The 72,089-nt window shown below is 44.5% G+C and overlaps 1 long non-coding RNA gene across 1 annotated transcript; it reads right to left on the bottom strand.

Moving 5' to 3' along the window:
* Positions 1-5,377: 5,377 nt before the first annotated feature.
* On the bottom strand, positions 5,378-49,229 carry LOC110744024. The gene is made up of 3 exons (XR_002524052.2): positions 43,162-49,229; positions 21,555-21,658; positions 5,378-8,399 (listed from the first exon to the last, which is right to left on the bottom strand). It is a non-coding gene; the product is annotated as an uncharacterized LOC110744024 (long non-coding RNA).
* Positions 49,230-72,089: the final 22,860 nt, after the last annotated feature.

Raw genomic sequence — 72,089 nt, forward strand, 5'->3', positions numbered from 1 at the left:
GGAAACTGCATTTGTGGCTCTCTGGTTACCTGAAGCTGTGTGCTTCTTAAGAAAGCCAGGGCAGAGAGCTACAGAAATGAACAATAACAGTCTCATAAAGCTGCAGATCACTTGGGCCACAGTCTGTCCCCAGGAAATGGGCTGGAAGTGCAGAGATGGGTGCACCAGTGCATCTCATGGGAACTTGGCCTGGTAAAGGAGCCCCAGCGAAATGGGACAAGACCCTGGCTCCAAGCCTGTTGGTGCCATCTCGGTCCTGGAGAGTGGGCACCGCACAGAAGATACCACACTCAAAGCCGCCTCCTAAGCCTAGTGGCCAACCCCTGTGCCAAGAAACGACTCCTGTTCTAGGTGCTAGGACTGGAGCTCCAGGAAGCCTGAGGAGCTAGAACCTTCCACAGGCTTGTCTCTGGGGAGCCAGGAGCCAGGGACTCCTGATAACACTGGGAGTATGTGTCTCTGCCTACCTCCCCAAGCTGGTTCTGGTGTGGTTTGTGGATCTCGGCTCAATGCTCCTATAGTCACACTGGGATGGGTTACTTCCTAGATGTGATGCTGTACCACAGAAACATGCTGCTCAGTAAATGAGCAAATTAAAGCTACCAGTGTCTCCCTTTGACCTACTTTTTTCTTTATCTGGACAGTAAGTTATTCACTGAACTGAATTCTATGTGTAATAGAATTCTGCTGAACATATAACTGAATGAGGTGATGTTGACCTACAGCATATGGATGCTAGTCTAAATATTGAAATATCTGCAGCTGTAGTGTGGCTAGCAGAACAAGCATGACCCTGCCAGCCAGCAGGTTATATCCTAGAGAACAGAGATAAGACTGCATAGATACCAAAGTAGGTGTCGTGTTGAGGCCAAAGAATGGGGGGATGGCAAGGCCTCATAAACCTTCGTAAGAACTTTGTCTTCTACTTTGAATGAAATGGAAATGTATTGGTGAACTTTGAATGGTAGACCTTATTTTAAGGATCTCATTGGCTCTGCATGGAAAACGGCTTGCAGGGGAAGAGAAACCACTTGGGAGCATCATGCACAAAGTCAAGGTATAAAGTGACAGCTTAGTTCAGGTGTGTGTGGATGTGGAGGTGACAACTGGTCAGATCTGAGCCCATGTCGAAGGGTGGAAACTTCTGTATACTTGAAGAAGGAAGCTTGTATGGGAGAAGTTTTGGGAGAAAGTTATAGGTATAAGTTTGACATGCATAAAAGGAAATAGTCAAACTGTTGTTTTGCTGGCTCTTAAAATTCTATTTCAAACTGTATACAAATTCCACTCCAGACAGCAGTAAAGAATGAATTTCTTATGCCAACTAAAAGTAATGGAGAGAAGGAAATGGTTGAATCTTCAAGCAAATAGCAATAGTTAGGGCCATCCTTCCTGAGTTGAGGAGGGAGAGGTGGGTTGGGGAGTGGTAATTGGCTATAATAGTGAAAATCAGCCTTCACCCCTAATGAGGGTCCTCACTGTGACCCAAGGGTTAAGTGTGGTGTGGAACGACACTCACTGGCTGAGTGAAGTCAAAACTTGAAGGGTAGTTCATCTAAAAGGTCAAGATGGGGACCTACCGGTAACTATGGGAATTGACTTGGGCTCTTGTGTGGAATGGAAGGAAAGGTTTTGGGAGTAAAGTCGGGATAATGAGGCCGACTCCTCTGGCCACATCAACATATGTGTTGACCTAATTGTGACAGTACTGAGAGGGAGGAGAGGTGCAAACGGGGAGTCCAGGAATGAGGGATGGATGACCCAGCAGTTGGAGCATACATGCAAAAGTGGTTAAGAAGATGGAGAAAGTTCTCTCATTCCTGTGACATTGGGAACGTGGGAAGAAATACTATAGAAAAGGCTGGCCATGAGCAGATGCCATGCCCTTGAGGAGCAGCCAAGTTTCTTTTCCTGAATCCTGGGAGCTTCCAGGAGTTTGGGACTCTGGGCTTCCTTTTGGCAGAGTTGTCAAATTCTCAAAACCAGATGTGTGTCCTAGGTGATAAGGGTCCAGGCGTCTTAACGGTTGTCTGATTCCTACTCTTGGGTACGACACTTCATAGAATTGTTTTCCACCTTTCTTGTCTGACTTCTGTGGTTAGAGTAGACCTTGGAGCTCTAGACCCATTTTATTCACACATTTGTTCTTAGTCATCATAAAAATGTGACTTTTCTGCTTACCTGACCGTTTTTAAAGCCAGCTGACTTGAACTCTGATTTGCCCTGTTTAAAGTACAATAGGTGCTGAAGATAAGAATCTAGAAATGGGCAACTTATCTAGAAAGGATGGTTCTTAAGCCAGAATTCCTCATTTGAGCTGGTCCACAACATGCATTTAGGGTTTCTCCTTTCCTCACTTCTAACAGGGCTTAGGTATTCAAGTCCTGTTAAATACCAACACTGTCCTCCCTAACTCCAAATGAAGGAAAACAATACTGGAGACAAAGTTGCTATGAGGCTAACTTTCAGTTGAGCAGAATGCTGAACCCAAAAGATAACCAGAGTGTTTTTATGCTAGAATCAATCATAGGACTCAAATCGGGATCCTGAGCTTAGAACCCCTCCCAGTCATGGGTCTAATCTGGGAAAGCCTCCTGTGAGCCTTATTGTGTCATACTTGGCCTTTGACCCCACCCTGTGTGTTTGCTCTGAGAGGGTTATGGTATTACTGTGTCTTCTACATTCTAGCATCTTACTTGGGAAGGTCCTATTTGAAAGAACCATTGGTATCTTTGGCAAGCTCTCGGGGATTGTGCCTCTTAGCTCCTTAATGACAATTCAGAGCTAACAGCATGGTGAAGGCCTTAGAATTTCCGAGATGGTTAGATCTTGAGTTTCAGAAACAAGACTTGGTGCATACAGACCCAGAAATTGACACGGTTCTCCAGAGACTACAGAAATGTACTTATGGAGTGTGGCTTCATGGTGACAGGTGGCACTGGCAAGAAGGACTCCAGGAAGGCTGAGCTGAGAGAACTAGAGGGACTCTGAAGGTCTGTGTCCTGGGGGAGATTGTATATCCTTGGGAGGGGAGGTAGCAGACTGCCTGGGAGGTGGGGTTGTAGAACTTGCCATATTCTCTGATCCCAAAGAAAACTCGGGAAAAATTGAAGGGGAAACTCGGTGTTAGTAACCACACTTAGTGAAAAATGTCCTTGACCATAGGACAAAGGCCCATCCACTCTGGTGTTGCAGCTGGGCTAGTCTCTGTTCCTGGGGCTTCAGAGCAGCAACATCGGGCAGTCAACATCAAACTAAATGGCATGTGGCCTTTCAGTTCACCTCAAGATCCAACTCCTGTTTAGGGTGAAGCTGGGCTCTGGGTGTGCCCTGGGGTGGGAGTCTAAAGCTGCCTATGTTCCAAGTTGACATGAGAGGATCAAATTCGTCTTTCAATCGAATGATAATCTGAACCTAAGTCAAAGGCTGAAATCTAAAGAGAAGCCCCCTACCAGCCCCCACCTCACCTGAGGGACATCGAGGGGGCCTCCTCGGATGATGTATCCCCACACAGCATGCACACAAGTCCGGCAGGAAGCTCCTTGAACTCCTTTCAGGTTCAAGCTGGTTGATTGAGTCCTATTGCCTGTGCACAGATTCAACAGATCTGTCGCCCACATGGTTAGGATTCAAATCTAGCCAGACACTGTTGAACAGGCAGAAGTCTGAAATCATGAAATGGGACTTAGGTCCGCAGCAGCAGGATTCTTCTCTAGAGTCTCAGGACCAGCCCCTCCTGCGTCTCGTGCTGCCTCTGCTCCTACAGCAGCTGGCCACTGACCACTGACCTGGGGGCCCTCATCCTGGAGCTGCTCCCACACCTTCTCTAGCCCCCCACCCTGCTGGTGATGGTGCTGCTGTTGTCTCTCAGGAAAAGTGCTCTGTGCTGCAGCACAGAGCAATCTGGACACGTCTTCCAGAGTCTGGTGTGCAAGCCCATGGGTTTAGTCCAGTCTTTACCAGCTTTCGTAGATCTCAGTTCAAATCAGACCAGAGATTGTTGAACATGCAAAAGTTTGAAACCACAGAACTGGATTTAAATCCACAGCCACAAGAAAATAAAAGCCACATACGTTACCATGCTGCTGCTTATAGCTCATATGGTGAATCTACTTTTTTAAAAGCCTGTGTGAGTGAACTTGGGACACTAAGGGAAGCTCCAGAGGCCTTAAGACAGGAATAAACTAGTAATATATCGTGGCCCACCTTTTGAGGACACAGAAAGGAATTGGGGTGGTCAGATTCAAAAGATGAGGTTCTTGAACTTCAGCCTGGGCAAGTCCATAGACCCTTCCGGGAAGCAAACAGTATTTCTTACCCTCTGGATTGTCACCAGGGTGTAGGTATGGGTTCAAGCACAGCCTTTGTGACGACACAGTAACCCTGCCTTAGCAGCCTGACAAACGTCAACATACATCATGTGAGTGAAGGCCTTCAAGTTCAAGAGCCCTTGACAAGGGGTAGCAGGTGGGGTTTGTCTTATGGTCAGCACCAGCTGAAGTCCAGTCCAGCAGACTAGACTCTGGGGACTATAGTAGCTACAAGGCCTAAGCTGTGTGAGAGCCCCTAAAGTGAGCCAGGGGAAAATGCCCTAGAACCACTCGCTCCTACTTCCTGAAGCTACCGTGAGGGATGGAGACCTCCCTTGGGGACCAACCCTCCTGGTACAGAGATCTTGCACCAGGAATATGAGGCTTTCTATGAGATGGAGAACAAGTGTGGGAACTTGAACACAGAGGGCAGCAGCTCATCTAAAACTGGTAGCTGGAAACCACCCCTGAGATCAATCTCCTCAGGCAGGTAGCTTTCCTTTGCCTCCTGTCTCCATGCCCCCCACCACAGACACTTGCAGTCCCGAAAGACTGACTTCCTCACTCTTCCATGTTCTTTGACCTCTCTATTAGGGTTCTGTAGAGGGACAGGATTAATAGGATAAATGTGTATATATAATGGGAAGTTGATTAGAACTGACTCCTATGATCACAAGGTAAAGTCCCACGATAGGCCATCTGCTGCAAGCTGAGGAGCAAGGATGTCAGTCTGAGTCCCAAAACCTCAAAACCTCAAAACTGGGGAAGCTAACAACGCAGCCTTCAGTCTGTAGCCCAAGGCTTCAGAGCCCCTGGCAAGCCACCGGTGTATATAATCCAAGAGTCCAAAACTGAAGAACTTGGAGTCAGATGTTCGAGGGCAGGAAGCATCCAGCACAGGAGAAGGCTTGGAGGACTCAGCCTGTCTAGTCCTTCCACGTTCCTCTGCCTGCTTTCATCCTAGCCATGCTGGTAGCTGATTAGATGGTGCCCACCCAGGTTGAGGGTGGGTCTGCCTCTCCCAGCCTACTGACTGAAATGTTTAATCTCCTTTGGCAACACCCTCAGACACACCCAGAAACAATACTTTGCATCCTTCAATCAAGTTGACAGTATTAACCATCACAGCCTCTCATTGTTTGGACAATGAGAAGCTCCACATGAGACAGAGGAACAAAGAGCAGAGTGTGCATGACTCTGCCACCATCAAAGGTCATCTTGAGCTGCCTGTGTTCAACTGAAGGTGGCTGCAGTGCCAAGGTGGTTGTCTGTGTCCCAGAATCCATCTCCAAGCATCTGTAACACCCCAAGTCTGGGAAAAGCTCCTGTTCTTTGGGATTGCTAACCTGTATGCCAGCGGTCCTCAGTGTGTTTCCTGGACCATCAATTACCTGGAAACTCACTGGAAATATGAGTTGTTTCTCCTACCCACCCCCAACTATGAAAGCAGAAATTCCTGGGGGTAACCTAGCAACCAGTGCCTTAACAAGCTCCTCCAGAAGATTCTGATTCCCACTAAAGTCTGAGCTCTCCTGCTCAGGATCAAAGTCCCCTGGGCCGCATTTTCTTGTGGGCCTGACAGGCTCACATCCTGTCAACTTGGATTGAAGGATGCAAAGTATTGTTTCTGGGTGTATCTTCGAGGGTGTTGCCAAAGGAGGTTCCCATTCTGCAATGGTCCCTCCTTGAATCACTGAGTTCAAGGGGCCACGTGTTTCCTGTCAGATCTCCTCTGATGCCTCAATGCTGTGGAGCTACACCTATATTGTGGCTATTGATCACTGCAGCGATGTGGCTGCAATGAAGGACAGATGCCTTAAGTTTCTGGATAATACTTAAGGTAGTGTTTCCAGGATGAGTGTCTTCTTTTCCTCCCATACTAAAGAGCCTTAGGTAGCTCGGCCCAAGTTACTATATAGGGGAGATGATGGCATCAAACAGCCTCATTGTCATGGAGGCCCTGTTGGGAATAATGAAGGCAGACTCTGATGTCTCAAACTGTAGCTTCTCACTGATGCCTACAAAGTCGCCATCCCCTAATACAAAACTATAGATAGGGAAGCCATGGCTGACTGCCAATTCTGTCACTGCAGAGGTTGTGACATCCCAACTGGGAATTCCCCGTAGGATCCCAGTCTGGATACTTGGGCTCAAGACCTGATATTTGGTTGGGAACAAGACCCAGGTGCCTGTGCCATTGGGCAACATCCTGTTGGTAGGATATCACTGAGGATACAAAATTACCTTTCCTGGCCTCTTGTTTTGATGCTATAAACCTATCATCTTGGGCCTTAAGTAGTGGTTCACAAGCAAACCAGGGTACATGGAAGGAAAGATGCCTAACAGTGACTCATCTTTAGAAAACGGATGATGCTCTGTCATTCCCCCAAACAGATCAGAGTTATAGCTACCCCTAGGCACAAACAGTGTGTGCATATGAAATGAATAAACCTAAAGCAATATTGTCTTGCAGGATATATACCCCCTTTCACATCAGAGCTGTGTGTGGCATGAGTTGAGGGTGGGGGTGAAGCTCAGTGTTGGGAGCAGGCACCGTGGATGCCTGAACTTCCTGCTGAAGTCTCCTGGAGCCTTCCAGACCTGAGCCGGCTCTGTACTGTATTGGCATTTTACTGTGCAATACACTGCTTTTTGGCCTGCCTGGTATATCGGGTGGCATCCAGCTCATTGGTCAAAGTTCAGCCACTGGGACTCTTCAGCATCTGATAGTCTTTTTAGGTGTTTATTGCTACCAAGACCCTGAAAGAAACCAGGAGTTACTTTTTAAATGTAGAGCACTTACTGGCAGAAATAAGCACAGCTCAGCCATCTCCTGGAACCCATGTTGTCATTCAATCTGGGCTTTCCAGTAACTGCACGTAGCCTCTGCCACAGGCTCCCACTAGCATACCTGCTGAGACACAGGACTTGAGGCATGGCAGCTCCACATCTCTCAGTCTGGACATAGCAAAACTTTTCTCTTGCTGTGTCAAACCCACAATGGCAGTTATAAGAATAACCTGGTTAGTGGATCTGAGTGGACTCCCCAAGTGTTAGATGCCCTCCAATTCTCAGAGCCTACCAAGAAATGTCTCAACATCTAGTGCAAAAGCAGCAGCTCACCCCTCATTCTTAATAGGCTGTCCTGACAAGGTCCAGATGTCTGAAGCACATGCCTGATACCAAAGGCAGGATGCTTTGTCTGTGTTAAGAAGCCAGCAGGACAGAGCTCTGGCCAGAAAGAATGACATGTCCCCAGCAATGGTGTGTTCTGGCCTGGGGTAATAAAACTGTTCTCATTACCCAGGGGAATTGACTGCATGAGCAAGAGCTGCTTGGAACAAGCAGCCTGGAGATGTTAGTGATCCGGTCGACCTCTGGAGGTCTCCCCTGACTCCCTCAGCTTCCAAGGAGGTGGCTATTCTGCCTGGCACTTCTCCAATCTCCCTCAGAGTAGAGGCAGGACCATGGCTAGGAGGTCCATTTGGGTCCATCTACTTCAAAGCTTTGGCATTACAAAGCTTCTATAGGATGCCAGAGCTCCTTGCAGACATTGTATCCCCTGAGATTTTTCTCCCTGACCTTGACCAGTCTCATGGAGTGTCCTGAAGGAAGTCTTCCAGGTGGCCTGCTCCCCCAAATATCTCTGGGAGGCCTGAATTTATTGTGGAAATAATACTGACAACAACCTAGAATCCCTAAGGCTGGCCCAATTTCCTGTTTCTGGAGTTGGGAGCACACCGATCATTCGGGAATGGGTCCTGGTCCCATGGTTCTGCTAGTCTGTTTTCTCTCTAGATCTTGTCACTTTCAGTAACATACCTTCAAATTCCTTGATTTTTCTCCTATCATCCCCTTCCTGCTACCTTGCGCGTCCAGGGAGTTTTAAACCTTACATGTATAACTCAATCCTGAAATTTCCATTTTGTTTATTTTTTTAATAATCCACTTGTTTGAAGTGTTCACAATTGCTTGTTGGATTATTTTCTAAATCCTTTAATCCTGATATTAGTGTCTCCTCAGTGCTCACATCTGGTTGCCTCTTATTTAAATTGAAACGTTTTCTGGATCTTGGTACCGTGGGTAAACCTAGGATGAATATTATAAAACTGAGTTTTACTAATAGCTTCTGTCTTTGCATGCAGTCCACCTGTTAACCTAATTGACCCTTGACCAGTGGCCTGTGAAAGTGCTGTGCATCTGAACATAAACTCCCATGGTACAGCTGACCAATCTCCCTCCTCACCCAGATAGAAACGCCACCCAGGGTCTGCTCAGCACCAGAGTGTATGGGGGCTGCTGGGTGCCTCGTTAGCACAGGAGGGAAGTGTGGAAATCGGCGCCCTTCTCGCAGGCTTGAGCGAGAAGTGGGCAGCCCCTCATTACTGCAGGGGGTGAGAGAGAAGGTTCTTCCTGGGAGCTCTGCTGCATCGTGCCACTCTCAATTCATGCCTGCTTGCTTTGGTAACAGCACAGATGCTAATCTTTTTGCGGCTCGTTGCTGGCTTTCAGGGGTCTTTTTGATAGAGACAGGGGATTGATAATGTGAAATTATGGACAACACAAGCCAAAAGAGGTGTATATAGATACTCAAATCTTAAAGCCTTGTGGCAGTGAAAGGGGGACACAAGGTCACCAATGTCCCTGTGACAATACCCTGGGATTCGGGTCTTCCAAAGAGGGCTGACCCCCCATCTCCACACAGATGGAATGCCTTTTTGCCCTGGAGGACTCTGTCCTGATCTGAAGTGGTCAGAAACACCAGGAGAATGAAGAAATGAGTCTCCCACCAGTGACCTCTATGTAGCTGAGGGTTTGGGGTAAAACTGGTAGAACAAGGTGGTTGCCTTGTACTCATGCCTCAAGTCATAGGTTCCCTTTCCTTTACACAAAAGGTGACCATTTCTGTCTGCACGGGCTCTCATGATCCTCTCTGACAACACTCAAGTGAGTCCTGCTACTACATACAGTCACAGGATCCTCCAGGCTTTGAAGTCACGAGGCTGTGGGGCTCTGTGACTTCCAGAGGGGCCGAGGTTTCTTCCGCTCCCCAATTTCCAGCCCCTGATGAGCTGAGAAAGTCACATGCAGCCTGAGATCCCAGGGGGCCCACACAGGTCTCCACTCAATACCAGGCTTTTCTGCCTCCCTCCTTCCTGGTACTGGCTTGGATTCTCCACCCTCAGCCTGGCCTCTGTATTCCTTTCAGATTTACATCCTCCTTGCATATGTGGGATTTCTGCCTATCAGATCATGATATGCCTGGAGATGTTGTAGCTGGGCCCTGAAGGGCTGGCTGTCTGGGTTGGATGAACACGTAGACCCCAGAATACTTGGGACCTCCAGGAATCCTGCCAGGCCACACCATCTCTATTCTTGCCAGCATCTGTTGCACTTCCCTCATGTCCGTCAAGGGTGGATTCTCTGTGGTAGAAAGCATGTTAGGGTCCACACTGCTCCCTGGGGTGATCTCTGCCCTGGAGAAGATCATCTATCTGTTCTGCAGGATCCCCTGCTACCTTCGTGGAAATATATCTTACCTCCTAACAGGCCCTGATCTTCTCCCAAAACCAGTGTCTCAATCCAGATTGCTATTCTCTTGCTAGTAGTTGACATGGTTTGTTCATTAGACACTGATGTATGGGACTAAACTCATGTAGTCTGAATCCCCCCTGAACAAGTGGATTCCAGTCTCCTAGACATGCTGTGAGGATGGGGTCTGAGGGGGAGGGGTTTGGCATGAATATTGTCTGGTCTGGTAGTTCACACACATGCTTAGCTTAATTTTATATCATTTGCCAGCTATTTCTTGGCTTGTCCTCATTGTCCCAGCTTGGGTTGTTGGTGGCGGCACCTCTACCCCTATGACTTCACTGGTCCCCTCTCTACATCTGCACCTATAGTACAGCTCTAAGCTCCATCCGACATCCTCCAACACCTACCCATCCCTATTCAAGGATCTCACAGGGTCCACAAAAACGGTTGGTTCTGGCTGAACTCAACTTCCCTATGTCAGCAGGATCACAGCCATTGTTAGAAGGCAGGAAGAAGTCAGGCCATGCATAGCATTTTCTGTTCTTACAGCACTTAATAGGGCTTTGAGAATCTGAAGACGAGACAAATTCTCTTCCTGAGCTACAGCTTGGAGGGACATCTGATGAAACTGAACCACACACTGAAAACATCTGTTTGAGACCTAATTGGATCCATAGAGCCCGGGGTCTCATTTGTTTCTGCCTCTGGTTAGTCAGGGTGCCCAAAGAGAACTGAGCCCAAGCAACACTGTCAATCAGAGGTGACTGGCTGGCTATGTGGGGGATGACGCAAGAGATGTTTACTCTTGCCTTTCAATGGGCAAATGGCTTCTTGAGATGGTGAAACTGCCAAAGATCCGCACTCAGTTTCTGGCAAAAATAACCGGTGGACAAGTCTCTAGTTTCCAGTAGACTGAGATGCTGGAGTTACTTTAAGCCAACAAACAAAAATGTGGTGCTAAGTCTGCTTGGAAACACTTGGGCAGATCTGGGAGTCTTAGGAATTCTACCTCACTTCCTAAAAATCAGGTGCACTTATGTCAAGTTCATTGTGACAGTCCTTGCGGGAGATCCAGGTCTGCAGTCTTCTCCAGAGCCCAGGCTGCAGGACCCCAGGTGCTGGGCATGGGGAGGCAGACCTGATGATTTGGACTATTTTGAAAGTTGAGCAACCTGTGAACTTGGTCGTTCTGGATATTTCACTAACTGAATGCCGTAAGATGGAATGTTAAAGTGAACACTCACAAACCCAGAAAGATGGAATTTTACTAGCAAACTAGACACCTTTCCATGCCTTTGCCAGTCACTAGTGCTAAAGGTAAAACAAATCAACAGTGACAGGTGTAACAAACATGGCCATATTTTTTACTGATTCCATTTAGATATTTGTATCTTCTGAGACTGTATACAGCTGCCTGCTTGTTTCTGTTGCTGTCTAATCTATGAATATACACCGAGCTACTCTGCTCTGAGAACACATGTGGTATCAGACTGTCATGGTTAACGCTCACATAATACTGGATGTGGAAACTGGTAATTACACCTTTCCTCTTCTGTTGTGTGTACACCTTGCTGTGAAAGCCCTGAGTTACAGGCTTCATATGATTGGCTTCAGGACCACTTCAAACATCCTTTCAAAAGAACATGTGGCCGGGTATGGTGGCTCACATCTGTAATCCCAGCACTTTGGGAGGCTGAGGTGGATGGATCACCTGAGGTTGGGAGTTTGAGACCAGCCTGGCCAACATGGTGAAACTGTCTCTACTAAAAATACAAAAATTAGCCAGGCATGGTGGTGCACCTCTGTAATCCCAGCTACTAAGGAGGCTGAGGCAGGAGAATCACTTGAACCCAGGAGGTGGAGGTGGCAGTGAGCCAAGATCACACCACTCCAGTGTGGGTGACAGCAAGACTGTCTCAAATGCTGCTTTCTTTGCTCAGTGTATGAGTCATTGGTCTGCCTACCTGCCAGCACTTGGGAATGTCAGTCTTTAAATTCAGCCCTGCTGATGGCTTGGTAGCAGAATCTTGAAGTGGTAGTTTGAATTCCTGAAGTTTTATTTCTTCAGTTATACCTGCTGTCTGATTATAAAACATGAGGTGTTCTTGTCAACATGATACCTGTCATAATGACCAGACTTCTTACATATTTGCTGGGATAGCACAAGGAGTGGTCATGGCACTGATCTGGGTATTTCTATGGGGGGGATGGGGTGAGTGGGGATAGGGGTGGGGGATGCTATGCCATCTAAACATCTGAAACTTCTTCTGCAACTTCATTCTATAACCTGGAATCCAGTGACTAAACAGGTCCCAATTACAAAGTTCTGGCTGCAAGATAAAACCACCTTTTTCCTCAGCCTTCCTGGGGACCTCAGTCCTATAACTGTAGATTTAGATCAGAAAGTGTTTTCCACTTACTTGGATCTAGAGCTGACTTCTGTCCTCACCCCAGAAATCATTGATTTATCAGGTCACTGAGTTCCTCTCCCTTTCCAGCCTCTGCCTGGGTTCGCGTACTTGGTGTGGCTTTGGGCAGCTTGAGGCTGACCACATACCTATGGTGAAGGCTTCCTGCATCTGGTCTTCAAACACTGGAGCTTTCAGCCAATGAAGCTTCCCTCCTAAGTGGGCTCTGACTTAGGAATTTTCCTTGCATTCAAAACATAAGAAAATGCCCGTTCCACATCATAAGGTGGCAATTTTGGGGGGCATCAGCAGTTTTGAGTCCTCCCCATCTCCCCTACACGGCCACTGCCAGTCTTAGCTGTGTTCTGTTTCCTGAGTAACTGTGCTGCTGAGGGGGGTGGTAGCACCCTAACCTGAGAACTGACCCTGAGGAAGGCAGATGCTAGTCACCTGGTCTATTCTCACTACTTTCTAAATGAAATTCAAGGATTTGTTTTGAACTTGGTGCCTGAGGAATCTTCTACCTTACCTATCAATATATTTCCTAGTAGAGCACAAGATAGTTTAAGACATCCTGAAGTGTGAATGAAAGACAAATTGTCAAAATGAAGGTAAAACATGATCTTTGCAATCAAGTTTCTGGAAAACGATCACAGGTATGGCTTGGGGTTTGTGAAGACCAACTTGCCTTTTACTGAGGTGCAATCAACTATCATTCCATAAAGTTCTTTACTAAGGGAGGGCATTGTCCAATCGTCTAACATGGCTATGACAGGAAGTCTCTTTAAATGTGGGCTCCCGTATAGTACAATGAGCACAAGACTGTCCATGGAAATCCAAAACTCAAGGTTAAGACCTTGGCCACCATGAATAGGTCATGAGCATGTGGAGACCATGTGGCCATGACACTAAGGATCCTCAATCTTGGGGGATGAAGCAGCCAGTCCTCAAAAGTAGAAGTAGGCGTAGGATAAAGTCATGACAGTAGAGAATAAGGCAAGGCTTTGCAAACCTTTGTAAGGACTTCTTGGCTTTTGCTGAAGTCCTTGGCTTTGACTGAAATAGGAGTGGATTGGTGAACTTTGAATGGTAGGCCTTATATTTTAAGAATCTCACTGGCTCTGTGTGGAAAACAGGTTGTAGGGAAGAGAGACCCATTAGAAGCACTATGTAGAAGTCCAGGTGTGGGCCGGGTGCGGTGGCTCACGCCTGTAATCCCAGCACTTTAGGAGGCCGAGGCAGGTGGATCACCTGAGGGTCAGGAATTCGAGATTAGCCTGACCAACATGGTGAAACCCCTTCTCTACTAAAAAAAATAAATAAATAAAAATAAAAATAACTTTAAAATTACAAAAAATTAGCCGGGTGTAGTGGCGGGTGCCTGTAATCTCAGCCACTTGGGAGGCTGAGGCAGGAGAATGGCCTGAATCTGGAAGGTGGAGGTTGTAGTGAGCCAAGATTATGCCATTGTACTCCAGCCTAGGTGACAGAATGAGGCTATTTTCTGTTTTCAAAGAAACAGTCCAGGTGTGCATGGGCATGGAGGTGAGAACTGGTCAGATACGAGCCTGTGTGTCAGGAAAAACCGACAACTTCTGGATACTTGAGGTGGGAATACTATATGGAAAACTCCGAGAAAGTCCGCAAGTTCAGCATAAGTTTGATAGGCATAAAAACTGCTAATTTCTTTCAAACTTGCTTTACTTCTTAAATCTTATTAATTGGCAAACAACTGCATATCCAAGGGATGCATAGCCATCTTTTGATACATAATTATAATGATCATATTAGGGTAATTAGCATAGCCATCTCAAACGCTTCTTCTGTGTTGGGATTATTCAATAGCCTCCTAGCTATTCGAAACCAGATAGCTAACGATAGTCATCCTACAGTGCTCTATAGAGCATGAGAACCTCATTCCTATCTAGCTGTAATTCTGTATCCTTTAACAAGTCTCTCCCTGCCCCGCCCCCGCTACCCTTTCCAGCCTCTAGCATTGTCCTACTTTTTTCTCAGATCAACTTTTTTAGCTTTCACATACAAGTGAGAACATGCGGTGTTAACTTTGTTCCCGACTTATTTCACATAATGTCCTCCAGTTCCATGTTGCTGTGAATGACAGGATTTCATTCTTATGGCTGAAGAGCAATATATGCCACACTTGACCCATTTATCTGTTGGACACTTAGATTGATTCCATATCTTGGCTATTGTGAATAGTTCTGCAATGAACATGGGGGTGCAGATGTTTCTTTAATATGTTAACTTCCTTTCCTTGGGATAAGTTTCTGGTAGCAGGATTGCTGGATCACATGGTAGTTCTACTTGCAGTTTTTGGAAGGGACCTCCATACCGTTCCCCAGTGTCTGTGCTAGTTTATATTCCCATCAACAGTATATAAGTCCTTTTTTCTGCAACCTTGCCAGTGCTTATTTTTTGTCTTTTGATAATAGCCATCCTCACTGAGGTGAGATGATACCTCATTGTAGCTTTGATTCGCATTTCCTAATGAATAGTAACGTTAAATATTTTTTCATACTTGACCATTTGTGTCTTCCTTTTAAGAAATGTCCACTCAGATCATTTGGCCTTTTTAAAAACTGGATTTTTCTCTTGCTATTTGAGTTCCTTGTATATTCTGGATATAGATCCCCTAACAGACAAGTAATTTGCAGATATTTCTCCCATTCTGTAAGCTGTCTCTTCAGTGTTTCCTATGCTGTGTGCCAGAAGCTTTAGTTTGGTATAATCCCTTTTATTTTTCCTTTTGCTTCCTGTGCTCTTTGAGGTCTAACTCATAACCTTTTCCCAGACTCATAGTCCTGAAGTGTTTCCCCTATGTCTTCTAGTAGTTCTGTTTTGGATCTATCATTTAGATCTCTGATTCATTTTTCGATTTAGGTCTCTGATTCACTTTTTGAGTTAATCTTTATATAGGGTGAGAGAAAGGGGTTGGTGTCTAGTTCTATTCTTCACATTCGGATATCTAGTTCTCCCAGCACCATTTATTGAAGAGACTAGACTTTCCCCAATGAGTGTTCTTGGCACCTTTGTCAAAAGTGACTTGGCTATAGACGTGAATTTGTTTTATTGGTCTACATATGTGGCTTTTATGCTATTACCATGCTATTCTGGCCACTACAGCTTTGTAGTACATCTTGATGTCTAGTACTATACCTTCAATGTTCCTTTTGCTCAGAATTGTTCTGGCTCTCTGGGGTCTTTGGTTCCATTAAAAACTTCAGGAAATTTGTTTTCTATTGTGAAGAATGCCATTAGTACTTTGATAGGGATTGCATTGACTCTCTAGATTGCTTTGGGTAGTAAGGACACTGTAGATCTCACAATCTAAGTGTGGGATGCCTTTCCATCTGTACTCTATTTTCTCAGTTTGTAGTTTTCCTTGTTAGAGGTTTTATACCTTCTTGCTGAAATTTATTTCTAGGTATTTTTTGGTAGCTTCTTGAGATTCTTTCTCTTTTGGCTAGTTCATTGTTCATATGTAGAAATGCTACTGACTTTTGTATGCTTTGTATATTGTAACTTAATCTGTTTATCAGTGAAGAGTTTTTTGGTAGCATCTTTAGGTTTTTCTATATAAGACACCACCTGCAAATGCTGACAATTTGACTTCCTCCTTTTCAAGTTGGATGCCCTGTATTTTTTTTTTTTTTTTTTTTTTTGCATAATTGCTCTGGCTAGGACTCCCAGTACTCTGTTGAATAAGAATGACAATAGGCATTCTTAAAGAAAAAGCTTAGTAGAAAAGCTTAGCTTTTGCCCATTCAGTAGGATGTTAACTATAGGGTTATCACATGTGCAACAGGCTTTCCTACTGCCCAGGTAGAGCCAATTTAATAAGACAGGGGAATTGCAGTGGGGTTTTACACACACAGTCAGGTAAAGGAGACTAGAATTTTATTGTCACTCTAATCAGCCTCCCCAAGAATTGAGGCTAGAATTTTTCAGATAGTTTGGGGAATAGGGGCAGCTAAGCAATGGATGCTGCTGATTGATTGGGAGTGCAATCATAGGGGTGTGGGAAATGGTCCTTGTGTGTGCCGAGTTGCTTCTGGGTGGAACCATACTTTGTCAGAAATGTAAAGGGAACCCTCTTGGCCAATCTTAGCTTCTTTAGTAGTGATATTATGTGCAGGAGTAACTGGAAGTTGCAAATCTTGTGACCTCTAGAATAATGGCTGATAATTGTCTATACTTTAGCAGAATTTAGGCTCCTCTTATCCTTCTAAACTGGTGGGGTCTCACTAGCTTTACAAAGGTGGCTGAGTTTGGGGAAGGTCTATTTTCATTTAGACTGTAAACTAAATATCTTCCAAAGTGAGCTTGGCCAAGGCCCAGGAATGAGTTAAGAGCAGCTGTGGAGGGTAAAGACAAGATAGCAGTTGGTTAGATCAGATCCTTCATTTTCATAACTTTCTCACTGTTATATTGAAACTGCCTTTGCAAAAACATTGCCCTTATTGAAGTGTACTTTTTTCTATACCTAATTTCTTAAGTGTTTTATGAAGGGGCACTGAATTTTTATCAAGCTTTTTCTGCATCTATTCAGATCATGGTTTTCTTTTTCTGTTGATCATGTTTGATTTGTGTATGCTGAACAAACTTTGCATCCCTGGGATAAATCCCACTTGATCATGGTGTATTCTTTTTGATATGTTTCAGATTTGGTTTGATACTTTGAGGTGTCTTGTGTCTATATTGATTATAGATATTAGGTTGAGGTTCTTTTTCTCATGTCTTTGTCTGATTTTTGGTGTCGGGGTTATGCTGGCCTTCTAGAATGAGTTGGGAAGAATTCTGATTTAATTTTTTTTGGAATAGTTTGAGGCACTCTAGTGCTAGCTAATATTCTTTAAATGTTCAATACAATTCAGCAGTAAAGGCTTCCAGTCCTGGACCCTTCATTGTTGAAGACTTTATTGGTGATTAAAACTTGTTACTTGTTCAGATTTTCTTTCTAGTCTGTTTAATTTTGGTAAGTTGTACATGTCTAGGAATCCACTTCCTTTACACTTTTGAATTTATTGGGACATAGTTCATAGTCTCTAATGATCATTTGTATGTCTAATATCTGTTGACAGCTCCCTCTTTGATCTTATTCATTTGGGTCTTAATCTAGCTAATGGTTTGTCAACTTTTAACTCTCCTCAAAAATTTTTTGGTTTCATCTTTAGTCTCAATTTCATTTATTTCTGCTCTGATCTACTTTCCTTCTAATTTTTGGTGGGTGGGTTCTTGCTCCTGTAAGTTCCTAGAGGTACATCAGTAAGTTAATTATTTGAAGTCTTTTTGACTGTAGGCATCTATTGCTATAAACTTGCCTCTCAATACTGCTTTGGCTGTGACACATGTTGGTATGTTGGGTTTCTATTTTCACTAGTTCCAAGGAATTTAACTTTTTAATTCTTGCCTTCACCCATGGGTCAGTCAGGAGCATGTTATCTAACTTCAATGTATCTGTATAGTTTCAAATGTTCTTGTTATGGCCTCAATGGAATAAAACTAAACATCAATAAAATATTCTTTTTAAAAAAATCACGATTTGAGTCCCAATATGTCACTCCTGGGGGATGTTTTATATGCTGATAAATATACCCTGCAGCTGTTGAGTAAAATGTTCTGTAAATGTCTGTTAGGTCCATTTGGTCTGTGGTACAGTTATTTTCCTGCCTAGATGTGCCCAATGCTGAGTAGGGGTGCTGAAGTCTGCAACTATTATTGGGGTCTAGCACTCCTTTCACATCTAATATTAGTTTTATATATCTGGATGCTCCTGTGGAGGTGCATATGGATTTACAATTGTTATATTGATGAATTGATGTTTATTATATAATCTTGTCTCTTTACAGCTTTTAAAGTGTTTAGTTTGACAAGTATAGTTACTATTGTCTACCTTTTTGGTTTCCATTTGCATGAGATCTTCTCACTTTCAGTCTTCGTGGGCCTTTTCTGATAAGGTGAGTTTCGCTTAGGCAGCATATAATTGGGTCTTTAATAGACTGGCTGAATGGATGTTTTAAATGGAGAATTTGTTTATATTCAAAACTATTATTGATGGATAAGGACTTATGCCATAATGTTTCCTGGTAGTTTTATGTATCCTTCTTAATTTGTTTTTGTGGTTAAATGGCTTTCTATAGTAATAAGGCTTGACTCCTTTCTCTTTGTGTTTTGGCTCTACCAGTGAGTTATAGTTTCACATATTTTCATGATGGTTATTACTGTATTTTCACTTCTAGATACTCTCATGCATTTTTTATGTAAGGCTACTCTAGTGGTAATGAATTCCCTTACTCTGCCTCTCAGTGAAATATTTCTCCATTTCTGAACAGCATTTCTGGGTATAATCTTGGTTGACAGTTTTATTCTTTCCACACTTTCAACATATTCCTTTTTTTTTTCCCCTGACCTGGAAAGCTTCTGCTGAAAAATCTGCTTGTAGCCTAATAGGGATTCCATTAAATGTGACTTGATGCTTTTCTCTTGCTGCTTCTAGAATTCTTTCACTTTTGACAACTTAAATCTAACTCAGACCTATTTAGTTTGAATAACTTGGAATTCCTTGAGCTTCCTCAGACATTGGCACATTCAGTTGGTAAGAGAACATTGGGGTTACAAAAGCTACCTTTACTGGCCCCTTATTTCAGAATTCAAACCCATCTTAGGGCATAACTGGTTTTCAAACCAAGTACATGAAAAGGGAGAATATTTAACAGTGAAATCTCATTAGAAAATGGAAAGAGATTAGATTTGATCATTCCACAGAATTGTGGGGTCATAGAGCTACCCCAGAGTTCATGAGTTTGAAATAAGCAAGATAAAAACTTAGGGGAAAGCCATCTGTCAGGATACCACCCCCCATCATGAAGCCATGGGTATGAGTTGAGGGCAATGAAACACAGCGCTGTGAGCAAGTACCATGAATGCCTGGACTTCCTACTGTTGACGTTTCCTTCAGCCTTCTAGATCCACATTTTAAATATTTCCACATTGTATTGGCATTCTGCTGTGCAAGTACAACTTTATCATCCAGTATATCAGATGACACCCAGTTTGTGGGTCAAAGTTCAGCCACTAGAAATGTTCAGGCCTTTGGTGTAACGTGTCTTTAGGAATGTATTGCTACCAGGACCCAGGAATGGGCCAGGAGTTGGTTTTCAAATGCGGAGTACTTGCTGGTAGAAATAGGCACAGCTCTTCTCTTCCTGAATGTTTTAAATCATCCAATTGGGCTCTCTAGGGGCTCCATGTAGTAATCCTCTCTGCCATAGGCACTTCCACTATTCAGAGACAAAGACCATGTGGCATGGCAGCTTATCGTAGTCTGGACATGAAACAAAACCTTCTTTCTCTGCAACTAATTCAGTAATTGCAACTATAAGAATGATCTGTTTAGTGGATCTGAGAGGTATCCTAAATGTTATAATCCCTCCTATTCTTGAGAGGCCTACCAAGCAGCAGTGTCTTGATGTTAGCAGAAATGTAGCAACTTGCCCCTCATCTTTACAAGAGCATCCTGTCAAGTTCCAGATTGCAGTATGCAGCAGTGACTCTGGGGCTCACCTCGTCCTAGAGAATATTCATCACTGTGTTTGATGCATAGCCACTTTCGCTTTTTGACCCCTAGAAGTGGGGTACATTGTCCATATTGAGAAGCCAGAACAGACTCTGACCAGGAAAGACAACCTGTTCCCCAAATGGGGTGTTCTGGCCTGCTCAGCCATGGTCTTACCTGAGACCAGAGTTGTTCTCAGTACCTGGAAGCAGCAGCTCCACAAGCAGGAGCTGCATTAGAAAAAGCATCTGCCTTAGAGATGTTAGTGATAGACTTTAGTTTTGCTTTTTTAGGGGTAAAGGGAATTAATGTTAATGTCAAATGTTAGACAACCTAAAGAAGCCATGGGCAATGCTGTATCTATTAGTCACATGACAGCTTTAAAATTCTATAGCTGTGTATGAAGGGGAAGGAGGTCTCAAATATCCCTGTCCTAACCATGTGGTTTTGTCTTTCCCAAGGAGCATGGGCCCTTATATACACGTTGAATGTATCTCTTTTCTCTCTTGAAATGGAGGGCTTTTTATATCTTGACTTAAAATAATCAAGACCAGGAATATAATATAATCTGCCTATAGTGGGGGTTTGGGTAAAACTGGCAGAACAGGACTGTCACCTTGTTCTCAAGGCTCTAGTCCTAGATTCCATTTCCCTTACCCAAAAGGGAACCCACCCTTCATGGGCTTTACCATCCTCTCCAGAGATGAAACTTGGATGAGTCTCTGCTAAATGCAATGAGGATTCCAAGACCCTGAGGTTGCTAGGCACTGTGGTCCTGGATGGCTCTCAAAGGAGCCATGGTTTCTCCCCTTCTCCTACTCCCCAACACTCGGAGATGAGGAAGAAAGGAATAGTGTAGCCTCAAGTCCCAGGGACCCACTTAAGTCTTCATTCTATTCCAGGATTTTCTGCCTCTTTCTAGTATTTGCCTGGATTCTCCTTCATCAGTCTAGGGAGATGCTGGCTTCAGTGGGCCTTTTATGCTTTGCAACCTCCTTGTGTGCATGGAACTTCTGGTCTTTTTGGGGTCATGGGGTGCTTGAAAATCTTCCCATAGTGGGACCCTTAAGGGTGCTCTCTAGGTTGGATGAACATATAACCCGCTGGCTCCGTACCTAGGAGTTCCAGGAATCCTACCAGGCCACACCATCTCTATTTTTGCCAGCCTCTGTTCTGGTATGTCTCTCAATGGTTCATTCTCTATTTTAGAAGTCAGTTTTGAGGTCCACATCACTCACTTGGGGTGTTTTCTGCCCTAGATAAATATCCTATATGTTCTACAGGATCCTCTGCCTTTTGTCTTGGGAATATTTTACCTCCTAACAGGTCCTGATCTTTCAAGACTGGGGTCTCAACCTCAATTGTTGCCCTAATAGTAGGGGTGACATGTCTTGTACGGAGAATTGCACCAGACATATGGGGCTAAACTCATGTAGTCAGTCTGCATGTCCTCCTGAATAAGTGAATCTCAAATCTCTCCCCCCAGCCCAGCCATGTGAATTTGGTCTGAGAAGATTTAACTCAATGCTGATTGGTCCAATGGTCCACACATGTCTGGTAACTTATCTCCTTTGTGAGATGTTCTTTGGTTGGACCTCATTATCCCAGCTGGGGCTATGTTTTGGTGGTACTTGTTCCATGGGGTTTCACCCAATATGTGTTCAGGTTCCCCTCTTGCCATCTATACTTATGGAGCTCTTAACTTCAACATCCTCCACTACCTACCTGTCCCCATTGGAGTCACTTGTAGGTTCTTCAAAGGCAGGTGGTTCTAAGTGGAGTTCATCAACTCGACTGCACCAGCTGCATCTCTGCAATTCCCCATCTCACTGCCATTTGTAAATACAGAATATTTTTTCTTAGTTTCCAATTATTCCATTGACTTGTGGTGGTCTCAGGAACTTAAGCAGATATTCAAGGCAGATAGGAAGCGGGGATGATTAGGGAGAGATGGTGATCCCTTCAAGGTAGGTTTTAATCTGGCTAATGCTGCCACTGCCATGGGTCCCTCTTAGGTGCAGCGGCTGTTCCTGCATGGCATTAGATATTTTATATGGTTGGCAGGGGCTGGGTCTGCATGGTCTGGGAGCGAGGGCAGCTACAGCAGGCTCACCACAAAAGGAAAAGCAGGGAGGTGACCCTGAAGGGTATTTAAGCCATGCAGGATCACAGCAGCTGCTAGGAGACAGGAAATAAAGTCAGGCTATGCAGCACTAATTGGACTCCAAGAATTTGAAGGTAGGACAACTTAGCTCTTCCTGAGCTACAGCTTGCAAGCATGCCTAATAACACCAAACCATATGCTGAGTATCTCCTCAAGGGCTGATCAGACCCACGGATCCCAGGTCTTCATTTGTTCCCACTCCTGTGTATAGTTCGGATGCCCAAGGCAGATTGAGCCCAAGAGAACGCACTGTTCTATTGACTAGAGGTGACTGGCTATGTGGGTGGTCATATAAGAAGTGTCTGCTTATTTCAACAGGCAACATGAGCTCACAAAAGGTCCAAAAACCTGCATTAGGTTTGGAGGAAAAATAGCCAGTGGACAAGACTAGTTCCCAGAAGACTGAGATCCTAGAGTTACTTTAAGCCACCAAACAAAACAAACAAAAAAAAACCCCTGAGTGTTAGTCTGGGAAACACTTAGTCTAATCTGGAAGACTTAGGAAGTCTATCTCACTTTCTCCAGGTCAGGCAAGCCCAGGTCATGTCCTCAGTGACCAAGAAATTCCTTGGGGCAATCTGGGTTCCAGCCGTGCTCTACGGGACCCAGCCTGAAAGATCTTGGTTTACTGGAGATGAGGCAGACTTGCCAACTTTGGACTGCTTGAGAGCTGAACAGCCTATGAACCTGTCTCTCCTTGCTGTGTATTTCACTAGGAGTGAAGTTAGACTGGGGGAAATATTAATGTGAACACACACAAACTACATTCCAAGAAGGTATGGAAACTTCCCACCAACTAGATGCCTTTTCCTCACTTCTGCTAGTCATTATCACTGAAGATGATAAACTAGTCCACGGTGATAGACATGGCAAAACAGTTGCATTTTGAGCTGTACCTGATTCCATTTCTCTATGACCTCTGAAATTTACATTGCATACAGATGTTTTCTCGCTTCTGTTGATGTCTAGTATTTGAGTGTACTACAGCTCATCCATCCTACCATCCCAGTGGTGGCTTGGGAAGTATCGCACCTAGCATTTTCACAAGTTTGGATGTGAAAACCCTAAGTATGTGTATGCCTTTTGGTGGTGTACCCTGTTTGAAATCTGTGGGTTCTAGGCTTCATATGGTTGACTGAGGACACCCCAGTCTTCCAAATCTGATGTGCCTTTTAACATTGTCTGTGTGAGTTGCAGTTGCTGTACATACTTGCCAGTGCCAGGGATGTTTAATTTCAGCACTTCTGGTGGCTGCATCTTATGGTAGCTTTTGAATTCTTAATCTTATCCAGATGTAATTACATCTCCTATTGGTATGAGGTATTCTTGTCAACACAATACACATGTTGACTTCACGATCAGATTCATGTGTTGCTACTTTGTTTGCCAGAATAGACCGAAGAGTGGTCACTGTAATAACAATTTATATATGTCTATCAGGGAGAGGGTGAGTGGGAAGTGGTGGCACATCAGATCATCTGAAACCTGTTCTGTAACTTTATTCTAGAACGTGGATGGGTAAACAGGTCCTGAGTATTTCATAGTCTTCCTACAAGATGAAAGGAGAACCTTTATCACCAACTCAAAGAATTCTACGGTCTTGCTCCTCCCCTTTCTGTGGGCCACAGTCCTATAAACACAAGTTTGGGTCAAAAAGTATTTTCCACTCAGATATAGAACTCTTCTGCCTGTCCCAGGAAGTCATTACTGGTTGTCTGGTCATTGAGTGCCTCTCCTCTCCAGCCTCTGTCTGGTTTCAGGTGCTTAGTGTGGTCTTGATGGCCTTGAGCAGCCTGAGGTTGGCCCCATACCTGGGGTGAAGGGCTTCTCCATCTGGAGAATTCAGTCACCTGGGCTTCCTAAGGTGGGCTCCAAGTTATTTTTAAATGATAGAAGGAAAATTCCTAAGAGAATCCTAGTTCCATGTCATAAGGCGATGCTTGCAGAGCATCAGCAGGAATCGTGTGGGTCCTACCGATCTCCTTGACAGGGCCACTGCTGGTCCTGGATATGTCCCCTGTTTCCAGCATCACTGCTGCTGGTGGGGGGCCGGGGGGGGGGAGGGCTGGCAGGGCATGGTGGTCCCCCTGCATGGACCTGACTGAGAAAGGAGGCAGTGCTGATCTAGCTAATCAGCTGGCTACTCTTTTTCTGACTTTTTTTCTTAAAAGATTTACTCTGAACTTGGTGCCTGGTGAACCTGCTACCTTACCTATCAATACCTTGCCTAAAACTAAAATGTGAAATAGAATTGGTAGCACATTCCATAGTATTTGTCTCCTTTGGCTTTTTCTTGGAAATTCTCCACTAAGATGCTGGAGTCTAGTCACTCTGCCTTGCAAGAAACAACTCAAGCCCAGAAGTGAGAGAGGAGAGATCGCTTGGCTTGCTGCCTGCTTTCTATTTTGAGTTAGGAGTTAGAAACTAACAGGTCACTTGAAAAAACTCCTTTGAGGTTAGAGGAAGAGCCTGAATCCTCTAGGGTCTCATTCTGTATGAAGCCGAAAAGTGATCTGTTCAGTCCTTGACCCCGTGAAGTTGGGAAGAACTTCTGGTATATCAGTCCTTTGCTTACATGTCGGTTTCTATTCTCAAACTCAGGTGACAAACCAAGGGCCATAGACTTCCATGAGCTAGTTGTGAATCCTTGGGGCATCTTGACATTTGACTAAATCAGCCATAGCAGACAAACTAGTGGGGACAGGGGAGCTTCTGTCCCTTGCAAGATACAAAAACTGATACATAAGCTATGTAACTGAAGTTGGTGAGGTGAACACTTTTATGGAAACTTCACACTAAGAAATGGCAGGGAAAGGGGCATCCCAGGATGCTTAGAGATGAAACCAGCCTTCCTTCCCAGCCCAGTGTGTCTTCAAGTCCTCTAAGGACAGGATGAATGTTTGAGGAATCGTTGAGGGGGTTGGCAGTCATTCACTACAGTGACAGGGTTGGAACAATACTTGTGCTACATAGAACAAGACCAGGGCAAGTTCTTTTCGCCTTGGTGGGACAGGTACAATGTGTTGAGACTGAAAAGCTCACTGGTGACGGTCCTAATAGACAGTGGAGAACATGGTTGCAGTGTGACCCTCTTCCTGTTCAAAAAACTCCAGCTTATCTTCCCTGTCTCCTGAGCAGGACTCTGCTACCTTCATGTACCACATTAGCGAGGAAAATGCAGCATTGACTCTCTGGGTATATTTGGAGCTGCATAAAGTTTCAGAGAACTTCTGCAGTGCTCTGCCTTAGCTAATTTCCGCCTCCTAGAGCTGATGGCAACTTGGGTAGCAGTAGATGTCCCTGGGAAATGGGCTGGAAGTGCCAGAGATAGGTACAACCAACACATCCCCCAGCAGCTCAACCTGGTGAAGAAGGCAGGAAAAAACTCTGGCTCCAAGCCCATCAGCACCCACCCAAGCCTTGGATAGTGGGTAACTCACAGAAGCTACCACACACTGGAAGACTTTCTAAGCTGGGCAGCCAGCCCCTGAGCCAAGTAATAACTCCTATTCTTGGTGACAGCACTGGAACTCTATGAATCCTGACAAGGAGGTTGAATCTTCCCCAGGCTTGTCACTGGGTAGCAAGGCCTTGGGCTCCTGATACCAATAGGAGTGTATGGCTCCGCTTGCCCACACAAAGCCAGTTTCTCAACCAGCTTGCTGTCCCCGTAGTCACACTGGGGTGGGTTACTCTCCAGATCTGATGTCAAGCTATGAAAGCATGCTGTCCAGTAAACTAGCAAGTGAAAGCCGCCAGTGTCTTCAATGTGCCAACTTTCCTCCTTGTATTTTCCCCTCATCCCAACAGAGGTTATTCATAGAAATTAACTCAATACATTTTACACTACATATCTCTAAGTGACAATGTGACCTATAGCAAATGGATACTAAAATATTGAATACCTACAACATGTAGCACTGCTAAGGAATAAGCGTGCCCCTGCCAGTTGGCAAGTTATACCCTAGTGACTAGGACAGAACACGTCTACAGTTACGAATTGCTTAACGATGGGGAGACTCTGAGAAATGTTAGGTGATTTTGTCACCGTATGAACATCATAGTGTACTTAGACCTAGATGGTATAACCCACTGTACACCTAGGCTATATGGAATAGCCTATTGTCCTGACTACTGTGGTATAAGCAGTCCATGGTTGACTGAAATGTTATCATGGTATATGACCATGTCCATATGTATATAGCCTAAGAGATGTAAAGCAAGACCTTGTAGGCCTTTATAAAGGGTTTGCCTTTTGCTTTGGGTGAAATGGGAATGGGTTCATGAGTTTTGAATGCCCAGCCTTATGTTTTAAGGACCTCGTTGGCTCTACAGACCATAGGTTGTAGGGGAAAAGGAGACTAGTTAGAAGCATGTAGAAGTCCAGATGTACCAGGGCAGCTTAGTCTAGGTGCATGGGTGTGGAGGCATGAATCGGTCAGATATGAACCCATGCAGGAAGAATTGACAACTTCTGGATACTTGAGGTAAGAAGGCTGCATGGAGAAAGTTTTGCAGGGAAGGCAAAACTTGGAGTGTAAGTTTTATATACATAAAAGCAAACCACCACTAATTTTTTTTGTCATTTCAAACTCTGTCCATAGTCTATCCTGACAGCAGCAAGAAATGGATGTTTTCATGTCAGTTAAACTAAGGTAGAGAGGGAGAAAAGGATGAGTCTGCAATGAAATGGTTATGGGGATGGATCATCAATGCTAAACTGGGAAGGGAGGGAAGCCAGTTGAGTGATTACTAACTGGAAAAAAAGGATCCGGCCGGGCGCGGTGGCTCAAGCCTGTAATCCCAGCACTTTGGGAGGCCGAGGCGGGTGGATCACGAGGTCAGGAGATCGAGACCATCCTGGCTAACATGGTGAAACCCCGTCTCTACTGAAAATACAAAAAACTAGCCGGGCGTGGTGGCGGGCGCCTGTAGTCCCAGCTACTCGGAGGCTGAGGCGGGAGAATGGCGTGAACCCGGGAGGTGGAGCTTGCAGTGAGCCGAGATCGCGCCACTGCACTCCAGCCTGGGCGACAGAGCGAGACTCCGTCTCAAAAAAAAAAAAAAAAAAAAAAAAAAAAACCATAGCTGAATCGGCCTCCACTACAACAGTCCTCATAAGGGCAAAAGAATAAGTGCTATAGAATGACAAAATTCTCAGAGTAGGATGACTCACAACATGAAAGAGTTCCTCTAAAGATCAAGATGGCATCTACAAGTAACCACAGGAATCGACTTTCTTGATGGAGAAAGTCTGTGGAAGTGAGGTCAGAACGAGGTTCACTCATTGGTTCCTTCAGCATGCATGAAGATGACATGAGGCCTGACAGGTGGTGATGCTGAGTAGGGAGAGCAAGGTGCTAACACAGCCAAGGGATGAGAGGGAGCCGCCAGGTGGACAGGACATGCTTATAACAAGTTGGTAAAGAGAGAACTCCACTGCTTGAAGTTGGAAAGTGCTATGGAGTTGGAGTGAGGAATGTTCTGTAGAAGTTAGGAAGACATTCTCCTGCTCTACTCCCTGTAATGTTGGAGACATGGGAATAAGTTGTTTTCTGTAACCCTCATGAGCAGATGCAGCGCCCTCAAGGAGCAGCCGAATTACTATTTCACCACACCAATAAGGAGCCGCCAAAAGTTTGGGACTCTGGTCTTTGGCAGAGTTGCCAATATCCTCAAAGAATTCAGTGAAATGTTCCAAAACATCTCAAAAGCATGTCTTACTATGGAATGACAGTTCAGATAATAAGTAATCACGATCTGACATCTTAGCCTTTTCCCTTTTGATTCTCTATTTTCTTGACCACATTTGAAAAGTTTTCTGATGTTCACAGCTTGCTGCCTCATGGCCTTCTGACTCTGCTTACCTGATGCTTTAATTATCTTGACTTGAATATTTTGATCTCCCAACTTATGGGTGCATAGTAGCCACTGGGAATGTGAATCTAGGAATCTGTATCTCCTCCCAGAAAAGATGACTTTTGCACCAGAACCCCTAACCTGAATTGATGCCATGAAGACAGGGTTTCTCCTTTCTTTCCTTTTTATTCTTAGGGTTTAAGTATCAACACTTTAGTCCAAAAAGCAGAGAAATTTATATTCATGATAGCCTCATATTGATCTAATTTCCAGTTGGGAACAAAATGTGGACCCAAATGTTGATCTGGTTTTCATGCCAGAATCAAGTATAACAAGACTCGGGGAAACACAGGGAGCTGAGCTTAGGGCTATCCCTGTTCAAAAGTCTGATCAGGAAAATCCCCCTCTGGGCCTATGATGTCTACCTGGCCCTTGTGCCACCCTCTCTGCCAATGCCAAGGGGACTCTTCTATGAACTTTGTCCACTCGATTCTAGCTTCCTACTTGGGAAGGTTCTATCTTCCTGTAGAAAGCCCTGGTATCCTTGGCACAAGGACAAAGGGATTGTGCCTCTAAGCTTGTCTTTAAGGGGCTAACAGCATGACAAAGGCCTTGGAGCTTCTTAGATGGTTTAATCTGAGTTTTGGAAGTAAGGGAACTCTGAATAAGTATAGCATAACAACAATCACTGATGTGTTCTTCAGGGAACTAAGGGAAAGTGATGCAGGAACTGGGGTTTCCTGGTGAGAGGTGGTGTTGGGAAGGAGTCGGAGGCTGAGCTGGTGAGGTTAATAACAGTGGCCCTGCTGTCTCACTATCAGACTGCTCCTGTACCCCTGGCCAGGAGGGAAGAGAAGTGAAGCAGGCTGCCTGGGAGACAAGTGGGATTTGCCATATCAGAGAAACCTAGAAATATGGAGGCAGAAAAGCTCAGGGCCAGAAGTAAGTTGAGTTTGAAGAGTGGAGTGGAGTGCCCTTTAACCAAGGACAGATCACACCCTCCAGGGTTATGGCCAGGCTGACCTCAGAACAGGGGCCTAGAGCACCAACACTGGGCAGTCTGACCTCAAACCGGAGAACACTTAGCATTTCAGGTGAATTTTTAAAACATCCTGGTTTAGAGTGAAGCAGGACTCCAGCTGTGCCCTGAGATGGATTCTAAAGCTACCTATACTCAAACCATCACAAGGACAAATGTATGTCTGATTTACAGGAAAGCATCTTTGCTTGAGAAAACCCCTCACTTCAGGTTGGGAGACAGCGGTGAAGCCTCTCTAGCCAGCTTTTCCCCAGCGCAATATGCTCAAAGAACTACAAGCCTAGCAGTAACTCGTTTCTTTCCTGCCAGGTTCTTGCTGGCTTAGTCCTGATGCCTGTGCACAGATACACCAGAGATTTTGTTACCCATGATGAGGGTTCAAATCAGACTAGATTGTTGAATAGGCAGGGAGAAGTTCAAAACCAGGAAACTGAATTCAGATCCTCAGACTCAAGAAAATAGCATAACTAGAGGCAGTTTACAGGGGTTACCTTGCAGTTTTTTGTAGCTTAATACTATACTATCAATCTACTTGAGATCTGAAACTACTTGGATGAACCTGAGCAAATATTCCAAAGGTCTCAAGTGTTAGGAAGTTAATGTGGTCATATATCGAGGCTCACTTGGAGATATACTGAGTTTTGTGGGGGCTAGGGTGTCGGATCAAAGGTTGGTATATCTTGAACTTCAGTTTAGCAATTAACAGACACTCCTAGGAGTAAGAGATGCCTCTTCTTGCCCCCTGTCAATTGTTACCTGAGCCAGGTACCAGGTCTAAGCAAAGCCTTCACAGCTCTGCAGTAACCCAGCCTTAACAGCCTGACATAAGCCAGGTACTCATAATGTGAGCAGAAGGTGGAGCTGGGCTCTTAGGCCTCCTAGATGAGGAGTAGGGCCTGTCTGGCCAACATGACTTCCTAAGACCTGCTTGGGGGATGGGTGGGAGACTCCTGTCTTGCTATCAAATGTGAGAGTGTAAAGTACACAGCATGGCCTTAAGGACTTCCAAGGTTCCACCATAAAATTGTCCATGGTGGAGCTGATGGTGGAGTATTCCGAGTTTCCACAGCAGTGCCCATGCTTCTGGTGGCTAAGCAATGGAGCCAGGTTTCTGGGAGTGCAGACATTTCAGCAGTGGTTCCATACCACAGAGGCATCCCTGTTCTACATAAGAGCAGACTGGGCTGTAGGCCCTATAGTAGCTGGAGGGTCTCAGCTTGCTAGAAGCCCTAAAGTAAGTAGGGGAGAAACACTAGAGTCACTCAGGCCTGCCATGGGATACATCAGGTATGAGGACTCTCCTACTTAATCCTCCCTTTTAAGAAGGGCACCCATTGGATGAGACCTTGTCGATGAGTACCCAAAGCCCAGACACAGCTCTAGCTCTATTTCCTGAGCCACGTCTACGACTAAGAGCCACACAGACCAATGGGGAAGGAGGAAGGGGAGGGACTTAGGTTTCAACCCTGTCTATCTTGCTCAAACTGACTTCACCTGGTGTCTCCAGGTTTGTGCCACTTCAGTAGCTTAAATGACAGGAAACCAGAGATGCTCAACTCTTGTCAGGCTTTCTAGATTGAGAACCGTGATATCTTTATCTGATAGTTTATTATCTACTCCTATGAGAGCTCAATTGTGAAGATGCAAGACTATTAAAATAAATATGGCCACTTCTAATGTATTAGAAAGCAGCATGAACTCTTTCCTAAACATTCTTGGGTTGATGGAGCTGTTTTGAAACTGCAAATTTTTCACCAACTAAAGAGCAATAAGACTTAAAAAACTGGCAGCTGGAAAGTCCTGCTAAGACCAATCTCCTTGGGGGCAGATATCTTCCTTCTGTCTCCTGGATCTCTCCATCATACTTCCATACAGATATCTGTAGTTCCTGGAGCCTGACCTCAAAACCTTCCCATAGTCTCTGGCCTCTTGGGTTTTCCCAATGAGAAGTTCCACATGAGACAGACAAGGAAGGACAGAGACATCAGTAGTGAGTTTGCCCCATCCCTCAAAGGTCATCTTGAGTGGCCTGTGTCCCTTGACTGAAGATGGCTGCTATGCCTAGGTGGTTGTGTTACTTTGTCCTCTAATGCTCCAGTTTCAATAACAGCTCATGTTCCTTAATTCTCTGGCCCAATACTTATTTGTTCTCAAGCAATTCCTAGATAATAACTAATCTGGGAACTTACTAGAAATGTGAATTTTCACCTATGGAGCCCAACCTACCAGAGCAGAAGCCCCAAGGGTGGATCCAGCAATCAGTGTCTTAGCAAGTGCTGTAGGAGGTCCCCATGCCATTAAAGTGTAGATCACTCCTGCTCTGGGTGACAAAGCCCCAAGGCCTCCATTCCCTTGTTTCAATATTCTTCCTTCACTCTACATATTCCCTCAAATCATTGAGTTCAGGGTGCCATCAGTTTCCTGTCTGATCCCCTCTGCCTCAGGAATGCCATGAAGCTTTAGTTATATTGAGTTCTATTGTGGCTATTGATCATTTTTTTTCATGCTGTGGGTGGCAGGGAAGGACAAACACTTTAAGCTTTGGAGATAATTTTTGAAGGTAGTATTTCCAGAAGGGGGTGGTATCTTATTCCTGCATGCCCCACAAAGCAGTTTAGGCAGTTTAGCCCAAGTTACAGTATTAGGAGGTAATTGGGGTCAGAAGACGGGCCTCACTGATAAGAAAGCCCTAGTCAGAATTACGGAATTGGGATCTTCTGTTGTCTTTAGGGGCTGGGTAGCTTCATACTGTAAAGTTGCCATCCCCAAATTCCAAACTATGATCTAGAGAGGAAAGCCATATCTGACTTCCAGCTCTATTACTTTGAGATCACTTAGAATGAAGGAGCCTATGAGATCCCAACTTTGGAATTCCCAGTAAAATTTCAATCGGGATACTTAAGCCCAAGTCTCACTGCATATAAATACTTGAGAGCCTGTAACATTTCACACCTTCTATTGGTACATTATTGCAGTTACAAAAGTTACCTTTGGCCTCAAGGTTGAAGCTGTAAACCCACCCATCTTGGTTACCTTGGCCTCAACTTGGTGAGAAGGGAAAAACACTAAAAGTGACTTTGCGTCAGAAAATGCAAGAAGTTTGGCTTGGTCATTCCCTAAACGTGTGGTGTCAGAGTTACTGGTTTTCTAGAATTTTTTTTAAGCTAAACTTAAAACTTAAAACTCCTTCAGGCTACACCTCCCACCATAGAGCCATGAGTTGAGGCGGATAAGCTCAGTGTTGGAAGCAGGCACCATGGACATATAAACTTCCTGCTAGTGTAAGTCTCCTTGAGCCTTCCAGATCTGAGCCAGCAGTTTTATAAATATTTCTACATTGTACTGGCATTCTGTGCAGTACAACTTTGATCCAGTACATTGCACCCAGCTCATGGTACAAAGTTCAGCCACTGGAAATTTTCAGGTGTCCAGGACCCAGGAACAAGCTGGAGTTGGTTTTCAAACGTGGAATAATTGCTAGCAGAAGTAGGCATAGCTCTTTTCCTAGAATCTGACATTCCGTTTGGGCTTTCCAGTGGTGTCAGGTAGCAACTCTGCCATAGGAACTCATATCTATTGAGACAAAGGCCATAGGGCATGGCAGCTTGTTTTAGTCTGGACATGAAGCAATGCCTTCTCTTGCTGTAACCAACTCGACAGCAGCCTTAAGAATGACCTGGTTGGTGCATCTCAGCACCAGCCCCAAATGTGCTACAGGCCCTCCAAGTTTCAAGAAGGGCCTATCAAGCATTGTCTCTAAAGTTAGTTACTGCAGATGAAGCAACTTGTACCTCTTTTGAGGGCTATCCTGATGAGTCCCAAGTTACTATAGCAGTGACTCAGGGACATGTGTCTCCCTGGAAAATCATTGCATGTGTTTGAAACATTGCCAGCTTCTTGGGCTTTCTGACCCGTAGAATCAGGATGTTTCCCTGGCTTCTCAACATGGACAAAGAGAGCTCTGACCAAAGAAGGGAACCCGTGCCCAGCACAATAGTGTTTTTCTAGCCTGCTCAGCTGTGGGTTGACAGAGCTGTTCTCACTACCCAGGGAAATCGGTCCCATGAGCAGGAGCCACTTGGAACAAGTGTATGCCTGGAGATGTGTGATCAGGTTGCCTTATGGCCACCTCAGAGCACCTGAGGAGGTGGCTGTTATTTCTGGCGCTGCTCCATGGTCCCCTGAGAGTAGAGGGACAATTGGGTCCTACTTAGGGCTTTGGTCAAAACTGACATGGGATGCCAGAGCTCTGTGCAGATGTTATACCCAATAAGATCTTTCTCCCTGATCCTGACCAGACTTTACTTGAGATGGTCTCAGTGTACTGAAGGAAGTTCTCTAGCTTACCTGCTTCATAAATATTTTAGAAGACCTGAGTTTGTTAATAAGACCAGAATCTAGACATTCGAGGCTGACCCAACCTCCGACCTCTTAGTGAAGTAGCACATTGATCATTTCAAGGTGGGCTTTGGTTCCACAGACCCACTTAATTGTTTAAACTCCCTCTCTGTTCAGGCTTTATCATTTCTATTGCCCCATCTTCAAGTTCGTGACACTTGTTACTGGATGGACTCGGTAGCAGAATAAAAGTGAGTTTTTACCTTTGTTTTATGTTTCAGTTCTAAAACTTTCACTTATTTTCTCTGAGACTTTCTATTTCACTTGTTTCAGGAGTGAACTGCTCATTGGAGTCTCTTTAAACGTTTTTCTAATTCTGATTTTTTAGTGTTCATATCTGATTGTCTCTTGTCTGTTTTGGCTTAAAATAACACATTTATCTCACTTTCCGTGGGCCAGGATTTTGTCTCTTATTCAAGCTGAAATGTTTCTGGCTCTTGGTAATGACATGGAAAAGTTCAGACAGGGTGATCCCAAACCTATATTTAGGGGAGCCAATTGCTGAGGACAAAACTAGTCTTTAGGAAGACCTCTAGAACCTTAGGTTATTAGTCACTAATTCACTCCTCAGACTTGTATTGGCACTTAAAGCACATGAGAATGTGGGTATTATCCAAGATGAGAAGGCCACATGGAATTACACAGGAGCGGGATGGGTTTTGTTTTCTTTGGAGCAGCAGTAAGTTACAAAGGTTTGTAAAACTCTATAATCTCACTAACATTCCAGCTAAATAAAGTGGCTAGTGGCTAAGCCCACTTATAGAAGACTTAAATAACTTATAGCCAACAAAATCAGTTTTTATCTGAGAATAAGAACAACCCTAGTAAGGTGATAAAACTAGGAATGTCCCTCCACTCCTGCTAGAGGATTAAGCTAAGGGTAATGTCCAAAGTAACATGAAGCACCTAGGCCTATATTTCTCCCATCCCGAGTGCCATGCTCCCAGCCAACAAGGTGTCCACATTTTAGTCTCTTTGAATATCATGTCCACCTGTACAGGTTCTGGCACATGGGGTCTTATTGAAGTGCCATTAGGAGCCATGGCTTGAGGTGCATGACTAGCTCTGCCAGGTCTATTGGCCTCGCGGAGATGTTCTGGTCCCTGAAAGTTTTGACCTTGTTTGTAGTTCATGACTGTAACAAAACTCGCAGGTTACATGCTCAGGTGCAGCTCCCTATTCTCTTCATAACAGTTGACTGTCCTAAGGATGTATGCTGCCTCTACCGTAACCTGGAGAGCTAGATGAAAGGACTTTTTTTGGTGAAAAAGCAAAAGTCTCGATGAGCTACCTGGATATCCATTAACAAGCTTTTCTTTTAAATCGTTACTTTGGAAATTCTCTACTAAGAATTGTAAATTACTCACATGTAGGCTTGTTGATGGTATAGAAGGTTCTTCCTAACCCTGCTGCCTAGTTCTTTATACATAGAGCCCCCTACATTGCCATAACTAACATGAGGGGATTGTCTAGGGCAAGGCAAAAACTATCAAGGCTTGAAAAAATCAAAAGGCTTTTAAATGAAATTATGTGCTAAATTGCAGTAGTGCTTATTAGTAACTAGCAAGAATATGAAACTTACAATCTATACAATCTGCATTTTCTGCAAGGAAAATATGGGCTTTAACAAAGAAATACATTGAGTTTTGAGAAGTTTGGTTCTTAAAAGCAGTTCTTTGTTGCCCATAATAGTAGGAATATGGAGGCATTAAATAACCTATTCTTCTTTCCTTCTCCCTGTTATGCAAGTTTTTTAAAATACTAGAACCAGGAGAAAAAATGTCTAGAGATACAAGAAGGTATACATGGAGGCCATTGCAAGAGGCTGAGAGTTAAATTTAAGAATTTAACCAAGAAGAGAGCCTTTTCTTGAACTCTTGTCTCCTTTTCCCAATGTTTCCCAAGTGTTTCTCCCATTGAGATGGTGAAACTTCCAGATATCAGTATCCACTGGTACATCCATTGCCTGCCCAGTGCAACAACTGCCATAAGACTCATTAACTGTAATTCTTGCCTTATGCCAGCCACATGCCTTGGACACATGACAAATGTCTAAACAGGTTTGGCTAAATAAGGTGCTGATCACCTTAGTGGAAAAAGGGACCTTTTCTAATCAATGACTCACAGTGGCCATGTATCTGAGATCAGTGTGTTTCAGGATGATTCCAATCATAGCTCAATAGTACCACTGAGGCTGGGAAAAGGAAATTTGGTATTTGGAAGCTCAATTCCCTCAACAATGAGGTTCCATTTGCATCAACTGGGGTGAAGCTAGCATAGAATACATTGTGGAATCTGGTCGTATCCTCGGTGCCCTCGAGAAGGCCGAGGCACCATTGAACAATGAGCAGAATGGATCATCCTTACCCCCTCTTCTAACAACCCCTATGTTGGTCACAGCTGATTCTCTCCTCTATCTGCTTAGGAGTCTCAGCCAATATCATCTTTGGTATAATGAAGGAACTGGTGACCACACAGTTCACATCAAGAAGGTACTAAACAAGGGGTAAAGGCATCTGCCTAGTATCTTGGTATATTGAAAAAGGGCTGTCCTCGCTGGAGTGAAAAGAATAGATGGGTGTTTTGTTTTGTTTTCTGAAAACATATATGTCCTGTTCAAAGTTTGCAAATTGTCAATCCAAGTGATAAGTTTATTTCCATGTAAGTAGCTTAGCCAGTCTTTAATCTTGAGAGTCTGGTCAACTCTTTTGGGTTCTAAAAATTTTGAGGTAGACACTGAGAATTGCATCCTATGCTGTGCTGAGCAATAGATGTAGGTACCCTACCAAGACCCCCATCCTGCCACCTTCATCTCGGTGCACACCTTTTTTTTTTTTTTTTTTTTTTTTTGGGGGACTCTCCTGCCTCTGTCACCCGAGTAGCTGGGAGTGCAGGCGCTCGCCACCTCGCCCGGCTAGTTTTTTGTACTTTTTAGTAGAGACGGGGTTTCACCGGGTGCACACCTTTTGAATTGGCTTATACAGACCTATGACCTGAGAAACAGCAGGAAGTGTATATCCTGGGGTGTCTATCTTCCTTTCCTCAATGCAGAGGTTATAAACTCGAATGCCTCTGAAGCCAGGCATGGGGTTTAGATCGGGGCAAAGCACCTGGGCAGCCTGTGGTGAACTGAGCAGGTCAGGACCTAGTGAAAAAAATTACTTCTCAGTTCAGTTACTTTTGCTGTATGTGAATTCAGGCCCAGTGTTGTATCATTCCCTTAAAAATCTGGATTTCTATATGAAATGTCTAGGTTTATAAACCCACAAAGCAAAAGCTGTAGAAAGCTTTTTATACAAAGTGAATATATTATATAACTAACATGAAGTTCTACAACATGTAAAGCTAATCTACAGTAGGGAACAGGGTAGGAAGGTGCGAAGTCCAAACTAGTGGTTCCCTTTGAGATGAAAAGGTGGGGGGTGATTAGAAAAGGTCTTCAGGGAAGCTTCTGGAATAGAGGTAATCTTGTGGTGGGGATTTGGGTTACTGGTATATGCATTTACCAAAACCCGTTGAATGGCACACTGCAGATCTGTGCACTTCATGTGACTTCTTAAAAGTAACAAATATTGAACTTGAGCTTAAATATTGAATAACAAGTATTTAGGGGCAAGAGCTGATGCCAATAACTCATTTAGAAATTTATCAAATAAAATTTTTGGATATGTACACAGCAAAGCAAATGTTTAAAATATGTAAACTGTGGCAATTAAATGGTAGATGACTATAAAGTTATTTCAGCTTTTCTATGATTTCCCTTTAATGTTAAAGGAGGAAACAAATAGCAACCAAAGAAAGTGCTTGGAAGTCAAAGCCTAATAGCTTATCACTGTAGCATTTATTCACTTGTAGAGAAAAGCATGATGCAAGGAATTTCTTAGTTCCTCTCTTCGAACTTGATTGTATCAATCCATAAATCACTACTGCACTGCTGAAATAAGGAGTTGCAGTTTGTGTAGAGATAGATTATAATCAATCATCATACACATTATAGGTAACAGTAAAACGAAAATAGAAGCCAGTTAATTAGTAAGTACTCTACAAAACATTGTCTTTTAATTCTCACAACAGACCTCCTAGGTGGCTACTCTCAAACTCCACTTTACTCATGTGGAAACTTAAGCTTAAGTAATTTAAGTCTTAAGTAAATCAAGAAACATGAATCAAGCTAAAAATCAGTCTGTAGGATTCATTTACTGGGGAAGTCTGGAGCCAGGTGTAATCTTGCCTTGGTATGAGATTAAGTTTATCAAGTGACTTTTTTGTTCAGAAAACTCTTTGTAACTTATCACAATATTCTGTAAACTCAGTTTCAAACTATTGTGGTGGGCTATCATAAAATAGAAGTGTTAATCTATAGGTACCTTTATAGCTGGAATATGGGAAATTCCTGTAGCTTTACATTAATGTAACATCACTTTTCTGTAAATTTAGCAAATATAACCATGCTAACTTGTAGTGATAGGAAAACCTTGGCACAAAGCAAATAGAGCTGCATACATTCCTGTGGAAATCAGTACATACCATCACAAACGAAATTCTAAGTTGCCAAGAAAGCGGAGCAGCACAGTGACCTGGAGGTGGAAGCCAGGGGCCAGCAGGTGTGGCCGGGACTACACCAAGCCAGGGCAGTGGGACCAGACCCAGGCCAGGGGCTCGGCTTCCCTGAGGGCCTCTCTCTGCTGCTGTGGCTGCTATCAGACACTTCTACCCAAGCTTCTAGATCTTAACAGGGCCTCTGCCTGTGGGCTTTTCCCCTCTACCCTTCTTGATAGTGTTAGAAACTAGTCCACCTGCAAAAGTGAGTTGTGTGAGAGGGGCAGTTGAACCTCTGGGGACCTGCTGGTTTTTACATGAAATGTCTAGATTTATAAACCCACAAAGCAAAAGTTGTAGAAAGAAGCTTTTTATACAAAGTGAATTTATTATATAACATGAAAGTTCTACAACATGTAAAGCTAATCTATACGTTTTTCATCGTATGTTTATGGGGAATGATGTGATGTTTTGATCTACATATACATTGCAGAAAGATTCAAGCTAACTAATATCACCTCATTTTTGCAACAAATGTTAAATTTATGAATAATCTTGAAATATACAGTATGTTAACTGGTCATTCATGTAGTGCAGTAGACTAATAAGAGTTGTTCCTCCCACCTAATGGAAACTTTGTTCCTCTTAACATCTTCCCCCCAACCCACCCCAACCCAACCCTACCCTCCCCATTCCCATCCCCCAGGGTCTGGGGACCTGTCCCCCAACCGCTGGCAGGGAGCAACGTCCGTGGGGCCTCCAGAGGGGCCTGAGAGCCGCAGAGCAAGTGGAGGAGGAGGAGGCAGGTCCAAGACAGCTCATCTCCAAGTTCATGTTCAGTCCTAATTAAATGGTACCATTGGGGCTTCTGAAATGCCCACTGCATAATTCCATATTCCTGGTAAGGGCTGGGGCTAGGAAACACAAGATGAAGGGTCTCTGGTTCTGTAGCATGTACTGGGATTGAGTAGTTGGATGTTAACCCAAGAACAGGAAACGGGCTTCTAGGCAGAGCCAGGGCCCACCCACACCACCCACACCACCCACACCACCCACACCGCCAAGATTAGACTGAGCCCAAAGCTCAGCTGCAGGAAGAAGAGATGAACCTGTATCAGCTCCTGGGCCAGGTGGGAAGGAGGAACGATGGGAAGGGCCAGCCTGGCTCGGGGGTTCCAAGGCCTGAGGTTCCTGGACCCTCCCCTATGCCCACACTCCATGTCAGCTGACCAACTCTCCCTGTGGCTACAAAGGCCAAGTCCCTCCTCAGGCCAGAAGAAACCCTGAAGCTCCCCACTGGCTACATCTAGTGCTCCTCCCAAAGAGATGGCCTCTTCTCTGGTAGAGCAGACCCAAGGGTCTTTAGTTCTCTCTGGGAATCATATGGCCTTAATATGCAACTGGGCTCAGAGGCTCGGGTCTCCTGGAAGATTTGCTGTGGGCCTTCCTGGAACACAACACTCTTACCTGCCTCAGCTGTGAATCAGGACAGAAGTCTCCTCTGACTTCACAACAGAAGCCAGGGAGCTTTCATTCACACAGCCTGCACTGCTGATGCAGTGGTCAAGTTCACACCCTGTGGGCCAGAAGCAGGTGAGACAAGGGAACCAGAGTTGGTCTCGGCAAAAATTGGCCAGTGTATGCCCACAGGTGCCAGGGCAGTGCACAAAGATGCTTTATCAGTGGGGCTGGAATTAGATAAGCTTGTCGACTTGACACTTTGAGATACAGAATCTAACACTCTGGCAAGGACACCATAGGATGGTGTGAACTCACTGCCAGGTGTCACCTAGAAGCCTGGGGAAGCCCATTCTGAGCAAAGTTGAAGTGCCAGAGTCCCTGTGGCAGACAGCAGAGAAAAAGATGGTGCTCAGGACAGTGGGCATGCCAGGGTTGGGTGTATAGTGTGAATTCAGAAGACAAGTAGGAGATTACACAATGGCCTGGAGGACATGTGCTTCATGAAGACCACCAGCAATGCACTGGTGAGGGGCACAGCATCACCGAGAAGTGCAATGGCAGCTCCTGCGTAGACCAAGGCTGGTAGTAGAAGAGTCCATGGAATTTGTCCTGCTGTTAGCAATGGGGACTGTTCCATATGCTATTCCCATCTAAGCAACAGAGGTCTAGCTGTTGCTGCCTGACATCTCATGGTTAGCAAGGTGACTGCTGTAGCCAAGGGGCCATGAAGTAGGAAGAACAAAGATAACTATTAGAAAATGTCATACTAAGAAGTAGTACTTGGCTGACCTGTTTTGCCCCAAGGATGTAATCAAAAGAAAGCAAAAAGGAAGAATTAGGAAGTCGAGAGAAGTAAAATAAAATAGTCCTGATTTCTTACCCAATTCCTAGACCTAAGACAACTTTTAAGACCCAGAACCCATTGACTGAAGAAGTAACAGACTTCCAAAGAAAGAATCAACACCAAAATCATATTCTGACTTTTACTGGTTCTTTTCCAAAGAAACATGACCATTTATGGGTCTGTACCCCAAAGAAAGGGAAAACCCAGCCATTTCAAAGATTATTTAAACATGAGAGATGTGGAGATACCCAAAATTGCTACCATGATCATGACACTTGGTTAGATGGAAGCATTTGGCGACCAGTTCCCAAGTGGTCACTTGGATAATGTCCAGCTTCCACTTGGGTCTATTGCATCTTTAGACACAACCGGTGGTTCCTTCCCCAGTCCCTGTAAAATATGACTGAGGATGACATCCTTGAGTCAGACCTTCGCATTGGGTCCTTGGCCTGTAGAGTAAGAGCTGTCATTGCAGTCAAGGTCAAGTAGAAGCTGCTTAAACTACTCCCTTTTTCAACAGGGTAACAAATCAAAAACTAGATTGCATGCTGGGGCGACAGCAAAGATTCATGCCACTCTTGAGGGTGATAAAGGACGTGTGGGTGTGGCTATCCTTCCCACGTCTCCATTTTTTGCTACCTGTCTTTCCTCTACAGAAACTGGAAAGAGCCTGCAAAGGGACTGTGGGGCCACCATGAGCTCAAAGTAGAAATGATCCTGGCTGCTGTGCCAGACATAGCATTGTTGCTAACAGATTGGTGCTGTGCAGTATTGGGTACATGCTATGCACATGCTGACTCGGCAAATGCATTACTTGAAATCTCAGTGTGGGGGTAAACAGAATTGCTTGCATTCACATAGAACATTCAACAGTATGCATTGTTTTGTTCCAAGACTGTATAAGCGCCCCTGCTCTATCATAGTTCAAGAAGACTGAACTGAGAATCCTATAGAATGTCACACTAGTCCATTACTTTAACAACATCATGCTGATTGTGAAAGATGAACAAGAGGGGGTCAGCATGGGGGGAGGCCTTGGCATAAAAAACAGACCTCAGAGGGTGGGGGAGAGAGAAACTCTACAAGAATTCTAAGAACCTGTTGTTGCCCTTGGCCTCTTTATTGATCAGAGGTTGCTAATTGTTGGAACAAGCAATCACCAAGTCTTAGGTACACTGAAAGGGGAAGAGGAATTGTGGCATTTTACATCTATTACCACAAAGAATTGCAATGCCAGATTAGTCTCTAGATTTCCAGGAGGCATTACTCCAAAGCTAGATGTACTGTTCCAGCCCAGATCCTGGGTGACACACAAGTCTGCTGGCTTTGTGTATGAGGCTGCGAGCAGGAAATGGCTCTGCAGCAGTCCAGGCTGGCCCTGACATTCAGACTATACAATAAAGTAGACTCTAAGTTGGTAGAGATGTCAATGGTGGGAAAAGGGTACATTTGTAAAGTTTGTGGCAAATCCTCATGGGAAAAATCACACTGCAGATCCACAGGATTCTAGACTAAGGCATATCTGTTTCCAGCACCACACAGAGCTGTCCTAACAAAGCAAAGTAATGGCCTGCCATACTCAGAACTGAGACTGGGTAACTTAGGAAAGAGGTTTAAGAAACTTGCAATCATGGCAGAAGGTGAAGGACATAGAACTGAACTACTAGCTCAGAGGTGATGCTCTGGGTGGGTGCTGTCAGCCAGGATGTAGAATGCATGCTCAGCTTTAAGAACTCTTTATGGCCTTCTACCCCAGTAGAAAGCACACATGGGTCTGGAAACCAACAGGTAGTAATAAGTGTAGCCCCACTTATCGTCATTCCCTATGACTCATAGGAAACTTTGTGCTTACCTTCTCTAACTCTGATCTGCAGGATTGGAGATCCCAGTCCCAATGGGAAGGGTATAGTCTTGACAAGGGATAAAGCAAGAGTCCCATTGAAGTATAAGCTATGACAACAGCCCAGGTACTTTGGACTTCTGTATCCAGGGACCATCAGGCAAGAATAGGTATCACCAGGATGATGGGAGGTGACTGCTCTGATGATCAGGTACAGGTAGGTAGAGCTGCCATTATAAGGAGGAAAGGGAGGGAAGCATGTGTTTCTCAAGGGATCTACCTGGAGACTTTTGTATCACCCATCCCACTTATGCTGGTGAGTGGACAAGTGCAATAACCCAGCCTGAGAAAGGTATGACTACCAGAGGCTCACACCTCTCAAAGGTCAAAGTGAGCTCATACCACCTAAGCCAGTAAGTCCAGTAGAAGCTGTGGCTGAGGGTCAGGGGAAACTCAGAGAAAGTGGAGGAGGGAGACTGTGGGTACCAGTGTGGTTTTGAGACCAATTGCTGTGACATGGGCTGTAGCATGGCCCGCTAGAGCCCATGAAAAGCTGATTACCCCATAGCTGAGACTGTGGAGGTGCCACTCTGCCTTTGATTTGACTTGCATCACACTGTGGCCAACCTGATTCAGATTTCCTGGAAGAACTTCTACTGATGGTACATAAGAACTTGGGGAATGTTTCTCCATCTTCCTTGGAAGAATATCTGTATACTTAGAGGTCTAAAGGTCCCTGGCTCCTCTTCAGTAGGCAAATGTCTATCCTACCCACTCTGCAGAAAGAATGCTATCTATTAGTTTTTCACACCGCTATAAAGAATTGCCTGAGACTAGGTAACTTACTAAGGAAAGAGGTTTAATTGACTCACAGTTCAGCATGGCTAGGGGGAAGCCTCAGGAAACTTACAATCATGCAGAAGGTGAAGGGGAAGTGAGGCACCTTCTTCACAAGGCAGCATGAAGGAGCAATGCCCAGTAAAGGGGGGAAGACCCCCTTATAAAACCATCAGATGTCTTGAACTTGCTATCACAAGAACAGCATGGGGGAAAACCACCTCCATGATTGAATTACCTTTACCTGGTCTCTCCCTAGACACATGGGGATTATGGGGATTACAATTCAGGGTGAGATTTTGGGTGGGGACACAGCCAAACCATATCACTGTCCCATAAAATGAGTCTTACCTTTCCATGAATGTACCTTTTCTGACCCTCACCAAGAACATATATCCTTCCAAAAGCTGGGTAACTCATGGCTCTGTAAATGGATGGATGTCATTGAAGGTTTAAGTACTTAGAGCAAAAGCCAAACAGAACCCTTTTCCAGACTGAGTTGCTTTCCCTAGGCATGCTGGAATTTGGAATTTGGAATTTGGAAATGAGATGCTTTTTTATGGCATGTATGCATCTTTTCATGGGCAGATCTTTGAGAGGAGTCAAATGTGAAAGCTATTGTGATTAGAGGAATGTGTTCCCATGATTACCTTATCCAATGAAGTCAGGATTCTTCTAGGTTAACTTCATTTTTCTGTATTTCACTAGCACTACTCACAGTAGCAGAGCCCATAGAGAAGGACAAGTGCCTCAGAACATACATGCAGCTCTTACAATGGAGAGAAAGTCCTCACTGATTCTTGGAAAGACTTGTGGGAGCAGGTCTTCACTGACTCCACTGATGCCAGTGCAGGGTGAGGGCTTCTTCCTGATACTTTTGCACCACCAGATCTCTGTCCTGGGATGGTCCCACATACCCAGCTTCACTGGAGACAGACCAGAGGGGACTCCAGAAGGCGCCAAAATAAAGGAGGATTCTCAGAGTCATAAGCCTTCAGGCAGAGAAGGGGTCCATAGAAGTTCACACTGAGATGCTGGCATAATAGTGCTCAGAAGAAAGGAAGCTGGAACCTTGGCCTGAATACTCCCCTATTCCAAGTAGGTAATGAGACTCTACCCCACGTCTTGCTATTCTATGTTCTCTTATCTCTGGCTGAGACATCTCTCCTGAAGCTAGTCTCGATATGGCACCTAATGACCACACCATGAGCTCTCCAGCATCCACACCAGGGAGTGTTGCCTGTTTTGGTGCTAAGCCGATGGCTGCAGGTATGGGGCACATCAACTGGTCACTGTAGGAAGCAAGGCTAAGACATCCCTTTTGAAGGGAAGGCTTCCTGAGCAGTTGCTTGCTTCTGACATGGACTTGTTCCACTTATGAGACTTCACAGGATGGCTTATTTATGGTGGCATAGCATGTTGGTCACAATTTGAACACCTAGGATCTTTTGACCATCTGTCTTGGGTGACAGACTGGCCTGTTGCTTGTTGCCCTTCTGTGTTCAGACCTGGTTGAAACATCATACCACGAAATGAGATCTGGGTTTCCAGGAAAATGGTGGAAGGGGCTAGAGTGCAGGGTGCAACTCTTCACAGGATAAGCCTTGACCTGTGAAGAGAGGAAGCTGAGAGTCCAGGCTGATGCACTCTTGTTTCTCTTCCATGGATAACTGAAAAGTGCAATTACTCATTGTGACCCTTCTAGGCCCAGTGAATGCACCCATTGAGCAATGTGGATGTCAATTTACACCTCCTCAAGACAGGGTAGCCAGAGTGGAACTGCATCACATTGCTTTTCACCTTTCTTTACATCACTTGCTTCCTTATCCTCACCAACTTCACCCTCCTAGTTGGGCCCAGAACACAAGGCAGATGACAGGAACTCCAGAGGACAAGTTGCCCTATGAGAGCCCTGCACTGGGCAGAGAAGGCCAGGCCCTAGTACCCACCACGCTCAGTTGTCAGCAGGGCCTGCCCGGGAGGAATAGATCCCCAACTCAGAGGCTGAGAAGAACTCTGAAGATGCTGAGAGCTAGAGGCTGTCAGACAACCGTTCACCTAGAGGGTGAACACATACCTTAAAGGGTGATCCAAGGTGTACACTTCTGTGGCTGCCACAGCCAATCACTTTGTGCCACATGGGTCCATCTCTCCACATGTGCAGAGCATCATTTTTTGCAGCCACTGGTTGGCCTGCCTTCTGGAGGGTGCTGGGGGGTGGTGAGGGTGGTGGAACCTCAGCATTTAGGAAGGACAGTGGAGGAGGAGGAAGGTGATCACCTCTTGTGGCCCAAGATCAACTTCTGCAACCAGGCTATAGTTAATTCCTCCAAACTCACTTTTCTGACACCTGTATTGCTCTCCATGGCTTACCTAGACCCTCATTCTTGAGGGGCCTGAGCCCCTGCTGCCTTCCTCTCTCAGGCTGGTGTTGCTGTACTCCATTTCATTCACAACCAAACAAGGAAGAACAAAGATGTGTCCCAGAGGGCCACCTGAGTTCACAGGATCTCCACTCTTCCAACTTGTGTCGCGGCAAAAACTTTGACAGGTCCAATGCCACTACCAAGCTGGTGACCCCTTTTCTTGCCTGGCGGTCCTAGTCACTCTGAGCCGCAAAGTATCCAAGCAGCAGCCATGGCTTGAGGTCCCATGGGACCCTTGCCAGGTTCCCTGGCAAGCATGTGCTGCTTTTGAGGGACTCTAACCCTGCAGAGCCAAGAGCTGCAAGAATAGGAAGCATGTGGTCCCTATGGGGGTCATTGGAAGTTACAGCAAGCAGGGCCTCTGTTTTTACCTGTTGACCCCCAGATCCATTAGCCCTCTCTTGGGGGGATGCAGCCCCCCAAAGCCATCTGTTTCAGTTCCTATTCTGCATCCAGGAGGATGGCACAATCTATGCCTAAGGATTGATCTGAGCTGGTGCCTTAGCTGCACCTCCAGGAGGCTGTTATGCTCTGAGGCCAACAGTGTCCAGATGGTGCAGCATGTGATGCCACCTGCCGGTCCCAGAGTCTCCTGCACATCCCTCACTACGAAGTGACTCTGCTAATACGACATTAGCCCATGCTATGGGTCAGGCCATTCAGTAACTCCCTCCACAAAAGCAGTTCTTGGTTGGATGTTCTGATGATAGGAAAGGCACATCTATGCCCAGAATGTGTGTCCATTAACATAAGAACAAATTGCTGTCCCCTCAAAAGAATCCAACTGAGTATATGTGATGCGAGGCAGCCAGCTCATCTCCTTGAGGCATGGTGCAATGGCAGGGGCTCAAGACTAGGTCCACCCTGCCGGCCACAGAGGCTGTAGGAGTTGAGTGAACCATGCTTTTGGGCCTGCGTGCAGCCTCTGTCATGGATACCACTGCCTCTCTGTGTCTACTGTGCCAGTCCTCGGGTGACTGGTAAAGGCCAACTAAAATATCTAACAGGTTAACAGAACATAACCATTTATGTTAAATGGGTGAACATAAAATTCGCCCAATTAAAATATATAACTCGGGTATTTAGTATATTCACGAGGCGGTTAAACCATCACCACTACCTGATTTTAGAACCCTGTACCCATTGGCATCCTTTACTCCTCTGCCCCAGCTCTAGGTGGGCACTGCTCTACTTCAGTGCCTGTGGAGCTACCAATTCTGGATAGTCCATGTAAATGGAATCTTACCACATGTGGCCTTTGTCTTGGTTCTTTTGCTCAGCATGTATCAAGGTTCACCCATGCTATAGCACTCGCTTCCCGTGGCCTCCGTGTTGTCGGTAAGCATGAAGGTGACCACCCCAGCTCTATCCCACCACATAGTCTATGTTTGGATTTGATGGTGGCTTTTGAACAAGAAGTACTTTTTTTCCATGTCTCGTGGCAGAATCACAAAAGACCTGCAGAGCTGGCTTCCTTCTCAGTTGGAAGCCTCTCCCAAAATAAATCAAAGTGAGTCTGTGACCTCAGCAGACTTCAGGCATCCTCCAATGACAAGGTGTCACCATGGCAGAACCTTGATTTGTTACTCAAAGGCAAAAAGTGGCAATTATTCTTCCATTGCCCACTGATGTCCGGAGATGGAAAAGCCACAGGCTTTTGGAACTCGTAACTAAAGGTCTTTTTGTAGCACAGGCCAAAGAAATCCGTTTTAGATCCTAAACAGCACTACGCATGCCCAGGAAGGTCCAGATGATCTACGCAGTGTCCTCAGTGGACACTGACTTGCAGTTCAGGTTCTGTGTACTCTGCCCAGTCGCTTGTGCTGTTGGGCATCTGATTCAGGCAGGGGTAGGCAAGAGGTCCAGTGGTGTCCCCAGCTGTGACAACTGTCTTGCAATCAACAATGGATGGTTTTGTGAGGCTAGAAGCAGCTCCTCTGATCCCAACCAAGTCTGGGCCAGAGGTTCCATTTAAGAAGAAGCAATCATTGCCCTGGATGTTGGTAACAAAAAGGCCATGAGGTAAAGGCTGCCAGGTGAGTCAGCTGACTGCAGCTGCAGCAGTGTGTAGCAGATCTACTGTGCTAAGCATAAAAGTCAGGGGTGCCACTTCCCCAGGTAAGAATCAAGGGGATGGCTCTGCTGGCTTCCAAAACAGATGGATTCTCCACCAATGGAGAATCCACAGCCTTTAGCCTGCTTCTGGACCACATTTCTCACCCAAGTCAAATGGTATAAGTGGTCCTGTCTCCGAAGAAGGCCGGTCACCTGCTGGTGCCATGACTCTGAAGGGCAACCATGTTCCCTGAGAGAAGGCACTGCTGTCAATGAAATGTATCATGGCTCATCTGAGAGCTGGCCCCTCTCAAGGGGCAAAGTCCTTAAGTGATCCTCCCACCGAACGCCCTCCACCCAAGAGCAGAGCTCTGTGACTGCTGCTGAAATAATCCAGATCTGACTGCTGACTGAAGGTGAAGTCAGTGGGGCAGCCTGGTCTGGAGGGAAGGTTCTCCCTTAGAATTTTGGACTTTAAGAGGTTAAGATCCCTCGAGTTCACATAGACTTGACCCTCTGCGTTGTTGCCTTCTCTTTGCCTGCCTCACATGTGCTGTAGGTGCTCAAAAGATAGGGAGGGCATCTGGTCTGGTGGTCTGATCTCTTTTAGCCTGATTGTCTTTTCCTGTACGGCCTTCAATTTGGTGAAATCATCCATGATAGACATTTAAGAGAAAGTCACAAAAACAAACTGGCAATTTTTCTTCAATCCCATCCCACTTGCTTTCAGTTTCTGATGGGTTCCTTTGTACAGATGTGGGTGTGGGGAGAAAATGTATCCTTTGTAATGTAAAAGATGAAATGATACACCATTTACTTGAAATTAGTGTTTCCTTTAAGTGTCTCTGAAGTTATAGCCTATAACTATTGTATCAGGAATAAGTATCACTTATTTCCTATACACAATTACTCAATCAATAGAAACATAATGTAAAGCTATTACAATGTCCCCAGTATTCTGACCTTTCCTTCAGTCCCCAGTGGAATAGAAGCCATGATTTGGAAGATGCTGGAAGCACTAGCTCCTGGTTACAGCAGGACATGTCCTGCTTCTACTTCCGTGTCCTTCACCCCCTCATGTCTCTAGCCTCCAGTGACACTTGAGGGATAGGGGGCAGGGCTTGCCCACTGCAGACCCATCTCAGTCCCAGTCACTCCCCTCCTAGGGAAAAGGTGCCAGATCCTCATGAGGATGCTGTTTGGGGCATGGGAAGAGTATCTCTTAGCCTTCATTAGATGCTAGGGAGACAGAACACTGACTTCCTCTGTAGGAAGTTAGAGGCATCTTCTATCTGGAGTGCCACTGATTCTTTCCCAGCCCTTAAGGCACTGAACTCGAGAGGGCAGTAGGGCAATGGAGGGTAGGGTGCGGTGGAAGTCTGACTCCTAGCATTGCAGCAGTGGAGCTGGCCTGGGGGTGGTGGCCCAGTTGACCATTCAGTCTTGCTATGCTGTTCATCTGGTTGGGGTCCAGGCTTCATGGTGCTCCAGAAACCTGGAGAACCTAGATAGAAGGGCTGCAGACCTGTTCTCTCAGTGCTCTGTTGGTGAGTGTTGAAGGAAACAATTGGTATCTTGGTTACTTGCTGAGGAATCTAGTTTAAGATCAGGGGAAGGTTCTTAGGCTGTGGCTAGGAAATGTAAATCCCTATGTCTTGGTTCCAAGCTGGATACTGCAGACAAAGCCCAAGTGGAATTCCTTGGCTGGTATCTGGAGGTGAAAGAGGATGGATCCTAGATCAACTTGCATAAGTGGAACTATCATGGGGTGAGTGCAGCGTACAGCAGATCTCTTGAAAGTTGTCTTCTATGAGAAAATAGAGCCCAGGTGAGTTTTGTTCACATCAAAATTGATTCTTATAAATACTGAGGCATCCTAGAAAACTCTTCCAAGAAGCTGTTCTTATCTTGCTGGTATCTCCTGGATGTTTTTGGAGGATAAAATTTCTTGGTCTCTTATTGCTTTTTCTTTTTTTTTTTTTTTTTTTTTTTTTTTAAACCCTTCTGTTTTATTGACAAATCCTGGCTTGGAACTCTTCAGTTCTCCTTGACTCTACATGGTTCTTCTCCTGCTTTATTTTCTCCAAAACCATGAGGCCAGACAGCACCCAAGGGCTTCAAAGAGTACCTTTGAAGGGTTGCTTAGTGTCCAAATTCATACCACATCACAGTGGGCTTTTCCACCAAGGGCTGGGATGTCTTCAACTCCAGATGCTACTTCTGCATGTTTTCCTGTGACTTCCCCAGCTGGAGTCTAACCCTGGTGCTTCTCATTCCTCCTCTCCAGGCATTTTCTACTCTTTTTCCTGGATTTCTTCTCTGGTGGGTGCTGCTGCTTTATCTCCTTTGCTGACTTTCTTTCCACCATGCTCCTTTAAATGGTCATGTTCCATGGGATTCTAGATTTTCTTCCCAGGATGCACGGTCTGCCTGGGTAAAATATCTATCCCACCCTTTTCCAATTTGTTGTACACCCCCAGCCCAACTGTGTACTGAGTTCCAGACCCATGTATGCATCTGCATATTTGAATGTTTCCAGTTCCTTCCAACCCAATTTGCCCTAAATGAATTGCATGTTCTTTCTCCCTTATCCTTCTCTCTCTCTCTCTCTCTCTCTCCTCCCCCCCCCCCCCCCCCCCCTCCTCCCCCCCCCCCCCCACCCTCTCTCCAGTGGTGCCCTGCACCCAGATGATCAAGCTGGAAATCCTCTACTTGACTCCTCACCCCACCATTCAAAAACAATCTAACCCATCACCAAATCTGGATTATTCTAATTATAAACCTCTTGAATTTAACTATATTCATTCAGCTCTACTGCTTAAATCCAGGTTCAAACCAACTTCACCCATTCTCCCTGTTCACTACAGCAGTGCCCTAACTTAATTCTCACCTTCTAGGCTTACCTCCTTCTAACCCTTGATTCTCCCTGTATGATTTCTGGTCATAGCCATGTTCCATTTCAGTTCACCTTGTACGTACCTGCCCTGTTTCTGATCCTGTCAAAGTACAGGGAAGAATGTAGAATTTTTAATTGCCTGAGTTCAAATCTTACCTCTGCCTTACTAAATAAGACCTTGGACATGTAGTTAGTGCTTCTGTATCTGCTTCATTATCTTAAAACTGATAACCCTCACAATAAAAACCCTAGGAAGTCAATTCATTTACATGTAACTCTTAGCTTCCTATGCTGCTGCTTTGGAAATTCTTGAAAAAACTTGCTTCCATGAAAGTAGACAGAAATTCCCTAAGCTTAGCTTTCTGAGCATTTGACAGATGACTTGATATTTCTCCTGCCCCCTTCCCCTGCCAGTTCTCAAGGAAAGGTCCCTTTTTGGTTCCTTTCTGATAACCAGAACTTTTCTCTTTTCTAAAAAATTACCACCTCTATTGAGGTAACTGCAGACTCATATGCAGGTATAAAAAATATGAAGAGATCACATATACCCTTTACCTAGTTTCCCCCAATGGTAGTATCGTGTGAAACTATAGTGCAATACCACAACCCAAATATAGACATTGATTCAGTTGAGATATAAAACAACTCATCACAAGACCCCACACTTATCCCTTCACTGCCACACCTACTTCTACCCTACGCCTCCCTCAACCCCTGACAACCACTCATCTGTTCTACATTTCTGTAACTTTAATTGCAAAAATGTTACACATCTTATGGTTCCACTTATGTAACATTTTGGGACTGGCTTTTTTCAGTCAGCATAAACCTCTGGGGATATATCAAGTTGTTGTATTTGCTGAGAGTATATCTTATATATTAATGCAGGAAAAGTAACAATGTAAAGTGATGGGTGTGCTAGCTTAAGTTAATCATCTCACAATGTATATGCATATCAAAGCATCACAGGTATACACCTTTAAATATATGCAATTTTAACTTGGCAATTATATTTCAAAGCTGGAACAAAAAAGGTAGACAAGACATGAGACAGATGGCAAGTAAGTACACAATTTTCAAGACCATTAGTCCTCAGGATAATGGAAACTGAAACCACAATGATTTCACTGTATACCTATGAGTGGCTAAAATGAAAAATAGTGACCACAGACAATGCTGGTAACGATGTAGAGGAACTTAATCACTCATACATTGCTGTGGGTGGAGAGGTAAAATAATTATCTTTTCATGTGTTACTCCTGCCAGTTGAAGAATCATGTAGGGACAGAAAGTGGATTGGAGTCATCTAAAATCTTGGGGTCAGGAGTGGAAATGGGAAGATGGTGGTCAAAGGGTACAAAGCCTCTATTAGCAAGAGAAATAAGCTTTTCTTTGGGATATATTGTACAATTTGAATAGAGTACGTTTCAAAACTGCTAAGTAAATTTCAAATGTTCTCAAAGTATTTGAGGTGATGTTAAACTTGATTTAATTGATTGTATTTGTAAATAATGACATCACTTTGTACCCTATAAATACAACATGTCAACTTACAATTTTTAAGATGTTTTTAAAAGTAAAATTCTGCCTGTACTTTTTTCCCCCCAGTATGACTCTTTGGCCGCATTTGTTCCACTCTTTACTGAGCAGGCATGTTTCTTCTACATTAAAGGTGTAGAAGAGTCCTCCTGATCCTCAGTCAAGCCCTCCTTCGGGATCTGTTTTCTCCATCGAGTCCTTTCAGCTTCCTCTCCCTCCACTCATGACATGCTCAATTATCCACTCCCAGTCTCCCACTCCCATTAGGCCAGGTCACAAGGCTGAAGAAACCATGGAAACAAGCAGTTTGTTTTGGCTACCCAGTGCCCTCACTGGGGCAAGCACACTTGAACCTCCAGTCAAACCCCCACCACAACTCTTGACTTCAGCCACAGCTGCGCTGGACAGTCTCCCCCCGGCCCGCCCACCGCCTGCCCCCGTGAGCCTTCCACCTTCAGCAGGCTTGCAGCTTTCAGCTTTGCCTCAAGGCTTTCTCCAGTGCCCAGAAACCACTGGGCTTTCTAGGCTAGAAAAGTGGGGGCATTAATGCTCTTGGGGCAGCACTCAGATAGAAATGAACCGGTAGGCTCCTGACTTCTGAATTTGGCTTCTGATCCCAGGCGGCATCTGAAGGACCTGAGGTTCTGTTGATGGCAGTGGTGATAGCTGCGATGCTACCTTACTGTGACTCTTCCTACTTCCCGTTTTTCTCCTCACCACTGCTTCCTTAGAATTATCTGAGATAGAGCCGGGTGCAGTGGCTTACGCCTGTAATCCCAACACTTTGGGAGGCCGAGGCGGGTGGGTCACAAGGTCAGGAGAGATGGAGACCAAGCCTGGTCAACATGGTGAAACCCTGTCTCTACTAAAAACACAAAAATTAGCTGGGCGTGGTGGTGGATGCCTATAATCCCAGCTACTTGGGAGGCTGAGGCAGGGGAATAATTTGAACCTGGGAGGTGGAGGTTGCAGTGAGCCAAGATCGTGCCATTGCACTGCAGCCTGGGTGACAGGGCGAGACTCCGTCTTAATTTTATTTTTACTTTTTTTTTTAATCTGAGGTACACTAACATCCAAGTGCTCTTATCCAAATTATTTTCGTAAAAACTTGGCCAGCCCAAGGCAACATCGTGAGAGGAAACCAGGTTTTAAATGCCGAGACCTCTTTCCTGTTCCTTTCTCTGATACCCTGCTGGGACTCCCCTTAGCTAGACACCAGAGGGCACTGGAGCCTGTTGACAGGTACCAGGGAGGTCAGCCCCTGAGAAGACAGCAGGTAGGAGACACAGGGAGACTGAGCAGGAAGAGCCAACGGGAAGGTTCCTTCTGTGGTCCCTTTAAAAAAACAAACAAAAACTCAGGCCAGACTCAGTGGCTTAGACCTGTAATCCCAGAACTTTGGGAGGCCAAGGCAGGTGGATCGCTTGAGGTCAGGAGTTTGAGACCAGCCTGGCCAACATGGTAAAACCCTGTCTCTACTAAAAACACACAAAAAAAAATTAGCCAGGTGTGGCAGTGCACACCTGTAGTCCCAGCTATTCAGGAGGCAGAGGTGAGAGAATTCCTTGAACCCAGGAGGTTGAGGCTGCAGTGAGCCAAAATTGTGCCACTGCACTCCAGCCTGGGCAAGAGCGAGAGCCTGTCTCAAAAAGACAACCTCAGACAACAACTTGCTTTCAACTGGACACTAATTGTATTCACAATTACTAATTAACTCTAACATCATATTATGTGCTTTCTAGTTATCTTACATACTCTAAGTTACAGTCATCCTCCTTTCTGATTTTCTTTAGGTTAACTTTTACTTTATTTCCCCTCCAAACTCTAATGTCAAATCTTGTAGTTATGCTAGGGATTTCTATAACACTGACATCAAAAGCTAATATAAACAGACACTTACCTCTTCCTCAGAAAATGAGAGTACCAGTCCATGAGCCCTGGGAGCACAGGTTCTCGGGGCTTCTAGAAATGCCACTAGACTGTTGATCAGGGCTGCTAGACTCTGCTTTTACTCGGAAAACCTGGCTTCCTCCCTCCATCCCTAACTAGATCTCATGTCCTTGGCCTCCTTCACCATAAGGGGTTGGCAAGGATGTCAGCCTTTGACCAGTGAGATCCAGAAAAAGGCCCCAGGATGGTCCTGCCCAGAGGTCCCTTCAGACATAAGAGCTCTTCTCTCCTGTGAAGTCTTTGGCTGTCCTCTAAGAATCTTGAACTGAATATTCCCAGCTCTGGAAGCCATGGTGAAGCTTGGGTTATTTATTCAAAAGCCATATGTTGGGGGCAGAGATGGCTGCACCCTGGACTGCCCTCACAACCTAGGGAGGTCCCCATCACAGAAATCAGTGACAGGCAAGGGGCTTCATGCAGGTGCAATAGGGAGAGTAGCTAAGTCCTAGAGGCAGAGTCTGGAGCCCAAGTGGGAAAGCCAGGCAGTGAAGCCTTTCCTAGAGCCCTTGACTGAATTCCTCCCCATTAATTTCTATTTCTAACCTGGTAATTCTGTTAGAGACAGCCAAGTCTTGTGTGGTTCTCTACTGAATGTAAGCTGTCATGTCAATTTCTACACTGGAAGGTACACAATACTCTTTAGTGGATGTTCCATTTTGTCTGCATAATGAAGAAAATAGCTACCACGGCATTGCCCACTGAGTCGGGCCCTGTCCTCTTGGTGTTATTTAATTCAGTAGCTCTTTTGGTTTCTGAGGATTAAATGGTGATGGGTGTAGTCACTCATCTATCAGTAGATACCTTTGTAAAGCCTCAGCATGTAACTTTCTCAACCAAAAAAAAAACCCCACATTATAGCAGATGTCCTATGGGACTGATGAGCAGAATTCTTGCCATAAAACCTGGCCTGAAATTCTCTAATGCTGGTTTTTAATCTGAAAAGTAAATGTGACGCTGTTGCCTCTAGGTATCCCCTTTAGTAACAAAACCAGGTCAGCTATTCCTGGGATGAGAGTTGATGATGGGGCCTCAGCAGGAACACAGGAGGCCATTAGGAACCTTCACTGTCCCCAGGAAACCTGCAACTCAACTTCAGTTCAAAGTACTGACTGGGCACCAGCATTACAGTACTGCTGTAAAATTAAACAGTAACTACAGAATTTGAGGACTTGTTCGTGGAATTTAAGTTCTAGTTAATCTCTTAGACAGAATGTCTGTCTCTAATTCCTAGTGTTTCCATGTTTTGTCACTATACCTGTGGGGATATGAGGACTATGGTCCCAGACAACCGTGGGAGGTTCCCTATTAGAAACAAGGGCCTCAGGGTCACAAGGAAAACAAGCACTCAAAGGTTTTCTCAGCAAGGCAAATTTACTTCTGCAGAAGGGTGCTGCTCACACTTCTGACTGCTGTGAGAGAACACTGAATAAAGGAGGGGAAGGGGTTTTTATCCCTAAAACAGTTAGTCCCTGCTTCTGTGTCCTGTCCCCATTTGCTGGAGTCATACCACACAATCTAAACTGACCCAACTGGCTACTGTTTAAAATTGAATGTGGCTAATTAGGCAGGAAGGGAGAGGCTGTCCATTATGGTATAAGGCATGTTTGGGTATGTCAGGGTGCGGCAAAGCCAGGAAGAGCTGTTTCAGCAGAGGGGCAGTTTACAGGAGTAAGAGGACTCTTTCCAAATAAGGAAGAGATGTGAGTTAGATTGGGACTGGTGGGAGAAGTTGTTTACAGACCAGGTAGCCTAGGAGAAAGAGACAAGGAAGTTGATCTTGAGAACAAAGAACAAGAAAGTCAGAAATTAAACCTTTTGAAGAGGAACTTACTGTATTTGGCACTATCATGATCTCTCTGTACTGAGGTGCACCATAAGCCATTGCCCCTACATTGGAAGAAGAAACAAGTTTGCTATTTAACTTGCTCAAAGCAACATGGCCAGTTGCCAATGGAGAAGGAACTGACTCCCAGGTCTTCCAATTAGGTTGAAAGACCTTCATCACATGGGTGATGGGAATAAGTGGCGTGGAGCTATAGCCCCATACTTCATGAACCTTGTAACCTTGTGCTGGTCTCCTAAGTGATGTGGTACTGAGTTTTTCACATCTGCAAATGAGGATATATTCCAAAGATTTTATAAGATATTGCCTCTATGAGTGATGTAGTCAAGGTTGAACACAGGAGCTGAGAGTTGGCCATGTCCTGGGCTTTGTTAGAAGTGGGATTATTTGACACTGGCTGTGAAAATGCCACTCATCAGCAAACATGCTGCATTAGGACTCTCCAGAGAAATGGAATCTGTGTGTGTGTATGTTTGTGTAGACTTATAAGAAATTGGCTCACGTGACTACAGAGGCCAAGTTTCAGGATCTGCAGGGTGAGGTTAAAACCTGGAGACCCAGGAGAGCTGATGCTATGGTTCTGGTCTAAAGGCCACTAGGTTAGAGACTGTAGAGAACCAGTGTTCTAATTGTTCAATGCCAGGGAAAGAAGGCAATGTCTCTGTCTGAAGGCAGGCAGGAAGAATCTTACTTCACAAAGGATTGACCTTTTTTTTCCTACTCAGGTCTTCAACTGTGATTGAAAGAAGCCTACCCACATTACAGAGGACACTCTGCTTTATTCATCCTACAGATTGAAACTGAATTTCATCCAAAAGTACCCTCACAAAAACACTTAGAGTAGTGCTTGAGCAAATATCTGGGCACCCATGGCCCAGTCAAGTAGATACATAAAACTTCAGACATGCCAACTGTCTTTAAAAAGTATAGATGAGATTCAGTGTTCTTTGTTGAAAATCTAAGTAAAGAAATATAGAAGTGCTAGAAAATGTCTCAAATCTAAATCTTAGGTGAGTTAATGTGGTGTTTCTTAGTTTTGTTCTTGCATAACGAATGATACTAAAGACCTCTTATGGTGCATAACACACTACAGTTTGACCTCCTTCTTAGGATTTAATCGGGAACCTTTCTGAAACCCATCCTATGATGCCCACAGCTGTACTCCTGTTCTGCCTTCAATCTCTGCCCCTAGCACGTTCAGATTGTCAGGGTGTACGAGGGCAATGTTGTAAGATATCTATTTGCCAGGCAAACAAATGGTTCTCAAACAGCAGTATATGACCCCTTGCCAGCATAAAATGATTTCACTCACATTCCATAAAATAGGACTAATGTTGTGACTAACACAGCAACACATATTGTTTCTGATATTCTTACTTCTGAAATGCTGAGTAGATGGTGTCTTACTCACCACTGTAAAGTCTGTAACTCAGTCATACCACACTTTTGCTTTGAAATCTAGAAGTCTGGGACCGCTTATTAACAGGGCTTGTTTCTGGAGATTAAAATTTGCTGATAACATCCACGTTTTCCCATGAGGTCTGAGTCTGGTCGTTATGATGCTGTGCTGCAGGTTGAGGGAGCCCCCTGTGACCCCTGAGGTTGACATAACTTACCTCTGGAATGGATGAAGACAGAACCAATGTCATCCCAGGGAGAGAAGCTTGGTGGCCCCTACAGCTGGATCCTGCCACCATGATAGGTAGCACTGAGTATGTTCACTTATGGAATGAGGCCATGAAGAATGAGTGAAGATGTGATACTAAGATTCACACAAGGGATACTCAGGGTTGGAAGATGGTATTTGCTGGGATTGTGCTCACTCTTAAGTGCATGTGGCCACCAGGTTGAGAATCATGTACAAGGCACATGTCAGACAAGTGACAACTGGTCACTTAAGCATCTAATCAAGAATGAGCAATTTGGCTCCACACATGGACATGTTTCAGTTTTCTAGAATGTATTTTCTGGGAGGAACAGCTCACACACCAGGACCAGTTAGTCCTGAAGGCTTAGCATCTATGAGACTTTAATATATTGAAAGAACACCGTCCTAGTATAAGAAGGGTTGGTATTAGTCACCATGTCAGGACTAGGGTCTGTGTATGTTAACAGCAAGACAGGCATGGCTCAGAATAAGGATTTTCTTACCAGCTGTTAAGAGGTGGAATGAGTTGGCTAGTCAAGTAGATATTTCATCTCCCTACTAATAACTAAGTTACATGGTTTGGATGTTGGTTTCACAATCTCACATTGAAATGTGATCCCCCATGTGATGGGAGGCGATTGGGTTATGGGGGTGGGCCTCTCGTGTGTTGGTGCTGTCCTCACAAGAGTGAGTGAGTTCTCATGAGATCTGGTTGTTTCAAAGCATGTGGTACCTCCCCACCTCTTACTTGGTCCTGCTCTGTCATGCAAGATGCCTGCTTTTGCTTTGCCTTCTGCCATGAGTAAAAACTTCCTCAGGCCTCCCCAAGGGCTGAGCAGATGCCTGCTCCATGCTTTCTGAATGGTTTGCAGAATCATGAAACAATTAAGTCTCCTTTCTTTATGTAAATCATGCAGTCTCAGGATATTTATAACAATGCAAGAAATGACCTGATACACTAAGCACAGTTGATCATTTGTTCAATGTCTAGAGATGAGTGGAATCTGAAATGTGCATGACTCAAACAAAGATGAGCATGATGCTGGAGGCTCCTGTGTCCCATCCCCACCCCCTCACCCCCACTCTGATGCCTTCAGCTACAGGGTTCAGCATTAACTGCCTTCATCGTTGATGAGCCATGTGGCTGTTACGATAAGCCATATTGATGACTTGCTTATTTTACACTGTGTTCTTCCCCTTCCAGGACATAGGATGAGTCTCTGAAAGCACTCTGTCTCCCCTGGGTAAGATACCACTGGCTGAAGTGGAGAGTTTTCTGCTTATGCACAAATTCTTCCTTGGCCAAAATCAGTTAATTCCATTTTTCTACGAGGTATAACATTCTCTCTCTCTCCCTCTTGACCTCCATGCTGATTCTAGCATTCTTTTCCAGCTGAGCGGTTCCATTTTCATTGACCAGTTTTTCTCAACTATTAACCTCTAGAGTCTTCTATTCATTAACCAAATGTGGGTGTCTGCTATGCATCAGGCACTGTTCTGTATACAGGGACATGTCTGTGAACAAGATGAGATCCCTGCTGTCATGGAGCTTCTAGTGGAAGATACTAATGACTGCTCTGTGGGGGGCGGGGAGGGGGTTGGAATCAGGGGGAAAAGGATGTATGGACAAGGGGTGGCCTTCATTCAGCTGTAACACCTTCCTTCCCCCTCAAATGTCAGGTTCCTTTTGTCTCCCCTACACATATGAATTTGGTAAATTGGATACTCAATCTTGGCTGAGGCAGGCCTCTTCCTTATTCCTTCTTCCTCTGAGTTGACTTCCTTGATGTAACCAACACCATTCCAATTCACTTGCAATCTGAACTTTGGTAACTCCTTAGTAGAAGCAAATTCCCTGTGGTTCCTTCTACCTAGTTGTCTAGCCCACCACATGTGGCATTTCATGTGGTGGGTGGAGGGAAGTAGTGTCCAATCTTTATTAGAGCAAATTACACTGGTGGCCAGGACCAAATCTTCAGCTATGTTTTAATAAAACCAAGTTTGTCCCATTGTCTTCACTGGATTCCCCCCAAAGCAGACCCTGAGAGAGAAGCAAAGTAGACCCTGAGAGAGAAGCAGATCCTGAAACAAGGGTTTACCTTGAGCACACAAGGACCAGCCAGGAGTGCAGAGGTGATAGAGTGAAGGTGGCCAGGAAGAAATGTCTTAAGCCAGCTCACACAGGGAAGAACTGATGAGCCCTTCAGGAAAGCTCTAGGAATTCACATATAAAACAGACTTCAGAGTGGTCCTGGACTGACAGCTAGGTTATTGTATAACCCAAACAAATAATGCCATTAACTTAAAGGGTACTTCTTGGGGATGTTAATTCCAAGGCACTTCCAGCCCATTGTGTGTACAAAGTGGTTCTGTAGCCTGCAGGCAGCCCTCCAAGAAGATGCAGCTGTTTGCTCTGGGAAGTCAGTCTGGTATGCAAAGAAATGGTGTTGGTACCCAAGGAGATGGGTGGAGGGTTGACAATGGGTTTAACTAGGGTTGGAGTATCAGGTGCTAAGATGAAGACTGATTTTTCCTTTAAGTGTGGTCTATAATACAGACTAGGCACTAATAACGGTAAATGAGGCTGGTACAGTGGCTCACACCTGTAATGCCAGCACTTTGGGAGGCTGAGGCTGGCAGATCACCTGAGGTCAGGAGTTCGAGACCAGCCTGGCCAACATGGTAAAGCCCTGTTTTTACTGAAAATACAAAAATGAGCCCGGTGTGGTGTGGTGCATGGCTGTAATCCCAGCTATTCAGGAGGCTGAGGCAGGAGAATCACTTGAACCTGGGAGGTGGAGGTTGCAGTGAGTTCAGATCACACCACTGCACTCCAGCCTGGGCGACAGAGTGAGACTCTGTCTCCAAAAACAGTAAATGGTAAAGATAAAGGCAGAGTTTCCATCTTATTTGCATTAAAATGATATTTTAAAAAACGAATAGTATATAAGTACTTCTCTCTATTATAAGTTCATATTCTCATCCTGTGTCTTAAACTCAAAACCATCAAGGGAGAACTTGTTTTCTGATGGTAGAATATTGGCCTTATTCTATCTTGGATCAAGTCAGCCCTTCATTGAAATCTCTTAATATCCTAAATTTAGTCTTGGATCTGTGAAAACCATGGGAAATATCCAGATAGAGTACTCAAGCCAGGTCACTGGCAGTGTCTGCTCAAAATGGCTAAGCCAAGGAGATGATCCTATCTGACCAGAAGACTACCACACCCCTCTCTTCCTCAGTACTGCTTAGGATTCTCCAGCTTTGTTAGGAAGGTGAATAAGGTGAAGCTGTGCCTGGGGGACATGAATGTGGCCAACTGGCCAGGGACTTGGTGGCAGTGGGTTAAAATGACACCCAAGGCCCTTTGCAGTCCTGTAGGAGGGCTTCCGGAGCTGGTGGTTTTTAACTTATTAACCATGTAGTTGCTGAACACTCATTTGTCCAATTTCCAGCAGGCTGTTATCTCAGACATTCTTCAGTTGTAAGAAGATTTTCTGGAATACCTTCAAGTACTCAATGGGGACTTAGTCCTGGTAGGATATAAGTTATCTCAAGGGTTAGAGGGTTATTAGGACCCCTGTGATAACCTGAATGAGGACTGAGAAAGTAATCAAGGTTCAAGATTAGCCTCTTCTACATGAGGAAAGAAATGGATCCTTTTGTTACATTTTTTGCTTCACACACTTGATGCATATGACCCTAAAACAACCAATAATCGCTCTAATTCATAAATTTATATACACGTATTTAAAACTGGTTTCTTCACTAGAGTCTGATTAACAATTAATCTCCTTGGGAATTACCAAAAATGATAGAATGGGGAACTCCAAAACTTCATCCCTTCACAAAAGCAACTAATAAGCTGGCAAAAACTGTCAGAGGCAACTCAAGAACACCAGAATCTGATTAAAAATTTAGCAAGGGGAATGCTTAATGAAGAAATAGCTGAATTTTGGTAAGAAAATACATGTTGCATTTTTACTACCCCTGCTCACTATCTTCCTACTTACCAGCTGGGAGATTGCTACGAAAAACAGAGCCCACATTCCTGGGAGAGGTTGCTGGCACCACAGGAAGCAATGCGGACTTATTCTCGGAACTGTGGTTGTGTGTTTTGACCTACTTGGTGGTAGCTTCAGCTCAATGGCTTGTTCTGGTTTCAACTGTGTTTCCCCAGAGATTAAGTGGGTGGCAATTGTTAAAAGTATTTAAAGGCAAATGTGTTGCCACAGCTGCCAGAGGAAAGGAACAATGGTCAGGTGAACAATCGATACAAACGCCTGTGGGGAAGAGACTGGGGAAGGAGATTTTATTTGGAGGAATAAAGGCTTTGAAAGCAATTCCCATGTATAATAGAAATCTAGAATGCCATATATATGCACACCTGTCTGGGACTAGACTCCTACTCAAAAGTCCTGAAAAGGCTCTTGGTTTTCACCTCTGGCTGACCTTCAGGCTCTGTACAAGGAGGGGAGAGCTATATGAAGGCCATATGAGGCCATATTAAGTCCATGTGAAGAAATCATGGTGTTTCCTTTTGGAGTGGTGATAACTTTCTGGAACTAGCTAAGAGTGATGGCTGCATAACATTGTGAATACACTAAATACCATCACTTGTATACTTTAAAATGGTTAAAACGAGTTTGTTATATAAATTTCCCATCAACTAGTGTCTTCTGGGATACATACAGCAAACTGAGGAACTACTTAAGACTCATAATGGAACTATTATCCTCTTTAAAGGATCTCATGTCAGCATATCCAAGGCATATTTGTTGGAGCTGTACCATCTTTGGAACAGCCAAAAATATTGGAAAACGTGACTGGCAAAACAGATACACAGAACAGATTATCTTGATAGAATTGATCTCAACCCTCAACCTTGAGGAGCTAATAGTAAAGCTTTAGTTCAAGAATCATCCCATTAAATGAATGTCATCGTGACCCAGGCTGAGACTACCACTGAAAATCCCTGGGCATTGAAAGCCATGTGTTCAATGTTCTGTCTACCATCTCTCAGATCTAATTAATTTTAGGACTTAGGAATAAAGGTATATCAATTACTTCCTCTTTGAGCTATGTTGGATCTTCCTATCAAAGCAAGACCAGCCCTCTACCAAGATGATCTATTCCCTAGCAATAATGGTCTCATGATATGCCACACTTGAATCTCTGCAGTGGAGTTCCCTTTTGTCCTCTTATGCTAGGTCTTCCAGGATGAAGCCTCCATGGCCATTGCTAGCTGCTTATCACAGATTATTTCTGGAAAAAAAATTGATCATTTAATGTAGAGTATGGAATTGTACAGATTCTCAGTCTGAAACTAACAGAATGAGCTCAGGAAGTCAAATGAGTCTGGCCCTAGTTCTTAAGTACCGACAGGGCTGCAGATTGGGAAGCAGACTGAGAGAGACTAATGCGCAAGGTATTTATTGTAGAGTGATTTGGGGATCAATACCTGTGGAAAGAAGGGAAGCCAGGTTGGATAGAGGGGAAATTGAGCTATGATACAGTCCAGTGGAGGCCAGTTTACCCTGTAGAAAATCTTGAAGCTGGGATGATTCTTAGCTATCCCAAAATTGGGGGAGAAGGCCAGGCTTTTATATCCCTGCCTGTCAACACCATGGGCATGGTGACTGACCTTAGGCAGAGAAGCTCTTTTTGTCTGAGACAAAATCCCATAGAGCAGTGAAAGTTTAGGACTTCCTTCAGGTAGCACTTTCCTAGGCAGTTGAGGGGGAGAAGACTGTTTCAAAGGGGAATTTGACCAGTACATGAAGGTGTCTATCCCAGTCCAGTCCAGTCCATCCTTATACCACCAAGATCCACCTCTTCGTATAAGTTCTAAAAGTTACCCTAGGATTTTAGTGGAGCTTGCTTTCTGAAGGAAATATGGAAGAGGGAGGTTAAAGAAGCTATACCGCATGAAGCAGCTGGTGTTGGGGCTGCCACCTGATGGACAGCATCACCCTCTACAAGCAAACTTCCCTCGCCCTCGTGTAGCCCCTCTGCTGGCCTTGGTGGCTTCCCTGATAGCATGACCCAGCCCCTCATCTCTCATGGGCCTGATCTCCTGGACATCACATTTTTCTGAGGCTGTGAATGCTGTTTGCTTGCCCATCTCTAATCAAAACAGAGTGAGAGACTGCCAAGAAGCACTCAAGTAGATCATCTGGGTACCAAAACATACTCATTCCTATTGCCAGGGTGAAAGCAACCCTACCTCCTCCCGATGGCCAGAGTCAATTACCCCTTCCAGGATGGTGTCCCTTCTTCTCTACTGGTTCCTTAACTCAAGGAGTCTACAGTGCTTAGGGAGCAACCAGGGCTTATGGTTAAATAGGTCTCTTGCCCTTGCCTCTCTTGGGAACCAGTACCTCTGTCTGAAAAGCCCCAAGTTGTAGGATCAAGAACAGGAATTGAAACAAAACATGGGTCACTGAGAGGACAAGTCGAATCCATGTCTCCTCTCAGCCCTTGGTTCTCAGACCCGTGGCAATGTCAACCACAACCCACATCTTGCATACTTAAATTCACTTCGTGTTAATGACTTGGCTCTAGAGAAAGATCTCTGACTTGAAGTGTTGTGCATCGGGAGACTGTCACCCAAAAGTATTTCCCCCAAACAGGTGCTTCAGCTCCCAAGGAAGGATTGTGTAGTAGGGGAAATAACTCGGCACCTCCGAGTGGTCTAGATCCTATGTTCCAAGAAAAGTTTGGCCCCTGCCTGGCTGCTAGGAGGTATCCTCTAAAACCTTGGAATATCCTGCCAGATAAGAGTGTCTCCATTTACCTGGGGGCCTTTGGCTATACCGGATAGTTTATACTAATCATGTGGCTTATACTGGAGGGGGTCTTGGGCCACATATAGCCTAACCTCTATAGGGGCTGGAGACTAAGGTTGGCCCCCAATGAAAACCCTGGACAGCAAGCCTCAGCTGAGCTTCCCGGGCAGGCAATATGCTCTGTGTTGTCATATGTCTTCTTGTTGGAAGATCTAAGTGTGCTGTCTGCCAGCTCTGCTGGGAGAGGACAACAGGAAGCTTGTGCCTAGTCTTTCCTGAACTCTATGCCAATATGGCTTTTTTTATTGCTGTTCTTAATCTACAACTGTTTGCTATAATAACTGTAACAGCTGTTTTGAGTCTTTCAAGGGAATCATTAACCCTGAGGGTGGATTTTGGGCCCCCTGAACAGAGTACCCTAGAGTTGATCCCATCATGAATAAAGACCCAGGTTTTTCTACCTGATCGGTCCGTCACTTGTCATTGACTTTCTCAAGGAGGGGTGGGACAAGACCTCCCAAGTTGAGGTACTTTGGCACAGGGAAATTCCCCAGAGAGTGCAGCAGCCGTTAGCAGCCAACACTGGGCCTGTGTAGGGTGTCTTGCCGGGGCAGGAGCAGCAGCCACACCCACTGCATGGGTTGTGCCTGAAATGGCCTTGCTTCTCTTCACCCCCTTCCTTGTCCCCCTCATCCCCACCCCCTAATAAATCACTGGCCTACATCCTCCTACAATGCTCCTGGGAAAAATCAGTTTAAGCACTATGCTACCAAGAGTGGTCCTAGGAAGCAGAGTTATAGAATGGGATTTTTGGAGGCAGATTATTCACTGGCCAGATGACAAGGACCCCATTGCTGCCGAAAGGTGGGCTATTGCTAATAATGGTAGAGGTAGGGGAGTGGTTCTCAATGTGTGGTCCCCAGGCCAGCAGCAGCATCTCTTAGGAACTTGTTAAAAATGAAAATTCACTGGCCCCACCCCAAACCTACTGAATCAACCTCTGGTGGGGCCCAGAAGTACATGCTAAAGGCAGAGGCTTTGCCCCTGGGGAGTCTGTCTGATAAAAAGGCATGCACTCTCTTGAGCAGTATCTCTAGCATGTGAGAGAAAGAAGGAAATGGTACCTATAAGAGCTGGAATCCCTTAAGTGTGACTGGGTCAGCCAGCTATTAAGTTGATACAAAGGTAATTGTGGTTTTTGCCATTGAAAGTAATAGCAAAAACCATGACTACCTTTGCACCAACCAAATACATTAAGGCACAATGTAAAGGTTAAAAGGGCCCCGTGGTGGTGATTAGAGGCCTGAAGCTCCTAAGCCCTGTCCTCATTCAGGGAGCCTGGCTTATGTGATTCTACTCAGGTGTAATTTAGGACCCTGTTACTTCACAGGTTTTAAGCTTTTGGTCACCTCTGGCTATTTCCAAGCTCAACATCCAGTGGGCCACAGCATCATGCCCTGATTCTTGCATGGTGCTGTCACTTTTAAATATATCTATTACCTATTTTGAGACCATGGGGCACTTAAAAAATGTACTCACCATATCGCACTGGGATTGACTGGGATTTATTTTTTAAATAAAAATCCTAGGTTTATACCTAGGAATGGAGTTTCTGGATCATATGTTAACACAATGTTTAACAACTTGAGTGAATGTCACTGTTACAGTCCTACCAGCAATATAGGAGAGGGTGAATTTCTGTAACTTTATGTTGCTTCTGTATCCATTTTGAATGTAAGTTGGGACTTTCTCTGCCCAGAAACAGGGCTTAGTCACCTCCTCATGCAGGTTCTAGTTCTTGTGCCTCCTTCCAGTTCCTCAGGGTGGTCAATCCAGATATGTCTTATACAGCTGCCTCCTGGTGATGGCACCTCCCTATGGGATGGCCAGATACAACCTACCTGGTTCACCCCACTGATCCAGGTGAACTGCAGGTATGCTGCAGGAGTGACTACCTCTTGGTCACAGCATGATCCCATAAAACTCACACCTGCTTGCTATAAACCCACCAGTCAGTGCTTCCCACTGGAAACCTAACTGGGTACCTCCTGGACCCCAAAAAAGGCTTTGGCCCTCGTTACCCCCAGCCTCACTTTCCTTCTCCAGAACGAGCTGAGCATGCATGTCCTGGATGGCTTCCCTGCTACTCCCATTAGCCCTGTGAGATATGCTGCTCTCTTCCTGGATCTGTAAATAAGTTACCTCTGTGATCTCAAGTTTTGTTAAGTTGCCACCTCTTTGCCTCACCTGATGGACACATCCACATCTAACTTCTTTCCAAGTTGGGGCTTTCCTTCTTTCTGTGAGTGGCCATAGTGGTAGAAATAAACTGGACACAGGTCAAACAAGAGTTGCAAAGGCATCTGCCAGTATAGACAAGTTTCCTGTGAGAGGTACCACCTGATCATGGGTCAGACGTTTGAGGATTAGGCCATCCTCCAGGATAAAGCAGTATCCCCTCAAAGGCACACTGCATCATGGATTAAACATTCCTGAGCAAACCTTCAGGAGGCCCCCACCAGGGGGAATAATGACTTTAATATTGACCTTTTTACCTGGCTAACCAAGTGTTTCTCAGGTTTCTCCACCATAACGTTCCTTTCATTTGCTCCCTTTCTAAACTGTCCTCTTTGGAAGGAAGTCGCAATACACAGCCCACATGTAAGGAGTGGGAAGTTATACTCCATCTTTCATGAAGCATCTCAATTAAAATTTTTCTGCATGAAAGATGTGTCTCCTCCACTGTTCATGAATGTATTCATATTTGTAGGGACTCATGGATACTTATTTTATACTTTGGTTACAATCTGATACTACCTACTTTTTGGTCAAATTGGCCAGGAAATTTGTTCCTATGCCTTTCTGATTTACTCCCCATCAATGTGTCTTGTTTAGTTTGAGCACATCTTTACTTCCTGGCATTACAAGATGCTACAGACTCACCTTGCAGATTTCCTGCACCTGTCTCTGAATCATTCATTTCTCTAAGGAGCTCCTTTTATCGGAATGGTCTTAGAAACCAAGATCCCTGTCCTAGGTACACTTGTTGCTATTGAGGTGTCATTTCTTTTTAGGCCCTTGACATGGTTTGGCTGTATCCCCACCCAAATCTCATCTTGAATTGTAACTCCCACAATTCACACATGTCATGGAAGAGACCTAGTTGGAGGTAATTGATTCATGGGGGCAGGTCTTTCCTGTGCTGTTCTCACGATAGTGAATAAGTCTGAGATATGATGGATTTTATAAAGGGCGAGTTCCCCTACACAAGTTCCTTGCCTGCAGCCATGATTGGGAGGCCTCCCCAGCCACGTGGAACTGAGTTCATTAAGCCTCTTGTTCTTTATAAATTACTAGTGTTGGGTATGTCTTTATCAGCAGCGTGAAAACAGATGAATACAGCCCTCTCAGCCAACAAAGCAAAGAAGTGCATGTATGTGTGGACACTAATCTTTGTATATATACATATCTATAAGTTTCTGTATGTTAAGCTAAAAATGAGTTCACATTAATGTCTAAAATTCTAATCCAGGCTGGGTGCGGTGACTCATGCCTGTAATCCCAGCTTTTTGGGAGGCCAAGGTGGGCGGATCACAAGGTCAGGAGATCGAGACTATCCTGGCTAACACGGTGAAACCCCATCTCTACTAAAAATACAAAAAAAAGAAAGTAGGCAGGCATGGTGGCAGGCACCGTAGTCCCAGCTACTCGGGAGGCTGAGGCAGGAGAATGGCGTGAAACTGGGAGGCGGAGCTTGCAGTTGAGCCGAGATTGCACCACTGCACTCCAGCCTGGGTGACAAAGCAAGATTGCTGTCTCCAAAAAAAAAAAAAAAAAAAAAAAAAACCTCTAGTCCATTATCACATAGATCATTCTAGCTCCTTTCCTTGAGCTCTAAATTTCCATTCCTACAGTAAGACATCTAGGTGTTACCACCCGTCCATTTAATTATTCAACTTCCAATACTACTATGTATACACATAGAAGTATTAGAATCAACACCGCCAAGGGAAACTACATTATCGACAAGAACATGCTTGTGTACATTTTCTTTCACATTTATTCTTACAAACTCCATTTCCAATTGTATTTGGGTCATATTTTCCCTCTCCCTCTCTAGAGTTAGTTTCATACATGTTTACTACAGTTAGAATCTTTTGTCAGTCTGCTTTCTTTCATGGGATTCCCTGCTCTAGATGATTTTTACTTGCATGCATTAGGATTTACTCCTTGTGCATAAAAGTTCTACGGGCTTTGACAAATGAACTAACATCATATATCCATCATTGCAATATCATACAGAATAATTTTAGCAGCCTTAAATTCCCCTGTGCTCCACCTATTCATCCCTTCCTGTTTCCCCGAACTCCCTGGAAAACACTGATCTTTTTACTATCTCTATAGTGTTGTCCTTTAATGAATGTGATACAATTGGAATCAGAGTGTATAGCTTCTTGACCTTAGAAGTGTGTGTTTGAGGTCGCCTCGTGTCTTTTTGTGGCTTGATGACTCATTTATTTGTTCCTGAAACATCTATTGTATAGATGTACCACAGTTTATTCTTGTCATTGACAGTACCATAGTTGCTTCCAGTTTTGGCGATTATGAATAAAGTTGTAATATAAACATTCACATTCTGGTCTTTGAATGGATGTAAGTTTTCAAATCGATTGGGTGAAAATGATTGAGTACAACTTCTGGATTGCATGCCAAGGTGATGCTTAGCATCCAATCATAAGCATTTTTACCCAATGCTTGGTGAGAAACTACCAAACCATCTGCCAAAGTGGCTGTACCTTTTGCAAGAAGAGGGACAAGAGGTCCTGCTGCTCTGTATCCTTGCTAGCATTTGATGTTGTCACTTTTTAAAATTTCAATCATTCTAATGAGCATATAGTAGTATCTCATTGTTCTTTAAATTTGCATTTCCTGAAATGTGTTGCATCTTTTCATATCCTTGTTTTTCATTTATCTCCCTGAAGTATCTTTTGAGACTTTACCTATTTTTGAATTGGATTGTTTTTTTCCTATTGGGTGTGTAAAAGTTCTTGTATTTTGTGTATGTGTTTTTGTTTTTTTGAGACAAGGTCTTTCTCTGTTACCCAGGATGGAGGGTAGAGTACAATGGCACAATCTCCACTCACTGCAACCTCCGCCTCCTGGGTTCAAGTGATTCTTATACCACAGCCTCCCAAGTAGCTGGGATTACAGGTGTGCACCATGACACCCAGCTAATTTTTGCATTTTTAGTAGAAGTGGGGTTTTGCCATGTCGGCCAGGCTGGTCTCAAACTCGTGACCTCAAGTGATCCACCTGCCTCAGCCTCCCAAAGTGCTGGGATTACAGGCAGAAGCCACCACATCCAGCCTCTTGTATTTTGAATATAGCTCTTTTATCAGATATGTGCTTTGCAAGTATCTTCAATCTGCATCTTTTTGTTACCTTAATAGCTTCTTTCACACAGAATTAGTTTTTAATCTTAATAAAGTCTAAGTTACCAATTTTTGTCATGGATGGTGCTTTTGGTGTTATCTTATTAAAAACTCACTGCCAAGCCAAAGATCACCTAGATTTTCCCCAATATTATCTTCTAGTGTAGCAGGATGAGCCACAGACAAAACTCAGACACCAAGTTAAAGAAGGAAGGGGTTTATTTGGCCGGAGGCATTGGCAAGTCTCCTGTTTCAAGAGCTGAGCTCCCCCAGGTGAGCAATTCCTGTCCCTTTTAATGGCTCACAACTCTAAGGGGTGCATGTGAGAGAAGGGTCATGATTGAGCAAGCAAGGAGGTATGTGACTGGGGGCTGCATGCACCGGTAATTAGATCAGAACAAAACAAGACAGGAATTTTCAGTGCATTTCTATACAATGTCTGTAATCTATAGATAACATAACCGATTAGGTCAGGGGTTGATCTTTACCAGGCCCAGGGTGTGGTGCTGGGCTGTTTGACTGGATTTTTTCTGCCTTTTAGTTTTTATTTCTTTCTTTCAAGGCAGAAATTGGGCATAAGACAATATGAGGGGTGGTCTCCTCCCTTATTCCCCCCTTTTGAGACTCACTCATTTTATTAATGGGAGTTCTCACTTTCATTTTCACTACCCATGTCTTTTTGCAAGACAGATCAATAGTGATTCATACAGTACACTTGTGCTGAAGCATTTTGGTGAACTAAGGTAGCAATGAAGCTTATCACTTGAAGTACAGGGAGCAAACAAGGAAGCAGTAAGTAGGTTCCTATTACTATTATAACTCTTATAAGTGTTTTAGATCATCCTAGCACTGGGAACCATTTTCTTTTTTTTTTTTTTTTTTTTTTGAGACGGAGTCTTGCTCTGTCGCCCAGGCTGGAGTGCAGTGGCCAGATCTCAGCTCACTGCAAGCTCTGGGAACCATTTTCTAAACATGGCCATAGGATCAAATCTATACCACACTTGCACGGGCACATGTGCCAGTTTTGTCATATCTGTCTTCAACTACTTGCCCTTGATCATCTATCTGTAGACAGCAATTAGTAAGGTTAAATTTCCCATAGACCCCTTTTTCAGCTGCTAGCAAGTAGTCAAGAGTCAATTTATTTTGATAGATAGCATTTCTCATCTGAGTTTCTTGCTGGGCCAGAATAGTCAAGGTTCTGCCGGTTTTATTAGTGATGATTTCTAAAACAGCTTGTAACCATATAATTCAGTTGATCATGTAAATGGGGGTCCCGGTATCCCCACAAGCCATGTTGTGCCCAAGTAGCAGGCCCATAATAGTGTATGATTCTCTAAGGGGGTCAGTCATCATCTTTCCAATTCCCTATAGCTATGCTTCTCTTTTTTTGTGGGAAGCATAGACAGGGAAACCCAGAAGTTTGCCTGTTTTTATGGGCAGGAAGAAAGATGGTTTAATAGTGCCAATAACACAACTACCTACCCACTGGTCAGGTAATTTGGTGTAAGCTCTATGCCCACATACCCAGTATAATCCAGTGGGGGCTGTCCAGTCCTGGTGGGACTCCAGGTGGGTCCACACAGTTTGCAACTTTGGGAATTTACTAAATGGATTCCTCTGTTTGATTTGAACTCCACCAAGTGATTGTTTTTGTGGTACCATTATACAGTTTCTGTTCCAGACAACTAACTCATCCTACAGGGTGAGTGAATTCTTTTCCTTCTCTAGCTATACAATATTGTCCAATAATTGAGGCTTTTAGGACCCAGAAATTATCAGGGTGATTCTTTTGAGCTGGGAATTCATCAGTAACTGGGTCTGTAGGTACTAATTATCTGACTTCCCATGGCCATTGATCTCCTATTACAGTTCCTCCACATACATAATGTGAAGTGATATTGAGAGACTGGGCTACATGCTCGGCTAATTGCAAAAACAAATTTCTTGTTTTTCCTGGAATTTCTGGTACTGGTACATTTAGTTCATCATAGAAAGTTTGAAACACTGGCTCAGGAGAGTGTTTGTAAACTTCTCCTCGAACCAAGATATTTACCCGAGGATCGAGTCCAGCCCCATCGATTCCTAAGGTCACACACTCCCTTTTTCCAGCGAGGATCAAGGGGATTGATCTAAGCTCTAAGGGGTTACATTGTCCCTTAGTGCAGGAAGGGCCATTTTTTCCTTTCTGAAGGTAGACTGGATCCTTTTCATTTTTTATTCAAGTGGCCCAAATGACACAAGACCAGTATCCACATTCATTTCCACACAGTCCTAATTCATGACAAATGTACTCATTTTCGGTCATGTAGCCTTTTTCCCAACTAAAAGTCACATCCCCTTCCTAACTTATTGCTATTAATGATGGCACAGGCATCAAATTTCAAGATTATGCTTTTGGGCACCCCTTTTTCTTCTGGCTAATATTTGTATCATTTGAGTCCCCACCAATCTTCAGTCTTTAATCTTATTCCAAAAACTGGACATGGGAGACTCAGGGGTCATAACACACATCTGGTTGGTCGTTTCCTGGGCTACATACCTTGTCCTGAGTGTCATTATATAAACATGTTCCTTTTAAAGTTCCTAGGCACTCGTAATAACTACAGAACAGAAAGATTGTTTTAACTTGTTGCCCTACCTCAGTAACCTGATGTATACACTGAGAGCAGATTTCCATGCAGGGAAAATCAGTGGAAGTT

The sequence above is a fragment of the Papio anubis genome, chromosome 8 (assembly GCF_008728515.1).
Source record: "Papio anubis isolate 15944 chromosome 8, Panubis1.0, whole genome shotgun sequence".
Lineage (NCBI taxonomy): Eukaryota > Metazoa > Chordata > Mammalia > Primates > Cercopithecidae > Papio > Papio anubis.